This window comes from Cryptomeria japonica, chromosome 10, assembly GCF_030272615.1.
Source record: "Cryptomeria japonica chromosome 10, Sugi_1.0, whole genome shotgun sequence".
Lineage (NCBI taxonomy): Eukaryota > Viridiplantae > Streptophyta > Pinopsida > Cupressales > Cupressaceae > Cryptomeria > Cryptomeria japonica.
This window is the reverse complement of record NC_081414.1, coordinates 414,848,699-414,920,787: the sequence shown is the minus strand read 5'-3', so window position 1 is coordinate 414,920,787 and position 72,089 is coordinate 414,848,699.

The following is a 72,089-nucleotide window of genomic DNA, read 5'->3' as shown; positions in this document are numbered from 1 at the left end:
CATTTTGCATCTCATTCAGCATCTCATTTTGCATTTCATTTTTCATCTCGTGAATTTAGAGTGATTTCGGTAAGGTAACAATGATTTTTTTATCTTTTGAATGAGAGTTTAAAGTATCCTCATTTCTTCGCTAAGTGGTCTCTTCCTCATCAATTCTCTGATCGAGTACTTGTGTATTGAGATGTGTAGTTGCATACATAAGCATTTTACATAGATTCATACATTCACTATCATCCATTTGAATTCACCTTATTGCATTGCATTGAAAAAATGAGACAAGTTTTGCATTACTAGTTACTCATTCTCATCACTCATTTGCATGAATCATTTATTTGCATTAAAAAAAACAAAAAAAAAATACATATAGAATAAAGTATATAGATGGACATCTCATAATCAATCAACATAAGTATGATGAAATCAAACAAGAACTTGTAAATCGGCTGTCCTGAGTCCATTTTCGAGATGAAAATCAAAATATGATGTCAATTCTCTCATCGAAATTTCATGATGTTGGCCACTTAGCGCTTTCATCAACTGTTCATTCTCTTCTTCAATTTGCACTCAATCTCTTGTCAATCAACGTTGCATCTAAATTTTATTCCTCCAATTCACTTTCGTGCTCAAATCATCATCATCGCTAAAGTAATTGTCTATCATCATGTACCCTCGCTATCTTTCGATTTCGCTCCTGAGGGGGCATACTCATGATCTTATGACCTCACATCTTCAATGTCAAGAAAATTTTCAAATCTTCATCAAAAGTCGAGCAAAAAAAAAATATTTTCAACTAAAGAAAATCAAATAGGACCTCATCGCTAGGGGTATCTCAACTTCATCTCTTTATATCAAGTTGAGATTTCTCGATCATCTGAATCAAATCAATCTCTAGGGGCATATCAATTTTATCAATTCATATCAAGCTAACATTGTCTTTGTCTGAATCAATCTCTTAACGTTAATTATTTTCATCGCTTTTCATCAAGTTGATTATTCATTTAAACTCAATCAAGGGTTTAAAGAGTTTCTTTAATCACACGCTCAATCTAAGCAGGTGTTCAGTTTCATCGCATTGAATCAAGCTGGACAGTTTGTCTTCGCTCATCGTATCTTGATCAATCAAGTCCAAGATCGGTTTTTATCTTCACTCACTATGTCTAGATCAATCAAGTTCTAGATCAGTAAGATCTGCTTCTTGATCAATCAAGTTCAGGTTCGATATCTTTGCTCTCTATCATTCCTAGTTCAATCAAGTTCGGGATCGATGTCACTTTAATCAAACTCTGTTTAGCTTCATCGCTTCAAATCAAGCTAAACACGTCACTTTTCATCTAGTTCATGATCAATCAAGTTCAGAACTGGTATCTCCTAGACATCAAATTTTCTTTGAACCAACGTGTTGCTCGCACATTAATTCAAAGAGGGGCAAATGTAATACCCTAAAAATGGTCATCTAAACCATGAGCCCCTAATCTTGACAATGTCACCAAGGTCCTAACCAAAGGCAATTAAATCAATCTTGAGCACACAATTAATTTCTTAAATCATTAATGTCACGTGGCAAAATTAATCAACCAATATTAATTAGATATTTATTTAATTAATTGATCATTCCAAGTAAATCATTTTAAACAATTATCTTAGTTATTTTATTAAATATCCTAGCATATTTAATTAAATAAATCAATTTGCCATTAAATCATCAAAAAGAAGAATTAATTTAAAAAATAAATAAAAATTGCCATAAATCTTCAAAAAGGGAAACAAATCAAGAAAGAGGAATTGGAAATTATGAGCACAAATCTTCAAAAAAGGAAATAAATTGGAGATAATCTTGAAAAAACAAATTAAAATTTGAGAAAAGAAATCAATTGGAGATAATCTTGAAAAAACAAATTAAAATTGATATATAATCTCAAAGAAATAAATTAAAACAATTAAATATACCTTCTTTCAACATAAGCATTTAACCATTGAGACCAGGAGAGTGGGAGCGGGAGCGGGAGGGGTTTCCTGCGAAGGAGTTGCAGAAGATGGGAAAGATGGTGCTGCGGATGAGGATGATTTCCTCCCTCTCCTCCTTTCACCTTCCATGTCGTCTGATGGGGCTCTTCGTGTCTCTTCTTTGCTAGATTGGTGGGTGGAGGAGTTTGGTATGGAGGAAGAAGTGGAGGTTGTGGCAGCCATGGAGGCGTCTGAAGGGTTTTTTGTGGCCTCTGTTTTTGGTCATCAGGGGTGTGTGGTGGCTCCTGTCAATGGCCTTTTTTCTGCTCTTTCTTTGGTGGGGGGTGTTCTCCTGCTTGTGTCTGGGATGGTGTTTGGGCAGATCTGGGTCCCTAGCGGATCTCTTGTGGAGAGGCTCTATGTGTTTTCTCCTTTCCTTTGTGCTGAGGATTTGTTGTTGTTCTGGCCTTTGGCACTCTAGTTCTTCGAAGGAGCTTCCTTTTTCAGTTCTTCTTTGTTAGGCTACTCTCCTATGGAGGTGGAGAGTTGTCTTTGGTGTGAACCTTTGAGAGGGGTTTCTTGGCTCTTGCTCTTTTCCCCTCCTTGTTTGTTAGAGGTGACCATAGTTCCTATGGAGGTGAACATTTGGTGGAGGGGAAAGGGTTGGTTTTTGCTTGCTGCTGGAGAGTGTCAGTTGTTGTCTTTCTGCTTCATTCTTCATCCTATAGAGGTGGAGCTCTTTCCTATTGAGGTGGAGAGATGGAATGTTGGGGATTTTTGACTTTTGGTGCTCCTCTTGCTGCTGGCTATGGATGTCTGTTTCTTCTCTCATGGGAGTCTCCTTGGATGGGTCTAGAAGTTCTTTTTTCCAGACTCCCAGCTTGTCTCCTGGACTCGTTCCTTTTTGTTGTTTCTTGGTTTGGCCTCCTTCCTTCTAGTTTTTGGGGTCTTTGTTCCCCCTTTTTCTAGTGGTGGGTTCCTGGTTTATCCTATAAGAAGGTTGGTTGCTGATAGTTTTAAAGGGCATAGTTTGTCTTTTTGTTGTCTTTGGTTTGGGCAAAATCCTGTGTTTGGAGTTCTGAGCTCATCATTTAAGGTTGAGGATGCCTGGCAAAACCCTTGGTTGTTGGTTTTGGGTTCCATTTTAAAACCTAGTTTGAAGGTTGAGGGAGCCTATCAAAACCCTTACTGGCCAGATTCAAATTGTATGAATATCTGTTGTAATCTGGTGTTGTTATTGAAGGTTAGGGGTACCTTTCAAAACCTTGATAGTTGGCTAAGGGTGCTTGTTATACCCTCGATTATTACTGTTTTATGCTATAGTTTGGAGCTATAGCTTTGTTGGGTGTGGCGTGACTGTGCTGGTTGTTGCTGGTTTTAGTCATCTTTGCTGGATTTTGGCTGTCGTTTTTCATTGTTTATATCTTTTAGCAGCCTACTTTGTTGGGTTCTAGATCCCGATAAAATCTATTGGGTTTTGGGTCCCCTCAAAACCTATTTTTTCCCTAATAAAAAACAATTAAATATTAAAATTGAATGGAATAGAGAATAAAGTAGTTTTTTCTTGATTTTATCTTAATTTTAGTTCAATTTCCTTTAAAACTGAGAAAAGCATCCAATCATATCAATTCACCTGGATTGTGCTTCCTCTTGGAAAATCTTGACCACTCATCATCATTTTATCTCAGCCTTTCGTTTCTTTCTGAATTGTCTATAAATTCAGGCTCTCATCTCTCATTCAAAAATCCTGGAGAATATATTGTTATTATGTTGTTTTTGCTCTAGGTTCATTGAGAATTTGCATTGAGATATTGCATATTAGTTACTTCATATTTCTTAAATCATTTAGCTTAAATATTCATATATTGCTTAAATCATGTTAGATTAATCTTGCATATCTAGCTTAAATCTTGCATTCATTTAGCTCATATTCATGCTCATATAGATTTAAAAATCCTTCGTTTAGGTGTTGTCTAGTCACTGGATAGCTTAGCAATCTTAGAGCAATCTAAACTCGCATCTACTAGAAGGTAATGGGTCACTTTGTAACGGTTTATTATTCATTGATTATTGATTTACTAACCATGCATCTAATGACTTAATTGAAGTGTTGTGTATTCCAGATATAGATACAGGTCCACTTTTCACACATACATTTCTGGCATCCACCGTAAGATCAGTAAGATCCGCTTCTTGATCAATCGAGTTCAAGTTCGATATCTTTATTCTATATCGTTCCTAGTTCATTCAAGTTCAGGATCGGTATCGCTTTAATCAAACTCTGTTCACCTTCATCGCTTCAAATCAAGCTAAACACCTCACTTTTCATCTAGTTCGTGATCAATTAAGTTCAGAACTGGTATCTCCTAGACATCGGTGGGTGCCAGAAATATGTGTGTGAAAGGTGGACCTGTATCTGTATCTGGAATACAAAACACTTCAATTAAGTCATTAGATGCATGGTTAGTAAATCAATAATCAATGAATAATAAACCATTACAAAGCAACCCATTGCCTTCTAGTAGATGCAAGTTTAGATTGCTCTCAGATTGCTAAGCTATCTAGTGACTAGACAACACCTAAACGAAGGATTTTTAAATCTATATGAGCATGAATTTAAGCTAGATGAATGGAAGATTTAAGCTAGATAAGCAAGATTAATCTAACATGATTTAAGCAATGTATGAATATTTAAGATAAATGATTTAAGCAATATGAAATAACTAATATGCAAATTCTCAATGAACCTAGAGCAAAAATAGCATAATAACAATATATTCTCTAGGATCTTTGAATGAGAGATGAGAGCCTGAATTTGTAGAAAATTCAGAAAGAAACCAACGACTGAGATCAAATGATGATGAGCGAACAAGATTTTCCAAGAGGAAGCACAATCCAGGTGAATTGATGTGATTGGATGTTTTTCTCAGTTTTAAAGGAAATTGAACTAAAATTAAGATAAAATCAGGATAAAACTGATTTATTCTTTATTTCATTTAATTTTAATATTTAATTGTTTTAATTGCTTTTCTCTGAGATTATTTATCAATTTTTAATTTTTTTTTCAAGATAATCTCCAATTGATTTCTTTTCTCAATTTTTAATTCTTTTTTGGTCAATTAATTCCTTTTTTTATTTATTTCCTTTTTTGAAGATTTGTGCTCATACTTTCCAATTCCTCTTTCTTGATTTGTTTCCTTTTGTGAAGATTTATGGTAATTTTTATTTATTTTTCAAATTAATTCCTCTTTTTGATGACTTAATGGAAAATTGATTTATTTAATTAAATATACTATGATATTTAATAAAATAAATAAGATAATTGTTTAAAATGATTTGATTGGAATGATTTAATTAATTAAATAAATATTTAATTAATATTGGTTGATTAATTTTGCCATGTGACATTTGATGATTAAAGAATTAATTGTGTGCTCAAGGTTAATTTAATTGCCTTTGGTTAGGACCTTGGTGACGTTGTCGAGATTAGTGGTTCATGGTTTGGATGACCATTTTTAGGGTATTATAGTTAACACATATTTTTACAAAATATTTTTGTGCTATACATGGATGCTTTTGCATATAGTTTCATCATAAGAGCATTTATTGCTAGGTTGTATGTGCAAGAGTTATGTTGCAGTGTCTTCATAAAAAGGCATCACTTGGGCATTTTCAAGGGAAGTGTTGAGTGAAATGGCATTCTGGTAATCCTCATCTTCAAAATTAGTTTCATTACAGAAGCATTTTTTGGAAGGTCAGCATAGAGCAAGGTTGAGAGAATGTTCAGAGTTATAAATGATGTGGGATAGATCTTGTAGTATGGTTATTAAAAGCTACATCCATGGAGAGGGGTTTCTTTTGTAAAAAATATAAAAACTTTGTTTATCGACATAAGTTACCCTGGTAAGATCACACAAGGAGAAAGGAGTATGTTGACCGGAGTAACTCATGTCGACGGTGTTTCCTAAAGCAAGAGAAACAGGAAAAGGTGCAACTAAGTGGAAATCCATCGGGGCGAGTTACGACGATGATATGATAGGAAGTCAGAGTCATCAAAGTAACATACACTATTGGCAATGAGGAAAAAATGTCATCTCGATACCCAATGGGGTTATCGGTGGAGCTCTTCCTGACAACCGATGGGGTGATGTCTTCATAGTAGTGACATCGGGTTATTGAGAGGTCCTAATTTATGTTACCCCCGATACCCAATGCACTAAATGGAGAAGGCGACTCTATCGGAGAGACTCTCTCTGATAAAGTGATACCAAGCAAGAAAGGGATTCAGACTCATTGAAATAACATACATTGTCGGGGAGGTGCATTTTGGGTTATCTTGATGCCTGATGAGGAAGTTGAGCTCGGCACAAATGAAGTGACTACATTGGGAAAACTTACGCCGATAGACCGAAGCAACCCGATAAGGAGAGTAAGGTGCAAGAAGACTCACTGGGATAGCTTACACTAGCGGATAAACATTTTTAGAGTTGTACCGATGTCCGACAGGAAGAATGCCACAGAGGGTGGATCTATCGGGGAGACTATAACTATCGGAAGTAGGGAAAATATGCTACTCCGACACCCGATGAAGAAATTGGTGAAAGTTACTCCGATCAAAAAGAAAGTTAGATTTCATGGGACCATCAGATGAAGTATTAAGTGACTTCATTCTGAAGGCTGATGGAGCAACTAGAGGAATAAACAAAAGAAGGTTTCATCAGAGAGACATACCCCGATGTGACATAAAGAAAAGTTGACTAATAGAAAGGAAAGGTGGATCCATCAGGATAAGTCAAGCCTTGAGGACAAAAGTGAAACGATTGGGGCGAGATCAGATGGATTGATCGGAATTACCTTTACCAATCAGAAAGACAAAAAGGTAATTGAAGGAACACAAAATACGGATGGCCCCAAGTAATTGAATTATCAGGTGGGGTTATGCCAATTAGCCGTTAGAATGTTTGATACGACAACCATTATTTAATGCTCGCGATCAGGTGGGTTGGATCCGCACGAAGCAAATCTGATAAGTTTTTTATCATTACAAACTCTAGCCATTGCATATCCAGCATAAAGAAAGAGTTTTCATGCCAAAATTATTCACAGTTTTTTCAGCCACCAACATTAAAGTTGCAGACAAGAAGCATGGGTAATTTAAGAATCCAAGCATTTAATCATGGAGGCTTCTGGTTCACAAGGGAAAAGAAAGGTCATAGAGATTTCAGATACACAGTCAACTAAATCAAAAAAGATGAAGTCTGTGGAGGGTGTGCAAAAGCGAAAATTGAACCAGGACATGATTGACCAGATGGAGTCATCTGGTGCTAAGTCAAGGAGGTCTAAAACCAATTTTCCACCCAAGGATCAATTGGAAGATAAGTACAAAGAGGTTGGAGATATCTAGACAATCATAAGGAGCCACGAATTGTTTTTATATCACTACCTTAGGTGAAACAAGGAGATGCCATTGTCAAACCCTTGGATGACAAATTTGGTGGTCCCAAATATTTTTCTGAATCTTAGATTATTGGAATTGCTCACCCAGAGATACAAAAAAGAAAAAAGAGGCATCCAATTGCCCAATGGGGATCCATTCACCCAGATATTTGTTGGGTCTATTCAGGAGGTTTTTGGCATGTCTTATGAGCCCTACATGCCCCTATCCTTCACAGACCTAGAAGGAGAATATACCCAAATGGACACTACTCACACAATGTGGAAGTTGGCAATTCACAAAAAGGAGAAGGGATGACTCATGGAGTAGGATGGTCCTCCTTTCAAAATTACCCTGTTCAGACAATACTTGCAGTTTACATATTGGGCATGCGGCCAGGTTTATGGGGAAGAAGTTCCTGATGTTACAAGAATAGGCCCATTGGTGTTGGCTGTAGACATTCAAATGCATGAGCCAAGGCCATTTGATTATGCAACTTACTTGGCAGAGAAGTTGCATGAAGGATTTTTGAGTTTGCAAATAGAGCCTAACCCTACTTTCAAGTTTTACTCATTGCTAATGCATATGGTTTTGTTTTATGGTCAGATGCAAGGTTTGTGGCCAGGAGAATTAAAGGTGACTTCCAGGAACAAAGAGGGACAAAACCAACCAATTCAATTATGGGTATCCCTATGGGACTCACGGTTCGAAAAATCACACTATGTGTTGTTTGAAGAATATTTTGTCAAGTCCTTGTATAGATTGTTTGGAGTAGAATGTGATGGGTCTATCTCATAGGAGATTAAGAGATTCTTGAGACCCCATTCTTTTCGAGACACTAGGGTCAACCACAATTGGGGTGACTAGTTTGTATGCTAGAATTTCACTTTTTTTAAGGTTTATGGTTTTGAGGGTGTACCATATATGTTGCCTACAGTAGTTCCCTACATGATTGCTTATTTAGAGACTATTAGGCAACTTAGTATGTCAAATGCAAAGCATTTGGGTGGTGCACACAAGCAGGTATTTATGCTTGGCACTTTGCATTTTGGAGACTTCACCATTGTATCTACCAAGGCTTATGAGATGATAGAAAAGAAGTTGATAGAGGAGTACAATTTGTATGGACACCAGGCTCAGAAAAATTATGATCTAGAGGGATATATCCACCACTACAGGAAAACCCAGAACTTGGGAGAATATTTGCATATACCCATGGAGGCTAAAGATTTATTTAGAAACAAGGAATGGGATGGGGCTGATGTAGTCTTAGAGGAATTGAACCAAAAATTGGAAGATCAGAAGCAGAGGATTCAAGATCTAAAAGAACAAGGAGACTCTGAGAGTGGGTTTGATGAGAATATAGTTGTATCTACCCTCTATGCACCTGAACTAGAAGAAGTGGCAGAGAGCCAGGAGCAAGCCATGGTCAGAATAAATGCCAACATAGATGTGAGAATGGAAGAGCATGCAGCTTTTGTTGCAGATGAAGTTTTTGTACAGTCCAAAGAGTTTAAGTCATTCTTGTTAAATTACAAAGGGAAAAAGTTAAAGGAAAGAATCCCAAATGTCACCCCATAAAATGAAGCAGAGATGCTTAAAAAATTGAAAGGAGACATTGATGCAAAAGTGGCCACAATGACACCACAAAGAAGGAGACAACTTCTTAGTGAGGCAGATATCATTTTGTTCCCAGGATGGGGATTAAGTGCTTCTTTCATTTTTGATAGCTTGTTGCATTCTGATAGAAAGGATGTAAATTTAGACATACAGGGTGTTATGGAAATTTTTATTGGATCAAGATATGACCCAAATGAAGAGGAAATGTTGCTTTGGGCCCTATACCCTCCAAATAAAAGACCCAAGATTATAGATGTAGATAAGGAATTTGGGCACATGATGAGGCTAAAAGTGGGAGAAATTAATCCAATTGGCACCGTAGATTTGGGGATTGACACTACAAAATTGAATAAGGCTCAAATGCAGTGGGTGTTAAAAGAGGGACAGAAATACAAGAATTTATATGAAGACCTGTTGATAAGTCATGGTCATGAAGTAGCACATATAACTAATATTGGTGTGCAGTGGAAAAAGAAATATGAGGACCAAATGAAAGAAAACATTAAGCTAAGAAGGCAAATCAGGACTGTCAAGGTAGATGTTGCTTGTGTTTTGTTGACAAACAGGTTTGAGCACTTGTTAGAAGTCCTCAAAGAATTCTAGACAAATTGTCAGAAGACTCAGGATAATATGGCTTCTCATGAAATAACTTTGAAGAGGTTGAAGGCATTATTTAAAGAGAAGAGTGTTGATGAGAAAGTTGTTGAGAAGATCTAGAGAAGGTTGAACAAGCATAAGGCATTTGGTGTAGACATCAAGCAGGAATTTACCGATTGTAAAGATATTGTTAGGTATGGTGTACTAGATATTGTGGATGATGCAGAGCAATTAAAGGACAAAGGGACTTGGATTATAAAATGCCAGAATGTACTCAACACATCCCTTAATGTTGCCTGGGCAGATGTTTTGGATATGAAGGAGACAGGTGAGCAGATGGAGAGAATGGTTACCATGGAGATCGTTGTCAAGAATAATGTATTCAACACTAGCACTCACTAGGACAACAAGTATTTGGAGCACATACAAAAGTCTGATACAATACTGGACGACCAGAACTAATTTTTTATATATTGTGTCTAGTAGTTAAGCAGTTAGGTGTTAGGTTTTAGTCAAGTTTAGTTTAACAAGATGAAAGGGTGTGTCCTTTCATTTGAATCCTTTGGCTCATATATATGTAGTGAGTCATTTTTGTATCAAGAGAGATAATATTCTACCACTGGCTGGGCTACAAGCATTATGTTTTAGAAAAGTCTAATAGGAATGAGGAGTTTATTTTGTGCAAACTGAATGTATTGGAGTATTTGTAAGTGCATTTTTTGTGTACCTTCTTATTCTAGAAGTTAATATAAAAGATTTCATTCTTTTATCTTCGGACTGTTATGTGTAATTTTGTGTTTGATGGAATCATATGTCCTCTTGATAAATCTTTTAGATTTTTTGTGATGTGCTATCACATGATGTTGTATTGAATGTAAGATTGGGTTTTTATTGTTCATGCATCACATAATGAAACTTTCATAGTGATAGTCTTATAATTGTCTCTTGAGTTGATAGTGATTCTTGTCCACAAAGTTATTCATTAATGGTTAGATAAGGCACTAGTCTGTTATTAATCTTTGTTGAATAAGTTTGTATGCATTAGGTCCTTATCAAAGAAACAAATCTTCTAATTTCTATCAGTACTGCTCTTTTTCATAATGGCTTAAAGTCCTAATAGTAATCTTTTACATATCACAACTATATTCATACTTATTTTATCAGTTTTAAAGGTATTCAATAAAAAGCATTTTTGTTAGCATATTTGCAAGAAAACCTTTTTCCATCCCTGCAATTGCTAACTCTCACAGTTTAAATTCACTTAAAATAAACCTCTTTTGTGCTTGAGAGTGTAAGGTACACCCACTTGGGTTTAGTGGAGCCTAAAGTGCAGAGGGATTTGGTCTTCGACCATCCCTATTCATTGGCCAAGGCTGATTGGATCAACTGGGGATTAGGCAAGTCTTTGGTTTCCCAATCTATAGTTTTGGGCACCAACAGTCACTTCACAGTTGACAAATACTTCACAAATGACAATGACAATATCTATAGGATCTACTCTTAGTGGCCAAGGGACACAATAAGGATCTACCAATCCCTTTGGGTACACTCAATCCAATACAAGATCATAATTTGCCTACTTTATGGCACCTAGTGGAGGTTTCAACTCACAATTCTAAAATCAAATAATGTCTTCAACTATGCCTCTCTATACAATAGCTTCACCATAGGTGTCTAATACATACATGTCTAGTGTACCCTTGATGCAAATTGAGGTTTTGGCTCAGCAAGTACAAAATCTACAGAGGCAAATGGTGACAATGCAGTCAAGTAAAGAGAAAAAGAATTACACTATAGAAGATCTCAGACCTTATCCTTTTGATAGGTTATTATACATGCCATCCTTTCCTCCTCATTTTTAAACACTAAATTTTGACAAGTATAGAGGAAAGGGTGATCCATGAGATCATATCAGAGTTCTTTACTTCATGCATTGAAGTAGCCAATGAAGATACATACCTTTTAAGACTTTTTCCCAAAAGTCTTGGAGGGTCTGCATTGGATTGGCTTTCACATCAACCACCAAGGATTACCTCATGGGGAGAGTTGGCAGAGTTTTTCATTACAAACTTCTCTCACAATATTGACAACCTAGTAACTCTTATAGACTTGTTCTCTACAAAGCAAAAGGAAAGTGATACCTTTGTTACATTTTTGCAAAGATGGAGATCTCTATACCGTCAGTATCCAAGCCACATACCAGAAATAAAACAAGTGGATATTTTTAGTGAAAACCTCATACCTCTAGTTAAATATCCTTTACAAATGCAATGTTTGAGTACCTTTAAAGAGATCACTGAAAATGGATTAAAATGTGAGAAAGGATTGCTAGAAAAAGGCATCCTTAAAAATAGAAAATACAGTGGTACATCCAACACAGTGGGTGTAGATAAGCCTAAATTCTGGTCCAAAAATAAGAATGTGATAAATAATGGAGTGGCAAATACTCATATGGTATAGAGTTCAACCAGCGGTATCACTGCAATGACCAACAAGTTCTCCTTCACCAAATGTGAATCAGTCACAAGTTAACAATGCAACATCTACCAACACAAATGTAGTACAATCTAATAGCTTCAAACCTCCAAGAAATAACACACCAAACATAAATTTTACACCCTTGGGAGAGCCAATTGACTCTACATTGAAGAAACTTGTGCAAAATAATGTAATAACATTGCCTGAGGTGTGACAATATGAACCAAGTCCATTCAAACTAGCATGGTGGAATGATAATGACTTTTGTGAGTACCATCGAGCAAAAGGCCATAAGACATCTAGTTGTTATAAGCTAAAGAACCTCATTCAAGATTTAATAGACCAAGGGGATGTCACAGTGGATGCCAATAAAGCACCACATCATCTACAAGGATCCATTTGTTAAGCATAATCAAGGTCAAGCTTTTGGTTCAAGAACATGAGATAACACGACCAACTACACAAAGGTTGATTATGAGTACACCATTAATACACTGAGTGAAGGAGATGTAGTACTGACCACTATCAATGTTAATCCTAACAATAAAGATTGTGTTTTTGTGACTCGTAGATCAAAGGTTACACTACAAGGAGTACCTTCTCATACACCTCCTCAAACAAGCAAATTCAATGTTGTTGATCAATTAAAGAAGACTCTAGCACAAATCTCGCTCTTTGAATTTCTGTGTATATCACCAAGTCATAGGAAAATCTTAGACAAAGCACTCCAAGATTCAGGTGTCTCAAGAGATATAGATGACACTATAGTTCAAGCAATAGTGGGAAACATAGCTACTTCATCTCGGGTTGTTTTCACAAAACAAGATGTCCCCACAGATAGAATCATGCACAATGATCCTTTACATCTAGCATCATATATTCATAAGAAAAGGATCAAAAGAGTGTTGATATACAGAGGAGCAGGGTTGAACATATGCACCCTCAAATTGCTTCAGGCACTAGGCTAATCTTAGTTTCGCATAGACCCTACAATGAAGATCAACATAAAGACATATGATGATGAGGAATTTCCTTCAAAAGGGGTAGTCACATTGCCATTACAAGTTGAACCTGTCACTCCCAATGTTATTTTCCAAGTATTAGACAAGGAACTAGGATATAATATGCTATTGGGTCATCCATGGATACATGCCAAGCAGGGTGTACCATCCATACTCCATCAATGCATCAAGTTTCTATTGAATGGAATTGAAATAATAGTACATGGAGACCCAAATCCTTTTCATCACTGCAACTACTTGAGAGCAAGTACAAACAGCCAGGTCCCCATCAATCAGGAATCCACAATCATTCCACAGTTGGGATCTATAGCACTATCAGATGCACAGAATTTTGCACCAAACATACCTATTGCACCTCCATTTCAAATCAAGGATGAGGGGTGTGGAGATATACAAGATGAATCCCTAGAAGAAGACACAAATTCATGGATATATAAGGATGAATAATACTACCATGTTATCAAACTTCCCTTAGACCTATATGAGAATGGATTCACAATGCTACAAAGACATGGCTATGATGGAACAACAGGATTAAGACTAAATTATCAAGGCATCATGGAACCCATCTTACCCATAGACAACCCAAAACACCAAGGTTTGGGATATAGCCACATAGCAAAAAGGTCTAAAAAATTAGCTACTCCAATAATTATGAACATGCCACTAAAAATACCACAACAAACAACCAACAAAATCAAAATTCCCGATAATGTTACACTAGGAAACTTTTTTCAACAGTTGTATGTCCACCATCTTCACATTCCAATGCAATAATAGAAACAATCATAGCACCCGCCAATGAAAGAAACACATGGATCACTTCCTCATGCACAAGCATAAGACTACCAAATGAGATCAACACCTGGTTGGCCTCATCCTTATCTAAAAGTGCATCAGTAGATACTGACATAGCACCAGGAAATATCACAGTAAGAAGGCCAGAGTCATTCATCCATGCAATGAGCAACATGTCAATAAATGAAGATGGATCATCAAGTCATGTGATTTTTCCACACATCATCAATACAGTAGTGTTCCCTTTAACTCCAATTAAGGATGAACCATATGATGATAGATCAGACATATACACATATGTAGAGACAATCAATGACTCACATGACTACGAGTTTCTATCTCTCCATAGCAGTATCATAGGATATGTGGACAGATATTATGATCACCTACCACCTATAGATGATGTAATTGTTTACGAAGATATAGGAATCGACCCAAATTCCTTCACAAGCCAATTTGATAATGAAGTATGCATGATAACAACAAGCCCAAACTTTGATGATGAAAGAGATCTATGCCTTATGTACCCACATTTAATAGACTGGGGGCAAGAAGAACCAAATTTAGATTGGTTTGAGAATGACGAGGCTATAGTAGAGTTCAAGAGTGCTACAGATGGATTCCCATTTGATGACCACAAGGCAAGATTTGCCATAGATCTAGATAGAACAGTATATTTTGGAGAGGCAATCTCTTCCTCCAATCTAGATGACTCAAAATAGATAGAAAATGTGACCAGAGGTAGACTCGATCTTAAAATAGATCAAGAGCAATCGACACTCCTAATGGAAGAAACCAAAGAGATCAACATAGGAAATGTCGAGAATGTACATAAAATTCATTTGGCACAATTGCTAAATCCTTTGGAAAAAGAGAAACTTATTCAATTTTGCAAGCAAAGGCCTATCAACTTCACATGATCCTATGTAGATATGCCAAGACTGGATCCAAAATTGGTTTTACACCATCTACAATTATTACAAGGAACAAAGCCCTACAAGAAAAATTTAAGAAAGATGCATCCACAAATAGCCCTACTAGTCAGAATTGAACTACATAAATTGTTAGATGTGGGTTTCATAAGACCCATAGACTATAAAGAGTGGATCTCCAACCTAGTCTAAGTAACCAAGCATACTAGGTGCATCAGAATCTGCACTGACTTCAGAGATCTAAACAAGGCTTGTCCCAAAGATGATTTTCTGCTTCCAAATATTGATATGATTGTAGAGCTTACAACGGGAAATGAAATGCTTTCACTCATGGATGATTTCTCTGGTTATAATCAAATCAGGATTGCACCAGAAGACCAAGCAAAGTGGAGCAGTCACGGTTAGGAGGGACCTCAATAAGATCTATCTGGACCATGTAGCAAGAGTAAACACAATGAAAGAAAGATAAGATGATGGAGGCAATTCAGAACTGATAGATTATATCATGAAAAATGATTACAAACTACCAGAAACATGTGGGCTACAAGATTCGGCTCATAGAGCTAATAAAAACATGCACAATTATAGTCTTGGTCGACTTCGAACCACTTAATCTCAAGATGGATCTTCCTGGTTCTAAAAATTGGTTACTACAAGCTAAATTACATTGATTTTTACAGTCTAGAGGGATCTGCGTTGGCCCAAGAAGAATCAAATATCGATGAACATGATGAAATGTGTAAAAACACCAAGTCGGCCTCCACCAATGAGAATCCTCTGGAAAATCCATAAGATGAAGTTTGGAACAAAGGGAAGGTCGACCACATGCCAAGGAATGTTGGAACTATTCACTGAGGCTCTGCAAGCAATGAAAAGAATCCACAAGGTTCACCAATAGCAAGATAGGTCTAGGCAGTTCCGAAGTTCTAAACCAGAAAATTGTCTCGAACTCTGAAATCAATAACTTGCCAAAAAAAGATCCAAATGTTATGCAGTTTAGGAATAAGGAAGATGTTCATGTTCACAAGCAAAATCCAGCTCCATAAGATCTGGTGAGAAAATGCAAGAAAATGTAGAAAGAAATGCTAAACTGTAAAATAGGAAACAACCTGAAAAAGAATTTTTTTTGATTGATGCAATATTTCCAAGAACTAGGGATGCTCCTGTATCACAAAGATAACATTTGCATGTCCTTGGGGAACATACTATTGGAACATCATGTCATTTTGTTTAAATAATGTAGGTGCAACATATAAATGAGCTATGACAACATTGTTCCATGACATGATACATGATATCATGGAGGATTGTGTTGATGATATCTTAGCCAAATCACAAACCAAAGAAGATCACCTAGAAATTCTAGCCAAAATCTTTGATAGATTAAAATAGTACAAAGTAAGGCTTAATCCTAAAAATTGTATATTTGGTGTTATAGTTGGAAATCTCTTGGGCTTAATTGTGTTAAACAGAGGCATTGAAGTAGATCTTGCAAAGGTGAAAGCCATCTTAGAAATGCCAGTACCAACAACACTTAAACAATTGAGAAGTTTGCAGGGGAGACTACAATATATAAGACACTTCATAACACAATTGGCCAGTAGTGCCACCCTTTCCAATACCTTTTAAAGAAAGGTATAGCATTCAAATGATCAAAACAATGCTAGGATAAATTTCAAGCTTTAAAATACTATCTACTTACCACACCAGTCTAAATACCACTGATCCATGGAAAACCATTATTGTTGTATATATCTGCCACAAACTCCTCTTTGGGTGCTCTCTTAGCACAACAAGATGATCAAGGGAAAGAAAGAGAAATCTACTACATCATTAGAACCCTTGTAGGCTATAAACTGAATTATACTCCTATTGAGGGTGCATGCTTAGCAGTGATTTTTGCTTCCCAAAATCTTAGACACTATATGATCAGTCATAAGATCCAACTCATTTCAAATTTTGATCCACTCAAGTATCTATTAAGTAGAGTTGCATTAACCAGAAGGTTAGGTAAATTGGTAATAATCCTAAGTGAGTTCAACATTGAGTATGTTGATAGGAAGGTCGTAAAAGGGCATATAATTGCAGATCAATTGGTAGAGGATCCAATGTTGATAGACTTCCCAAACAATTTTTTCTTCACAATTACCGCATCTAGCACTTGGAAACTATACTTTGATGGATTGCATACCAATCATGGACCAGGAGTGGGAATCTTATTTATCACCCCTCAAGGTGATTCAATCCCCAAATCATTTAGAATAAGATTCCCATACATTAATAACATAGCTCAATATGAACCACTAGTAATAGGACTTCTAACGATCGTACAATGGAATATCAAAGAACTACAAGTCTATGGTGATTCTCATCTTATCATCAACCAAGTGAATGATGATTATGTCACCAAGGATCATAAACTCACACCCTACAAACAGTTGGTAGAAGAAATCAAGCAACATTTCTCCAACATCTCTTTTGAGAAAATCCCCAGTGTACAAAACAGAGTCATTGATGCAATGGCAAGTGTGGGATCTCTCCTTGATATGCCAAATAATGGAACTCAATATGAGTTTGTAGTATAGAATTTGATGGTACCTTAATATGATACCTACTTCATAATATCTTTGTGTCATAGTGGGACCTGAATCCCCCCAGTATCAAGAAATCTACGCATATCTACATGATTAGTATATACTTCCAGACATTTCATCCAACCAGAGAAAGACCCTCATATGGCAGGCATCTAGATACACACTTATTGAAGACACATTGTATAGAAGAATCTTAGATACCACCTTTCTTAGATGTCTCAATACTAAAGAAGCACAATAAGCACTAAAAGAAGTTCACTATGGAATCTGCGGTGCCCATGTCAGTGGCCTAGCTCTAGCCAAGAAACTGTTAAGAACATGATACTACTAGCCAACAATGGAAAAGGATTCTTACAAATATGTTTATAAATGCATAGTGCCAAATACATGGAGATCTAATTCACGTAGCTGCACAAGACCTTCAACCTATCACACCATCATGGTCGTTCTCATAGTGGGTACTTGATCTAGTAGGGAAAATCAACCCAACCTCCTCTAGTGGACACAAGTTCATTATCACTCCCACTGAATATTTTATAAAATGGGTCGAGGAAATCCCTATGACCTACACCACTGGCAAAAAGATAGCAAAATTAATCCTGAATTATATTATTTGTAGATATGGAGTCTCGATGTGTATTGTGGCAGATAATGGGTGTCCCTTTAAAAACCAAGAGGTCACAAAGCTTTGTGAGCAGTTCCATATCCAGTAATGCTTTACAACTCCATCCTATCCCCAAATAAACAGTCAATCTGAGGCAACAAACAAAACTATAATGGGATTTTTAAATTAATTTGTCAACAAAGCAAGATGAGAGTGGCATCTTCAACTGAATCCAACATTTTGGGCCTATCAAACTAGTGTACACACAACCACTAGTGAAATAACATACTCTCTGGTATATGGTTCAGATTTTATTCTACCTATTGAGCAAGAATTGCCATCGTTAAGAGTCTCTCTGAAACACATCATATCAAAAGAAGACTACAAAGTTGCACGCTTGCAAGAACTTGAACTATTGGATGAAAAAGGGAAAAGTGCTCTGAATCATTTACAAGGATACCAAAATATAATGAGACAAATATATAACAAAAGAGTAAGACCGCGTTGCCTCGAAGTAGCGGATATTGTCCTTAAGGAGAACCAAAGGAAATTTATGAAACGTGAAAAAACTAGGAAAATTTGACCCTAACTAGTTAGGTCACACTTATAATCTAACAACAATGGAGGGAGGTCCACTCCTAGATCCTATGAACAACATGCACCATAAAAGTTATTACATCTAAGGGCTAGGTTAATTTAGTCTTTACTTTTGCATATCATTTTCTTTAATGCATTTCATCTCATATAGTTTCTTTCCTAAATGCATCGCATATGCAATCTTCATAGCATATTGTCTCTACTTGCGCATATAGTTGCATCAATAAAACAAAGAGATTGTCTGAATCATTCACCTGTCTGCACTGAAAAGAGAGAAGGTGGTCTCATTTCCTAGATATTGGAACATGAAGTTTTAGGAAGCCTTAGGTCATTCATCTTCAACGTCACCTTATGATTGAGCTTTATCCATGGTTGTGTAGAGGTTTCACTTTTGAGACTTGTTACCCAGAATCTATCAATTTCTATATATCTCACATATTAATCGTTTGCTTTAAGTCATTACAGATACCTAGTTGGTCATGTGGCTAGTGAAAATCCAATATTCTGCTTCAGCATCATTGTAATCACAATACCCAAGTAGGTTTCTGTGTGCAGGAAAAGCAGGTCAATGAAACTTAAAATGCGAAATCTCAAAGAGGCTTGTTCACACACCCACAAGACTTTTTGGTGCAAGTTATGGAGTCATGAAGAATGACTCAACTTCCCAAGGTTGGTTCCATGGTTCTCTATCTCACAAGGTTCCTCAAGGCAATGCCTTTGCTCTCAAACCATTGAGCAAAGTGGCTAAGGGATGATGAATGCAAGAATGAGGGATGCTTATGATTGATTTAATTATGATTGATTTAATTATGATTGATTTAATTATGAAATGCAATACCTGTTGATTTAGGTCCTGCTTCTTCAAGAATCCATCAAACAGAAGTGTTGAATTTATATCCCAACTAGAAAAGATGATAACACCAGCCTCCTTTAATATTTTCCTCCCTTTCTTAGGGGTCATATCTTTCATGAGGCTATCTATCTCATCTTGTAGCCTTCTCATCTGTTCTTCTTCTGATCTTCCAGCCATACTTCATTTCACATGAGCCCCTTTGTACTGGTATAGGAATGAAAGAAACTCTCATCCGCAACAAAGTCCTCATCTTCTATCATCCTTATACCAACTACATCTCTAATATTAAATTCTCCAGTGTCCACATCTACCTCTGCTTCAAAACCAGGGGGATAATCTTCTCTAGGGGAGTCAACAGGGATGCTACTAGCAGCCGATTTCGGTGACATGTGAGCCAATGGCTGACTATCTTTTTCAGTGTTGATAAAATGGAGGAACTGTGGGGGTACTCTATGCATAATGTCTACCTCATGTTGAAGTAGTTTTTTGGCTATCTCCAAAGGATCTTGGAGGTTTCCAAGTAGGTCTCCATCCACCATCCCCCTTTCTCTTTTCCATTTGAAGGCTTCCCAAGTCATTTCGCTTCTTTCTCTCAAAACCTTGGCCTCTTCCCTTTCAAGGTTCTTGATTAGATCGTCTGGCATTTGAGCCACATGTATTCTGGCTTTTAGTTTCTATGATGCCCTTGCAGCTCTTCTATATCCCTCAGGATCAAAGTTCTCTCTAGGATCACCCAGAGTCATGCCATAGTAATCTAATTTATTTTGAAGTAAATGATAACTTTTGGAACTTTTAACAATAAAATCAGAAAACACTAATAACCCTGGCACAATGGATTGTTTACCAAAATCTATAAGATGTTTGGCACTGATAGCAGATAATTGTCTTACAATCTCTAGGCTAGCCACCCTGTTTGGCACTGTAATTGGAAGCATGTATGGCTTTCCTTCATACCCAAATACCCTGATTTCTGTATGATTAAGGTGGCAATACCAGTCACCCCAGTTATGATCAATCTGAGACTCTGGAGAGAAGTCTTTTGGCCTGAGGAATCTTTTAATTTTAGGAGACAAAGTATAATCTCTATGTTGTCCAAAGGCTGCACTAAGAGGTTTCACAAAATATTCCTGAAAGTGCCAATATTGGTTGTTTATAAATATTTGATCCCATGCAGAAACCCACAACTGAACTGGTTTCTTCAAACCATTCTTATCATAAGCTCTGATGCTGAAATCGTCTGACCAGAAATTGATTTCTTGTCCACAATAAAGAATGATGTGCATTAATAAGGAATACAACGAGAAATGAACATTTACAAGGTCTCCTTTCAACTTATCCAACCCATGATTTAGGGCTTCTGCAACATAAGTGGCATAGTCAAATGACCTAGGGTCTTTTGATTGTAGATCAGCACATAGAACCATAACCCCAATATCCACGAGAGGATGAGCTTCTAAGCCTAATACTTGGGCCGCAGCATAATATATATACTTGAAATACGGATGGAATTGGTTGACATCAAATGGCACCTTGTCATCTTTACTGAATGGAACTAAGGACTTTTCCACTTTTGGCCGGTGAATGGGCAGTCTCCATTTCCTATAGATGTCCTCTAAATTGAAGAACTCTTGCGACAGCTTCTGTATGTCAATTTTCTCTTCCATATCCCAGTCCAGATCAAACACCATATCAATGGTCTGTTTGTTAATTACCACCATAGGATTCCCTTGGTAGTCACATATGGTTTTGGTTTTTGGATCATAACAATCTACTAAGGCTTTCATTAATTCAACATCCACAAATACATTCGGAACTGCCAATTTCCCCAAATTTTTCTTCCACAGGTTACTCACAGGCTCAGGAGCATCCCTTCTCTTGTAACCAAATAAGAACAACTCATGTCCTCTGATTTCAGTCCATATGTCTCCTAAATGTTCAAATCTATCTTCCAACCCTTCCTCTTCACTTTTGATTTTTTTAGACCTCACACTGGATGTCGGGCACTGGTCTAACAGATCCTGAGTTAAAGCTCTACCCTCCTTTTTCTATCATTTGGGTTTCTCTTCAGGGTTCAATTCCTTTCCTTTCCTACTCTTTTTAGAAGAAGAAGATGGTTCCATAATTTCAAACAATGGGAGATATCACACTTACTTGGAGAATTGTCGAGCTTTTCTAACTGTTGTTTACGAACTTCAGCTAACTCCTTGTAACTTTCTGTCTTCTGGCGTCAATCTGGTTCTTATGAAAATTCGATCAATTCGGCTGTAATTGTATGGGCAACTTGTTCACATTTAATGTCTCTGCGTTTATAATGGCTATTCAAATGTTTAAACTTAATTGCAGATGTGACATCCTCCACTTGAGCTTTTAACTCCTTCGCGGGAAGTACTGTTCAACTGAAATGATCGTGAATCAAGTTTTTGATGAAACCCTTGTCTTCGGCTGAATACTTTGATCTTTCATCGAAAGTTCACTTTCCTCGATATCACTTTATCAGCAAATGGCCTATGTCGAAAAACCATCTTTTGGTCTCATCGAAATCATCCTTTCCTCGATGAAATTTCTTTCGATGAGTCATTCGCGAGTTTCATCGAAATCATATTTTGATGAGTTCTATTCTTCGGTGAAAGTTCATGCAAGCCCTCCGAAAAACCCTTTTTCTTCGATGTCCTTCTTTTATCGATGAAACCCCTCTATTTTTATTTGATATAATGTTATCGATAAGATTTGCTTTTCAATGAATGTTTTTTAAGTCTCTTCGGCAGTTGTATTCCCTCGACTTCACCTTTTGTTAGCCTTTCACTTTTCGATGAAACTGGGATATCGATGAGCGGCTCCTTTCACTTACCGAAAGAGATATTCTGCCGAAGTCATTTTAATTTATTGCTTTACCTTTATGCTTCATTTTGACAAAACTATCCTTTCGATGAAACTTTTTCTGAGATGCTCGACATGATATTTTGGCCGATGATCTTTTAGCTTTCACGCCTTTGGGAAGATTTTTGATTTCAAATATATTGTTCAACAGTGGCTCTGACTGAGGATGGAGGCATATTGTGTATGTCTTCAAGAATTCAAAATCTCTGGTTAGCGAGGATACATTTTGACAAGTTATGGTATTTACAATGGAAGTGGATCCAAATCTACTGTACATATAACAGAATATATCAAGAAAAGAAGTTTTTCAAGAATTGTCCATGTACTGGCAATTCTTGGACTTCACCTGTTGCACTTTGGAGAAGGTAAGAATCTTCTCCTTTTTTATCAATAATCACATATGGTCCGATCCACAAGGCCTCAAATTTGCCATGCTTGCCTTTGTCTTGACTCCTTGCATTCCACATTAAGACCCAATCACCCACATAAAATTTCCTATCTGCTGTCCTCTTGTCATACAATCTCTTCATCTGATTTTGGATTTTGATATTCTACTTCAGAGCCTCTGCTTTGACTTCATCAAGCTCTACTAACTGCATCATCCTCTCTTGTGAGGGATCTTCAACATCTATCCCTTCTTGAATCATGAATCTATGTACAGGCAAGAGATTGTCTAAAGGCAATCTGGCTTTTTTGCCATAAACCAACTCAAATGGAGACTTTCCCGTAGATTTCTTCACTGTTATTCTATCTGCCCATAATGCAAAACTCAACTTTGAATCCCATGCCTTCTTGTTGTGTCCTAGCATCCTTTTAATGATCTTTAGGATATTTTTGTTGCTTGATTCGGCTTGCCCATTTCCTTGAGGGTGGTAAGGAGAAGAATGAGATATTTTGATGCCATATTCTTCACAAAAAGTGTTGAATTCCTCAGACCTAAAGGACATACCATTGTCTGAGATGATCCTTGCAGGAACACCGAATCTAGTGATAATGTTCTCCATTATGAATTTTATTACTACTTTACTAGTGGCCTGTCTAGTGGGTATTGCCTCTACCCACTTGGTAAAATAGTCTGTAGTGACCAATATCCACCTGTGTCCTCCGCTGGATCTTTCTGATATCTCTCCTATGAAATCTATTCCCCATTGCTGAAATGGTTCTTCAGCTAGCATTGGTCTTAATGGGAGTGACCCTTGATATTTCATTTTCCCTAAAAAATTTTGACAAGCTTCACACTTTCTGACATATCTATAAGAGTCATTGAAAACACATGGCCAAAAATATCCAGCTCTCAATATCTTGTGTGCAGTAGTCCTAGCCGAAAAATGACCACCACAAACCCCATCATGTATTTCTTGAAGAACTTTCTTTGCCTGGTAGTCATCTAAACATAATAATAATATCCCATCTCTGTTTTTCCAATACAAGTCCCCATTGACAATCACATATCTTGCAGATTTCAGTTTTAAAGTTCTTCTCTGATTATCAGTCATACCATCTAGACATTTCAAGTGCTTAAGGTAATACACGATATCAGTATACCATGTTGTATTCTCAATACTGAAGCTGGCTTCTTCCAACCCTACTTGATTTACACAAGACTCCTCAATCTCAATTCTTGTCATGAGTTTGGCCAATCCTTGACCTTTGATAACTCGTGAAATTTTGAGTTCAATGTTGAACTCTTGTATTTGGTTGATTCATTTACATCTTCTGCCCGTGACCTCAGTTTGTCTGAAGATCTTTCACTGCTGCATTGGTAACATATGCTATAACTTCAGCCCCTACCAAGTATGGTCTGAACTATTTTACTGATTTGACCAAGGCATAAGCTTGCTTTTCATTCAACTCATATTTTATTTCAGAGGGGCTCAAAGACTTGCTAAAATATGCAATGGGCTGCTCATACCCTTCCTGATTCTTCTGTAGCAACATTGCTGCTATTGTGTGACATGAGGTGAATGAGAATATTATAAAAGGCTTGCTAAAATCCAGAGAGATCAGTACTGGTGCTTCTAAAATTGCTCTCTTGATTGCTATAAAGGAGTCGATTGCTTCCTCAATCCAATCTATTTGGGCTCCTCTCTTTAACATTCTTATTATAGGTTTTATTATGTCTGCAAAATTTAAAATAAACCTTCTTACAAAATTTATTTGTCCCAAGAGTGATTGGATGGTCTTGATGGTTCGGGGAATAGGAATCTCATTGATAGCTGCCACCCTTTCAGGGTCAATTCTTTCCCCTTCCTTGGATACTATGTGTCCAAGTAACTTTCCTTCTTCTACACCAAAGTGGCACTTTTTAGGATTCAAGGAAATCCCATACTCTAAGGCTTTCTTGAATATCTTTTCAAGGTGCTCACAATGATCCTCAACTTTCTTTGAATATGCAGTTAAGTCATCTTGGTATACTACCATGATTATATCAATCAATTCTACAAAAGCCACATCCATTGCCCTCTGAAATCTAGCACCAACATTAGTCAATCCGAATGGCATTCGTGCATAGACATAAGTGCCCCAGGGAGTTGTAAAAGTTGTCTTATATTTTTCAGTTTCTTTAACTTTCACCTAATTGTAACCTGAAAACCCATCCATCATAGACAATAACTCACACCTTGTCACCTTCTGCAACATGTTATCCATATTTGGCAATGGATAATTTTCTTTTAGAGATGATATGTTTAAGTTTCTAAAATCCACACACAATCTAATATCCCCATTCTTCTTTCTGATCGGCACCAAGTTAGAGACCCATGTGGAATATCTGCAGGGTTCAATAATTCCTGCATCTTTCATTTTTATGATCTCTTCCCTCATTTTTGGTAACAGTGTTGGATTAATAGGTCTCTGCTTTTGTCTGAATGGTTTAGCTTCTGGCTTAAGTGGTATCTCATGCTGAAAAAGATCTTCTCTATAAGCTTTGAGATCTTCATAAGACCATGCGAACACGTGTTTATACCTCTTTAGCAATGTTGTCAGTTGTTGCCTCATGGCAGAAGTTAACCTTTTCCCAATAAAAACATTTCTGGGAGTTTCTTCATTTCCTAAATTGACTTGTTCCACATCACTTTCTTTAACAGTTGATCCTTTAGTCTCAATCACATCCTGAGTATTGAAAGCCCTTTCTAATGCTACTAGGCCTCTTGGTAATTTGTTTGACTTCAATTGTATGATTTCATGTCCAAATAAAGTTTCTTTACCTTCAGTCTTTTCCACAAAGTCATTGAAATTTATAGCCTAAATCTGATAGTGATCAACACACTGTAAGAATTTCAACAGGTCTGCATCATCTTGAAACATTTGCCAATTATATAAGTTGTCAGGAACAGATGGTCTTACTTTCATCTCTACTTCAAATATCCTAGTTAGTGTTATATCATTATCCTTCAATGCAATACTAGCCAAAAAGTCTGCCATAATGTTCTTTGATCTGTCTATCCAGTTTATTTGAAAAGCATCAAAAAGTTCTATAGTATCCCAGACAGCATTTCTATACTGTTTCAATCTTAAGTGCTTTGAAGAATACTTCTCCTTTACCTGTGAGACTATTAACTCTGAGTCACCAAACACGCTGAGTAATCTAATTCCATGTTTAACTACTATATTAAGACCAGTGAGCAAGGCTTCATACTCTGCAATGTTATTTGTGCACCCAAATAACAACTTGAAAGAATATTTGTAGGTTTCCCCTGTGGGTGAAATAAATAGGATTCCAGCCCCACTCCCTTCCTTGCTACAAGATCCATCAAAGAACATTTTCCACACTTGATCATCCTTTCCAGCTATACATGATTCAATGGGGATCCATTCATCAACCTTAGGTTTTGCCAACTACACTTGGAAATTGTCCATATCAATTTGCAAAAAGCATATTTGATTTTTTGATTCTTCCATGTCTTCTATGATATATGTGGACCGAGGTTCCCTATCAATTTTTACCTCATGTCCATTGATTGGAATCGTAGCATATGATAAATCTAACTGCACATACCCACCAATCATGTTCGACCATTGCCTAGACAGCAACATCCCATAGTTTGGAGGGACATCCACCACTGTAATATCTATTTTGTACGATGCTTCTGGACAAGCTGCCAATTTGAATTCTACATCCTTCATGATACCAACCACTGGAACTGACCTGTTGTCCATGGCATAACACTTCCCAAAGGTAGTATCAACTTCCAATCCAAGCTCTTTCATCACTCCAACAGGCATAACATTTATGGCTGCTCCTGAGTTGATCATACAATTCTTCACTTTCTTATTGTTTACCACCAAAGTGAGATAAAATGGGTCTACTTGTGTTGGGTTTTTGGTTATGGTGGACCCTAAATATATAACTGGGGCCATTTGTTCATTATTGTCACCCTTTGGAATCTCTTGTTTCTGTTCATTTACCTTTTCTTTTTTGATACCTAAAATCATCTCCAGGGTCTTCTCTCTGTATTCAGGAAACTTCATTATTTCCATCAATGGAACAGAAACTTTTAATTGTGTTAATGCACTTGAAATATCAAATGACGTAGAGTGTTGTGCTAAAGGAAATTTTGTTATTTCTTCCTTTTGATCATCAAGACCCCTTTTATTATTCTTTGGTACAACTTCCTTAGTCTTAGCTGCTTTATTTGTTTGCTTGGGTGTCTCATCAGTTTCTTTTATAAAAAGACTAGCAAGTTTACCTTGCTCTGGATTCACCATTCTGTTCCTCAAATCGTAAGTCCTTTTTGCTTGTGCAACGGCTGAGGCTGTAATTCTTCTTTTCTCTTCTTCAGTGGGGATTCTGAGCTTAATACCTTCACCTATGTTGGTGATCACGGGTAACATAGAGCACTGATCGATGTTCATGGAATCTGATCCTTCTTCAAAGGATATCATGTTAACAGTCGGATCGCCCATATGCTCCTCATAGCCATTCTCTTCCTCCTGCAATCCTCTTGCTACAACACACAAAGAAGGAGCATGTGGCATATTGTAGGCATAACACCACATATCATCATCTTCAACGTAGTTTACTGTTCTTTTCAAGGGATCTAGGACCTGTTGGTTATCCTTATAGTTCCTGTCTACTGGTCTTCCATCTTTCCATGTAGTGTTATAGGGCATATCATGCAATCTAGGCCTTTCAGGACGATAATATTGTTGCTTCTCTGTTTTGTTTACCCTCACAGATAGATCTTTTAGAGCATTCAAAACTTTGTCCAGCTTATCCTCATCCTTGTTAGCTTTGGGCACTTTAGGATTGTACAACCTTGCATCTTCTCTCTTTCCCACTTTATCAGCAGCCTTCCTATTATTCTCTATAATAATGGCAGCTTTCATAACATCCCAGAGGTCTCTAGGATTTCTAGTTCTCAACTCATAGTTTGTTTTACTATCATAAGCATTGATGTAATATAGAATGCTTACCTCAGGTACTGGCTTCATCCTGTTGGGAATTTTGTTTAGAACCCTGTTAAATCTTTTGTTAAAATCTACCACTGATTCATTTTGCTCCTTCTTGATGCTAATGATCTCATGCAAAGCAAATTCAGGGTTGTTATGGTCTCCACACTATTCAAGGAATAAGCTTTTGAATTCTGCAAGACTTCTAATGGATGCATCAGGCAATGCTCTAAACCAATCCCTTGCATCTTCTGTTAATGACTGCATAAATAACCTGATCTTAACATCTTCATGTGGTAAACCAAAATCCTCTATTACTGCATCAAAAGCCTTACAATGAGCTTCCCCTGTAATTGCATTACTTCCAGTGAATCTTGGTATTGCAGTCCTGATCTCATTCGGGATAGGATATGGGTACACCATCATTCCTGAGAAATCAAACTGCCTCATCCGTTCCATATTCATTAGCCCATGTCCCCCATGGGGGTTCCTAAAGTTTTGGTTCATGTTATCATATAAGGGCATTTGATTTTGATAAGGAAAAGGGTATCGATTCTGGTATTGATGTTGAAATTGATCAGGGGGTGGACATTGGTTATAAAATTGACCTTGAGGTGGAAACTGGTTATGAGTAGCAAAGTTATTGTGAACATTTTGCTGGACTGGTGGTGTACTTGCTTGCACATGATCATTCCTTTTGTTACTGAACAAGGGGTTCTCATAAGCTTTAAAATCATCACTCTTTGTTTTACTCACTCCCTGATCTGTCTGAGTATATTTTCTTTTGTAATTGTTTACATCTTGATTAAATTCATCCTCACCAACATTTATGCCTAATTTAGCACATAACTCCAAACATTCCTGAACCCTTCCAGAATCTCTCATTTCAGCAGTTGCCTCCATCATCTTTTTAGTTAAATCTGCAAATCTATCTGCAGGATCTGCCTTACTTGATCCCGATGAAGTCGATGTGTTATGTCTGGATCGTGCCTCGTGATGTTCAAAACCAGGGGGAACTTGATATTGGCCCTTTTGGGCTCTATATGCTGCAACCAAATCCTCATTCACTGGGCTTGAAGTAGTTGCTTTATCCTTTTCTTTTAAAGGTGAATGTTGGTTGTTTTCATACTTATACTGATTGTACCTTTCTCTCATGAATTCATTCATGGATTCTTCTTTGTTTTTGTTCTTTCATTGAGAGAAGTCTAATTGGGATAAAGGTTGTCCTTTTGTGACTGATCTCGTTCCGTGCATTGATGTTCTTCTCCCTTACTTCAGAGCTGCCACCTCTCTCCTTGAGAGGAAAGTTTCTTTTTTTTTATATGGATTCTTCCCCATCAGAGTTTTAATAATTCTTCCCCAGCAGAGTCGCCAAATCTATTAGGTCTCAAATCAACAGATTGGATAGGTTCTAAGTAAATGCCAACTCCTATGATCAAACCCTCCAATTGACTTGGCCAACTTATAGAGTGAACCTATTTGGTTAATGACTCTCTCACTCTAGGCTCTGCAGGACCTAGGCGGGTGTACCTGTTCACTAGTTGTTTTCAAGGACTAGTGCTTTTTATAGCAGATTAAGTATCTTGATCTAGCTTCCTCCTATCACAGAATGGCATAAGTTCCTGGAATGGAGATATAGAAGATGAGTTCAAGATTGTTGTTGTGGAAGCTATTTGATCTTTGTGCTTAGAATTTTATATATATACACTATTGCCAACTTACTCTATGCTTCCTACTCAATTACTCCTATTGTAAAATAAAATATGATGAATATGGTGATAAATTGTAATTTATAAATGGCCAGTGCCTTCTTTGCTGTCTGGGCTACAGAGTCTTTATATTGCCTTGTGAGACAATTTTTAAACCCACCCCTTTTATGGATCTGTCAGTTATTATTTCTTATGAGATCAATTGAATGCCTATATCATAAGTTGCTTGAATGAATCTAACCCTACCTTTAAGGGACCATCCAAGTAAGCACTGCAAAGAATGATTATAATTCACAAGCAGAACTTTTATTTCAACCTTATAACATACAACATAAATCTCACTCAAAGAATATGAATAACCTTATCTTCTTTAGATAATATCACAAGCAATTGCCAATAATGAATGAAATAATCCACAACACATATGCAAAGAAAAGATAACTGATTATATTACGTATCCGTCAAAATTTGTGTAACAGGAAACTTACAAGCTATCACATATCACTGTATTTCTATCATCTTATTCTCTCATTACAAGAAACCTTTCTCATATATATATGAGAGCAAAGGCCATTTATGAAAAGACATGTCTTTTCGAAATATTAACTGTCAATTTGAACATTCTTAACAAACTTAAGTAAAAAGAGATTAAGCATCCCTAAATGATGAATATAATCATCTTCTTTAAAAGTCTTGATCTTGATGCTCTGTTTCTTTAATTCTTCTCCCTGTGAAAGGTATTCGAATATCATCTGGTTGACGGTAGGAGCCATGTCTTTGCTTCGATCCAATTTTGACAGAGCCCGATCCTTGATGCTTATAAGTTCATTCTACCAATCTTCCATAGACATTACTTCTCCTTCTTTATAAATCGAGGGCATTCCAATAGGGCTCCCATCATCCAATTCTTGAAGATCTCTTTTTAGCGCACCCTCGTATTTAACATGATTTTCCATATACGAAGTTCCTTCTGTTTTCTCCTCTATTGTCATTATATCAACATTGCTTATTACTTCATTCAATCGTTCTTTTAACCTCTCATGCTCTCTTAATGCCTTTATGGTTCCAGTGTACACCCTCCAATAATGTTCAACATGTATAAGCATGGTGTTGAATCGGTGTTCAATGATATCATTAACCAATTTATCCATCTTTTGCTGGATATTATTTACCTGTTTGGTAGCCTTATCCGCTTGATACTTCCAATACAGAACATCAGAAACATCATCCAAGCTCTGTCCTGTGTGATATGAAGCATATTCACTTAAAGGAGTTCCTATCTCAAGTTGAAATATCTTTGCTTGTAGCTTTTGATTCTCCTCTTTAGATTTTTCATATAAGCCCTTATAGGTAATGTTTTCCCTGACCAAAAACTCTATCTGATCCAAATTTAATTTGGCTACATCCAAGTTCAATTTTGTAGTGACCCTAGGGCCAGTCTTTCCAACCTGATGGATCATAAGATGTCCAAAGGTTTCTTCAATATCCACAATAATTGGTCTTTTTCCCTTCGGATACAGTGCCCATTGTACGAGAGCTTTTTGATCAGGATCATATCATGAGCCTAGGAACAATTTATCTATCTCTTGAGGCAATACCTAATGATTTAGGTCTTTCTTCTTCAAGAATCCATCAAACAGAAGTGTTGAATTTATATCCCAACCAGAAAAGATGATAACACCAGCCTCCTTTAATATTTTCCTCCCTTTCTCAGGGGTCATATCTTTCATGAGGGTATCTATCTCATCTTGTAGCCTTCTCATATGTTCTTCTTCTGATCTTCCAGCCATACTTCGTTTCACATGAGCCCCTTTGTACTGGTATAGGAATGAAAGAAACTCTCTAGAAGAAGTGAATCCATCATCCGCAACAAAGTCCTCATCTTCTGTCATCCTTATATCAACTACATCTCTAATATTAAATTCTCTAGTGTCCACATCTACCTCTGCTTCAAAACCAGGGGGATAATCTTCTCTAGGGGAGTCAGCAGGGATGCTACTAGCAGCCAATTTCGGTGACATGTGAGCCAATGGTTGACTATCTTTTTCAGTGTTGATAAAATGGAGGAACTGTGGGGGTACTCTATGCATAATCTCTACCTCATGTTGAAGTAGTTTTTTGGCTATCTCCAAAGGATCTTGGAGGTTTCCAAGTAGGTCTCCATCCACCATCCCCCTTGCTCTTTTCCATCTGAAGGCTTCCCAAGTCATCTCGCTTCTTTCTCTCAAAACCTTGGCCTCTTCCCTTTCAAGGTTCTTGATTAGATCGTCTGGCATTTGAGCCACATGTATTCTGGCTTTTAGTTTCTGTGATGCCCTTGCAGCTCTTATATATCCCTCAGGATCAAAGTTCTCTCTAGGATCACCCAGAGTCATGTCATAGTAATCTAATTTATTTTGAAGTAAATGATAACTTTTGGAAGTTTTAACAATAAAATCAGAAAACACTAATAACCCTGGCACAATGGATTGTTTACCAAAATCTGTAAGATGTTTGGCACTGACAGCAGATAATTGTCTTACAATCTCTAGGCTCGCCACCCTATTTGGCACTGTAATTGGAAGCATGTATGGCTTTCCTTCATACCCAAATACCCTGATTTCTGTATGATTAAGGTGGCAATACCAGTCACCTCAGTTATGATCAATCTGAGACTCTGGAGAGAAGTCTTTTGGCCTAAGGAATCTTTTAATTTCAGGAGACAAAGTATAATCTATATGTTGTCCAAAGGCTGCACTAAGAGGTTTCACAAAATATTCCTGAAAGTGCCAATATTGGTTGTTTATAAATATTTGATCCCATGCAGAAACCCACAACTGAACTGGTTTCTTCAAACCATTCTTATCATAAGCTCTGATGCTGAAATCGTCTGACCAGAAATTGATTTCTTGTCCACAATAAAGAATGATGTGCATTAATAAGGAATACAATGAGAAATGAACATTTACAAGGTCTCCTTTCAACTTCTCCAACCCATGATTTAGGGCTTCTGCAACATAAGTGGCATAGTCAAACGACCTAGGGTCTTTTGATTGTAGATCAACACATAGAACCATAACCCCAATATCCACGAGAGGATGAGCTTCTAAGCCTAATACTTGGGCCGCAGCATAGTATGTATACTTGAAATATAGATGGAATTGGTTGACATCAAATGGTACCTTGTCATCTTTACTGAATGGAACTAAGGACTTTTCCACTTTTGGTCGGTGAATGGGCAGTCTCCATTTCCTATAGATGTCCTCTAAATTGAAGAACTCTTGCGACAGCTTCTGTATGTCAATTTTCTCTTCCATATACCAGTCCAGATCAAACACCATATCAATGGTCTATTTGTTAATTACCACCATAGGATTCCCTCGATAGTCACATATGGCTTTGGTTTTTGGATCATAACAATCTACTAAGGCTTTCATTAATTCGACATCCACAAATACATTCGGAACTGCCAATTTCCCCAAATTTTTCTTCCACAAGTTACTCACGGGCTCAGGAGCATCCCTTCTCTTGTAACCAAATAAGAACAACTCATGTCCTCTGATTTCAGTCCATATGTCTCCTAAATGTTCAAATCTATCTTCCAACCCTTCCTCTTCACTTTTGATTTTTTTAGACCTCACACTGGATGCCGGGCACTGGTCTAACAGATCCTGAGTTAAAGCTCTACCCTCCTTTTTCTATCATTTGGGTTTCTCTTCAGGGTTCAATTCCTTTCCTTTCCTACTCTTTTTAGAAGAAGAAGATGGTTCCATAATTTCAAACAATGGGAGATATCACACTTACTTGGAGAATTGTCGAGCTTTTCTGACTGTTGTTTACGAACTTCAGCTAACTCCTTGTAACTTTCTGTCTTCTGGTGTCAATCTAGTTCTTATGAAAATTTGATCAATTCGGCTGTAATTTTATGGGCAACTTTTGCACAATTAATGTCTCTGCGTTTATAACGGCTATTCAAATGTTTAAACTTAATTGCAGATGTGACATCCTCCACTTGAGCTTTTAACTCCTTCATGGGAAGTACTATTCAACTGAAATGATCGTGAATCGAGTTTTCGATGAAACCCCTATCTTTGGCTGAATACTTTGATCTTTCATCAAAAGTTCACTTTCCTCGATATCACTTTATTGGCGAATGGCCTATGTCGAAAAACCATCTTCTGGTCTCATCGAAATCATCCTTTCCTCGATGAAATTTCTTTCGATGAGTCATTCGCGAGTTTCATCGAAATCATATTTCGATGAGTTCTGTTCTTCGGTGAAAGTTCATGCAAGCCCTCTGAAAAACCCTTTTTCTTTGATGTCCTTCTTTTATCGATGAAACCCCTCTGTTTTTATTCGATATAATGTTATCGATAAGATTTTCTTTTCGATGAATGTTTTTTAAGTCTCTTCGGCAGTTGTATTCCCTCGACTTCACCTTTTGTTAGCCTTTCACTTTTCGATGAAACTGGGATATCGATGAGTGGCTCCTTTCACTTACCGAAAGAGATATTTTTCCGAAGTCATTTTAATTTATTGTTTTACCTTTATGCTTCATTTCGATGAAACTATCCTTTCGATGAAACTTTTTCTGAGATGCTCGACATGATATTTTGGCCGATGATCTTTTAGCTTTCACGCCTTTGGGAAGATTTTTGATTTCAAATATATTGTTCAACACTACCAATGCAATAAACTAGATTATAAGATGACAAGATTAGTAGCAATACTATCCTAACATGATATACTAGTTTATGATTTAAGGTAATGATAAAGGAAATAGTCTAAAATGCTTATTAGATTAATTCCTATTACAAAGAGAAGCTAGATGTATTGATAAATTTGAGCATAAATGAGATACTAAAAGCTTGCATGGATCTTTAAAATGGAGAAATGAGAGCTCTATTTATAGTGAAAATAGGGCAATGGATGGTCAAGATTGAAGGAGTCAATCAAGGGTCGGGATTGAAAGTTATCAATCCATGTTTACAATTTTCATCAATGAAATGGTGACAATTGTCAACATAAGACTGCTTGAGAGGAGAGGAAAGAAGCATTAAATGCTTGAGAAGACATGAAGGTTACCTTAGGAGGTAAGGGTTAAGGTTAGGTTAGGTTTATCCAATGGATAAATCTTTCACCCAAGGGATAAACTCTTGTGCAAAGGTTAAAGGGATAACCATGGTCAAAGCAATGAATGCTTGATGAGACCCCTGGGTTAGATGGAGGTTAAGTTAGGCAAAAATTCTCTAACCATGCCACTAAGGGTTAGTTAACCATTAATGGTTTGAAGACTTTGGGGACAAATTTGTAAGAGTCCTTCCAAATTTGGGGGTATTCAACAAGTTAGCTTGTTGAATGGATAAAGGCTTTAATGCTTTTTAGAAGACTTTAATCCAAATTTGAGAAGTGACCTCCTCAAATTTAGGGAAAGAGGATAATGAATGGATTTGGGTTAATTGATTAGGATCAGATGGATTCTAGAAGAAATTAGGAATAGGGATTAGGAGGCAAGTGGGAGATGTAGGAAAATGCAAGTGGGTGAGGGAAAATAGAATTAATTAAAATAAATTGCTTTATTTCAATTTGGTTGCAATTTGGGAAATTGAATAAATTAGATTTATTCAACTTGGGATAAACTTTAAATTAAATGTAAATTTAATTAAAAGTAAGAAGAAGGGATTTAATTAAATAAAATGATTTATTTAATTAAATGATGTAAAGGGCTTTAGTGAATTTAACTAAATAAATTGAATAATTTATTTAATTAAATAGAAGAATGTGGGTGATTTAGTTAAATTAAATTTAACTAAATGGAGGAATAGGAATAAAATGAACTTTATATATTTATTTAGGAATACGGTCTTTTTTATACGTCTACAGTTTCATTACTTACAAGTCAAGGGAAGAAAATAAAAGAAAAAAGTACTATGCCAAAATCCATATCAAAATATCAAGGCAAAAGAGATAAGATGTAGAGCTGAAATATCATGCCAAAAAGTGCAATAAAATATTGACTATGGGAACATCCGAGTAACTCCATTAGGGTTATGGATGCATGCTGGCAATGGAGCAATATTTTAGAGATTACAGTGTATAACCTCTCAGGGCTATAGACGTCTGATTGGCAGCGAGCCTCTATCTAGGATTCTTTTGAAGTTAGAATAACTCACATAGCTAGTCACATGGGATTCTAAGGGTCTCTAATGATTATAAGAGTTGGAATAAATTCAATTGCACACACGTGGGAAAAAAAAGATCAAAGTCTCAAGAATCGGTGGGGAAGTTTTCCGCGTCTCCATTTTTAAATATTGGTTACATAGTGTGTTAAGTTGGATGTTCTAAGGTCTTCTTAGAACTTATTGAACTCCTATCTTTAAAACATTTCACACCTTCAATTAAATTGGTACATTTCAGAATGAAAGACACATGCAATCAACCTTGTTCAAATAGGAAATACATCTTCATCTTGCATATTGCATTAACATAGGTCATGCCAAAAATTCATTGTCTCCATGTGCATGTTGCAGATCATCAATCATCATAGGTCTGCATACTGGGGGCATAGCTGAAAAAATCCTAAAAATCATATAATATCATTAAAAAATCCTAAAAATCAGATAATGTCCTGAAAAAATTTTTAAAATAAAAAAATGTCATGAAAAATTTCTAAAAATCAGAGAATGTCATGAAAAAATCCTAAAAGTCAGATAGTGTCCTAAAAAAAGCCTAAAAATCATAGCAAGTCCTAAATAGGCATCCAAACAAATCGAAAACAATCAAAATCCAACAAAAAATACAAATCATAAAATATCAAAAACAATCAAATGTGATCCTAAAAAAACTACCAAAAACATTTAGAAAACACAAAAATCCAAAAACATTGAAAAAGCATAAAATATCAAAAAACATTCAAATACGATCCTGCAAAAATCAACAAAAAACATTCAAAAATGATCCACTAAATCCAAAAACATTGAAAAATTTCAATAAAATGACTCGCAAGAATCAAACACCCAAGCAAATATCCAGCAAACACTTCGCATGAAGTTCGCAAACGATAAAACTATCTTACCAAAATATGCAATCAACTGATCAAACTGTCTTATCAATCGTATCACTATCCATAACAAGTGATCATTATCTTGTCTTAAACAGAGGTGGATACACTCAAAACCAAACCTCTTAGTCTTAAATGAGGTCCAAACTTTCTGAGATCAAACATTATCAACCATCACATCAAACAATCAAAGAAAAGGCACAGTCAATATAGTTGTTGAGTTTTGTCTAATTTGGTTTTTTATCTTTTATCAATTGGTGAAGAACATGTTTTTATGCTACTCAAGAATGTCCAAAAGTGACTAGAGGAGCTATGATGTGAATGATCTTTTTCTTTGTTTGTTGTTTGTGGTGTGAACTATTGAAGTTCTAGGTCAATGGTGTTATGGGTGTATGTGATATGTGTGTTCAATATCTGGACGCCACACATACCTTGACTCCTAGCATCATTGCTAGAATGGAGGGTTCACTCATTGTCTACTTCATGCTTGTTCTTGCAATGAGATATCTTTACATCTTGGTTCTTTATACCCTGATGTGCGCAGCTTCATTGTTACATAATAAGGCTCAGTGATGAATATGTGTTGCACTATGAATAAAGGCACAAAGGATCACTAATCATTAATCGTATCATTTCATTTTTTCTAAATCTCATCATGATGATTGTATCAATCAAGATCATTCTTCATTTAAGTATCTTCTATGTGGATTGACCTAATTATTCTTTCTCATCATTCCATCATTTTACATCATCTCTCTCTCATCAATTTTTCCCTTTCTTTCATCCTACTAATATTTCTTCTAAATTAATTGAGTCAAAAAGGGTAAAGCAATATTCTGACACATTTGAAACAAAAAGAATTAGTTGCATTAATTGCATTCATTTAGTTGATTCACTTAGTTTCATTACATTCATTCTTTAGTTGCATTATCATCTAGATTAATTTTAGTCGCATTATTACTTAAAATCATTTAGTTGTATTATTACTTAAAATCATTTAGTTGTATTATTACTTAAAATCATTTAGTTGCATTATAATATCAATTCATTTTAAGTGCGTTATCATTTGAACCACCTTTATATAGTTGCATTCATTCATTAAACTCAAAGTCAGTCACATACATTTCATTTAGTGATTACATCAAACGTCATTTAGATTCATTACCGTTTAAATTATATTAATTTAGGACACTTTAATTTCATTTGCATTTAATCACATAACATTGCATTCAATTTAGTATACATTCATGCATCATAAACAACATATAGGATCATCACATAGAAAGCATAAATAAATTCATATAGACTGCATCATAAAAGCATAATAGAAACATGTACCATCAATAAACACAAAGCATATAAACCATCACCAAAACTACATATCATATATAACTCAAAAATGATAATGTGTTAGATTATACAACAAAATCCCAATGGCTAGAATAAAATCATCAATAAGTGTCAACCGACACTACCCAAATCACCAAGAGGGTCTTGCCTACTGGATCCTACCCCAGGATGTCTTGATGGTGCCTAAGGTGGACCCATCACTCCCCCACTGCTCGCGCCCTGACACTTTGACTGTGATCTTCTCGGAGATCAAGAGGCTTGATAGCTATGTACTCTCTGACCCTCAGGACAACTACCTCATAGTGACTATGATAGTATTTTGTTTCATATCCAACATGGAATAACCTATCAACCATCTAGTGTGCATTTGTACCAGCAGCAAAATATCTTTGATAAGAGTATATGCACAACTATGCCCTCCGCATAGCCTCATCTCACTCTCTTTGGAGATGATCCCTCTCTGCAGCGATCTAATCTCTCTCTCCAAGGTTGCATAATCCCTGCAAAATAGATCCCTATCATCACTCTATCTCTGCCTCAACCTCGCTATCACATCCTCTAAACTCCATATCTGCACTCTCAGCACCTGCAGATCATCATCCTCACCATCTCCACCCTGTCATCCATTCCACCTCTCTCTATAGTAGGATCATCCCTGAGATCCGGCATATCTACATCCTGTCCACCCTCATCATCATTGTCCCCTCCATTGTTGGATGATCCTAATGTAGAACCATCGCCATCATCACTATCCTCTAAACTACTAGACTCTGTGTCTCCACCAATGTCTGCCTCCTCATCATCATCATCACCCTCATCCCCCTCCTCCTCCATCTCCTCATCCTTGGCTGCCACTACAATAGCCACAACTTGCCCTCCTCCTCCTCTCCCTCCCTGTGGCCTCTGGTGTCAAATCTATTGCAACGAGATAGGAATTGTGGGATCTGTCAAGGGCACATTTCTGCATGGAAACCACCAACCATCATACTAAGGAGTGGTCCCTGGATCATCTAACCCTACTTCCCAACCCCACTGCACTACACAAATAAAATCAAACTCGGCAATCGCAACATGAGGCTGAATGCAAGCACCCCAGTCACTAATCTCATGAGTCACACGAGAAAAATATGCAATCACATATGGTATACCCTGTACCTCTCCAAACTGTCAAAGTACCCATCCTGGAAGATGTATATCAATGATCCGCTAGGTATCCAAAGCCCAACCAATTAGATACCTCTCCTGACAATAAAATGGTAATTACTTAGCATCATCTGCCCAACTGGGGCAATCTAAATATTATCGCCAACCGAAGTACTGAAGAATGTCAAGTTGGTACCTCCAATACAAGGTGTTCCCTGAGCCCCCATTTCTGATCACTAGAGTGTACCTATATGCATAAGGCTTCACACCCTCAAGATCTAAATGAACAGTTGGCCAAGAGATAGCTATATGCTCCCAAGCCCAGACCTGGAGCAAAGTAATGTCGCATCGAATAGATCTTTTCTTAAGATATAAAATGTCGTGTATCTGGTAATATAAATTCGCAAGAACAAATAGACCCCAAGAAAATATACACCTATCAACAATCATGTCATGGAGCACACGGCCCCATCCAACTGGAAATCCATGAGTCCTAAGGACCTGCTACAATACTACTCAAAACTACAATGAGATCATCATAGTCCATATGCTCCCACGGTATCTCATACTGGCCTCTCATACGCAAATCCTGCTCAGTGCACTCAAAGAGATCACATAATCTGGTAATACCTAGTATGTGCCCGTATACGACTCTGGATCCATGGATCAGAATGTACAAAATACACCAAACATCCTCTAAGGTAATCAATACCTCACTAGTGGGTAAATGGAATGAACAAGTCTTTGAATGCCAATGCTCAACCAACATTGTGATCATGGCCCTATTGGTCGTAACCTCAGGCAAGTGTTAGTACATGATATAATCCCACATGTTAGATCAAAGCAATATCCTCTACAAGCAACTCATCTCAACGATCGAGACCATCAGGCCTTGTTTGTCTACAAACCAGTACTCTCAAGTTCTCTTGCAAATAAAAAATGAAAAAAAATGTTAGATAAATTATTCGCATGACAAATCACAATTTATATATGTTAAAAAACTAAACTTTACAATGAATGTGAATTACTTAATGCAATTGTGAATTATTAAGACCTAATGCGCATCATTTACATTGAATGTGTAGTATTTCGTTTGAATGTGTAACATTAAACTCGAATGCACAACAATAGAATCAAATGTGTATCATTAAATCGAATGCACATTAACAATATCAAATGTGAATCATTAAAAATGAATGCGATAAATTCAAACAACGAATGTGCATTAGTTAAGAAATTTTTCTTTGAGGAAATTTTTTAAAATTGGACAAAAATAGGTAAAAACGAGCAAATGTTTTGAAAAGCATACCATGATTCCTATCCCAAATGGTCTCTAGTATGATTGTACTCAATCTGACAAGTGCAATCGTGCTTTGTGGCTAGCCATGATGCTCGCAAAGTCGCAGGAAAGAAATAATATCAAATAAGAACTCTATGAACTCAAGGAATGCAAATGAACAAATGAAAGGGCTAAATCACTATTTATAGCTCAATATAAGGGCTTTAACCACTCTGATGGTTGTGGACCCCTTGAACTTCAAAGCACTTTTAGACCAATCAACGAACTTGAAATTGCAAGAAACTTGACATGATTGCTCACTAGCATTGTATCGGAAAAATGGTCTCATTTTCATAATTTTCCGACCACTTTTCCCAAAGGAGCATATTTATACCTAAAAGTGTCACTAGGGCATATTGGAGCAGAAATTTTTGTTTTCTTTGAAACAACATCATTTCAACATTGTCTCAAAGAGGGGCAAATGTAGACACCTACGAATGTCTCATTAATCGCACACTAATTATTCATCTTATTAATTAAGTAATTCTTTAATTATTTAATTAAGCTAATTATTCTTCTGATATAACTCAATCGTCACCTTTCACATTACTAATCATTTTATTTCTATCTTTTAATCAATTCATCATTAACCCCCTTTCTCAAATATTAATTAAATATTGATTATTTAATTGATTATGATTAACTCCCTTGATTAAATAAACTTTATGATTTAATTAACTCTATTTATAACGATTAAATTGTTTCATTTAAATTATTTAATTAATTAACTTATTCCTCCAATTCCCAAATTCAAATTTTAACCCATTCCATCTAATTTCATTTTCCAAAATCCACATTTCACCAAATCTGAATTTCAATAAATTTCAATAATTCTCATGTGCATTTCAACCTTCGAAAATCCAAATTCAAATTCAAATCAAATTGAAAATGAATTTCAATTTAAATTCCTACAGCACATGTTTAAAATCCTAACTGGTTCATCAAAGCAATTAACTAATCAGTTAACTCTCCAATCTCCCCTTTTCACTCTCAATCACCTTTTCTAACTAATCAATCAAATCAGTCATCGCCCTAATCAATTCAGCCCACTAGTCAATCAATTGAGTCAACTATCCAATCAATCTTGTTAACAGATCAATCAAATAAATTAACGGACCAATCAATCCTCTTAATTGATCAATCAAAATCAATGAACTATCAATCAACACTTCAGTTCCAGATCTCACCCCATCTCACCTGAAAATCTATAAAAGCAAGGCTTATTTCTCAAATTCAATCTAGAATCACTATCTTCAAAATAATTATGTCTATCATATGCAGGAATCCTAGTGCAACACCTGCGAGCCACCTATCACACAATTTAGAGAAGAGAAATGGAAGCTTATTTGGATCAATTGAGGGAGTTTCATTATGCTATGTTGATATTCAATTGATTTGATGTATTTCATTGTCATTTAGGAGTTGGTTTTAATTAGATTAGAGTTTGTGATTCACTCTTAAAAAGTTGATTAATTATGACTAATTTTACTACTGAAACACAATATATCATCCATAAAATATATATGCATCCATTTAATCACTAGGTTTTACATGCTCATTGCTAATCATTTTGCATATATTCCTTCCATACACATAATCATAAATCACATAGATTATCGCATCAAAGCATCGCATCCTACATCAAAAATTCATCAGTGCATATCATACCATCTTATATAATAATCACATCAAATAGCATAAACATCATGCACACACACCACATCCTACATCATACACATGTTAGCACTGTTGTCACGGAGGATTGCACTTAGATGCTAAGCTGAGAGCTTAACAATCCTATGAAACATGGAAATACCTTTGAGCCTATGGGTTGCTAGTAGTGAAGGTGAATCTCCAAAGTGATATGGTTCTCTTGATATACCTCCTAAAAACTATTGATTTCATGGGAAAAAGGATAGAAGGATTGCTTGAAACTAAAAACTATCCTAGGAGGAGGTGATACACTAAAACTAACTAAGATAGAAACTTGATTAACTCACAATTAGATTCAATAAGAACTCAAATTCATTCACAACTCAACTTTGAACAATACAACGTATAGTTAATTCATAGGAAGGAACTAGTTTTCCAATGTTTTACTTGAAGGAAACAAGGTTTCACAACTTTAAACTCATTGAGAAAACAACCACACACAGTCTATAACCTACACCAACTATGTTGTTCTTGCATCATTATGTTTGAACAAGACATAATTTAAAGGATTTGGATATAAATATCAAGAAAAACATCATATTACTCATCCATAGAGTGAGACAAGAGATATTGAGAAGGAAAACATCACTACTCTTTATTGAAAATAAAAGGACTCTATTATTACAAACTCAAAAAATGAGTTATGGGTCTGCTATTAAGCATGAAAGAGACAAAATTAGTCTACAATACATGTTGAAAGGAAGAAAAGAACTAGAAAAAAGAGAGATGAGAAGAATATTCTATAGAAAATGAAGCTTCTAACTAACTAAAAGATGAGACTGATTGTGCCTCCTCGATCTCAACTTGAATTGAATGCTTCTTCTTGTTTTGATCTCCATCTTGTATATAATTAGCCCTTGGGGTCAAAATTGATGAAAGAACATGCAAAAACAGGGTAAAAACTGCTTGTAACTGGTGGATGACTACTCAAAAAGTGGCATCAACTAGTAGTTGACCCATGTGATGACTTAAACTGAAGTAGGACTATTGCAAACTAATCCAAATCTCCTTATTTATAGGGTCAAACTGAAGCTCAAACTTGATGTGATCTTGAGGCCTTTTTGAGTTATCTTGAGCCTATGTATTAGCTTGATTATCTATTATCACTATGACTCACTACCATATATCTGTGTCTCTAGCTATGAATAAAAATCATTATCTTTTGGATCCTAAAAATGATTATGTTTGTCCTTTCGATATGACTTTCATCTCCTTATTGACTACCTTTTATGCATTGTAAACTGTCTTTTCTCTTTTATTGCAAACCTTGGAATGTGACTATATCAATATTTTATCAATGTTATCCTATATATGCTCTAAATTTATCATTAACATCTTTGTCAAGGCAATTACTATCATTCTCTAAGATGTCTTCAAATTTGATCTCTATCATTGTCCTAACATACTTGTCGTAATATTCATATTTGGTGTGAAAGCACCATTTCTTTTGTGATAGTGCCTTTTGAGTCTAGACACAACCTAGGCATACTATGTCCTTACTGTTATAAGATTGTTTTCATCCCCTTTTCCTAGGTTCTCACCTATTTTTAAACAATCTATCATTACGTTTAGGCTTATGTATGCACCTTCTCTGCTAACAAGCTCTGTGAATTATGGATCATTATTGTTTCATCTCTATCCCTTCAATATGATATCTTAACAATGATTAGAGCTATAGCTTACTGTGGCATTGTTGATTCAATGATTCAATTCAAACCCTTGACTACTCTCTTCCCTCCTTTATTGCAGAATTTACGGTCTATGTCTTTGATGAAGGAAAGATTGTGATTTCCTTTTTCTTGTTGTGGCTCAATCATTGTTCATTGTGGTCTCCCTTTATGGCATCACATAGTTTTTCCTTTAATTAATGAATACTTGGAACTGTGAACATATTTCCATTGTTGGCAAAGGCACTATCATCACTATTGAATTGTTCATGAATTCTTTGCTTGAGCTTTTCTCTTTGGTAAAGAAAGCTAATATTTGATAAGACTTGCTTCTCTCTATTTCTTGTACTTCCTATAGCTTTTAGAGTTGAAAATCCTTATTTTCATAACCCTTAAAAACTATCGATTTGTCTTATATATTTCATTAATGACGACAAATCCTTTATTTACCATGTTTGCATGAAATGGTTCTTCACAATCCTGCAAACTATTATATTCTCTACCATTCTTTTTGTCAAAAAATCATTCAATTTATCTTAGCCTCTGTGTCTAGTCCTTAATGATTTAGGGATGATCATTGTGTGTTTTCCTTATCATTTGATCACTGTATTCTCTCATTGATTCTGACTATAAGAAATTTCTTTATGATTGTGACTATGACAATCCTCCTAATGCTCTAATCAAGGCTTCTTTTTGTGCCTTCGGTATCTTTTTGACATCTTCCTTCATTATTGTAGATCCTCATGAACCTTTGGTTGATTGTGAAATGTCCTAGTGACTACTATTTGGGCTATTTTATTTGAGTATTGAGACTGTTCTTTCATGACAATGGTGCATTGCATACATTTGTCTCTGCTTTTATGGATTTTTGAAGACTATCTTTGTAGGTCTGATATTCTTGATAGGACTATTATTATAATAATTTATTATGCATTCCTTACTCTCCACTATAATATTAAACTCCGCAAAAATGTTTTTATTGTCTTTGTCTACTGATTGAGACCTCAAAAGAGGGATTCTCTTTTGAATCTAAATTTGGCTTTGATACTTAATGTTAATTACAGATGCCAAGATAATAAGATGAGAGGGGGGGTGAATCATACAAACTTAATCTTCCATAAAAACATCAAATTCAACCTCGATAACATATACTTCAGTAATATAACCAAAACTGCTAAACATGCAAACTCAAAAGCATATAAACATCATAACACTCATAACACTAGATTTAATGTGGAAACCCAAATAGGGAAAAACCATTGTGGGATTTCGGACCCACTAAGAAATATATTCTTCTAGAGTATGCTCAGTTAAAAGCAAATCTTGTTAAAGATTACAAACACATTCCTAGATGTGACCCGGTTAAGGGATTTCCCTCAGATCTATTAGGATCTTCACCTTGTTAGAAGTGACCTTGTTAAAGGATTTCAAACACTCAATCAGAATGTCACCTTGCTAGAGGGTTTACAAATAAGACTGTTAAGTCCACTCGGTTAAGAGATTTTCTGTCAAATTCAGATATCAGACATGTGTTCTGGCTTAGTTTGTTCCTTGTCATTACTGGATCATCCTTATCTCCTATAATCTAACTTGATGCATGATGTCTTCTGACATACTTGGCTAATACAGGCTTGGTAGGCTCTGTATGATCTTCTTCATCATTTGGTAACTGAATATTTTCTTCATTTCCTTCTGCAGTTTTCTCGGTAGGACTTGTCGGTTGAACATAGACAATTTCATCATAATCTTCTGGTTCTTTGGAATTTCCTTCATCATTTCTTTCTGAAAATTCATCAATTTTCACATTTGCACTTTCTACTATTTTGTTAGATGATTTGATCAGACATTTAAATGCTTTACTTCTAGAAGAATAACCAAGAAATGTTCCTTCTTCACTTTTCTAATCAAACTTGCCATTTCTATCATCTTTGTGTACATAGCATCTACTTCCAAAGATTTTGAAATAACTTACATTAGGTTTCTTGTCATACCAGATTTCATATGGTGTCTTCAAAGTTCCTTTCTTCAGTTGTACTCGGTTCAGGATGTAAACTGTTGTGCTTATTGCTTCTCTCCAAAATGTTTGTGGCACTTTCTTTTCAATCATTAGGGTTCTGGCACAATCCACAATAGATCTGTTTCTTCTCTCTACAATTCCATTTTGTTGTGGAGTTCTCGGTGCAAAGACTTGTCTTTTTATACCATGATCATTGCAGAATAAGTTGAACTCATCAGATGTGAATTCTCCTCCTCTATCTGATCTAAGACATTTCAGTTGTCTTCCTATTTCATTTTCAACTCTTGCCTTCTACCATTTAAACATTTGAAAAGCTTTTGATTTTTCTTTTAAAAACATAACTGACATCATCCTTGAGTAATCATCCACAAATAATATGAAATATTTATCACCATAATAACTTTGAACTTTCATAGGACCACAAAGATCAGTGTGCACAAGATCTAAAATTCCCTTAGAAGTGTAAGACTTACTTGTAAAGCTTGATCTTGTCATTTTACCCATCTGGCATCCTTGGCACATAGCATTATCAAGTTTTTCAAGACTCGATAGACCTCTTACTCGGTGCTTCTTGCTTATTTTGATCAGATTATCAAAATTTACATGACAAAACCTTTTATGCCATAACCAGGTATCATCTATCTTTGCATACAGACATTTATTCCGAGTTAAGTCAAGGTGAAATGTGTTACCTTTTGTTTGTGTCCCGGTAGCAGCTAACTTTCCATTCTTGTCATGAACTTTGACAATTCCTTTCTGAAATTCTATTCGGTATCCTGTATTGTTTAACTGTGCTACACTCAACAAATTATATTTCAAACCTTCAACCCAATAAACATCATTGCATCTTGTATTGTCAAGAAGTGTTATGGATCCTTTACCTTTTACCAGACATGGTGCATAATTACCAAATCTTACATAGCCTCCATCATAGTCTTCTAACATAACAAACTTGTGTTTATCACCTGTCATGTGATGTCAGCATCCACTATCTATGATCCAAGAATCATTAGTATTTATGTGAGATGTTAGGGCTTTTTCTTCATACCTTTCTTCATCTGATCCATCTTTGATGGCCACATAAACTACTTCCTCTATATCAGTTTCATCTAATTTGTCATCATTGGATTCCTCATCAATGATTAAGCATGACTTTCTATCTCTTCTTCTGAAGTCTCAGTGTCCTCTGTAATGATTATCTTTCTGTCTATCATCTTGGTAATCTCTCTTTTCAGTAGAATCTTTGTCAAGACAGTTAGAAGCCATATGTCCTATCTTATCACAATTGAAACATTTCAAAGGTAGTTTTCCTTTATACTTACCTTTGCCTCTCGGTAACCTTCTGGCTAAAAGTGCTTCAAACTCTTCTTGCTTTCTGATTTCCTCATACAATTTGTGTACTTCCTCCATGTTCTTGTGAAATATTTCACTTGCTCCACTATGATCCCCTTTAGTGTACTTACTCATTCTATCATTGTAATCATCAGATTCACCAATATGAAAAGAACTAAATGCAGATTCAACTTTATTTATAGATGACCCACTGTTATCAAAGTTACTTAACTCAAATGCATGTAGCTTACCAATAGTAGCATCTAAAGAAACTAGCATATTGGGTACATACCTTAATTCATTGATTGCAGAGACTCGGATTGCATAAGCCGATAGAAGGGTTCTTAACAACTTACTTGTTATATCTTTTTTCAATAGTTCCACTTGCTCCTTTGATTTAATTGACAATCTCCTTTAGTCTTGTATTGTACTGGGTTATGTTCTCACCTCCATTCATCCTCATAGATTCAATTTGTCCTCTTAGACTATCCACTTTTTCTCTTTGAACATGTTCATCACCGCCATACACAGATATGAGCTTGTCCCACATTGCCTTTGCATCATTGCAGCCTTCTAGATCATTAAACTTTGAGTCGGTCAATGCAGATGTTATTTCAATCATTGCTTGGATATGTTCTTGCTTTGCCTTTATCTCTTCCATTGTCAATGGATAGGTGCTCGGTGTGATGAAATCATTCTCTAGATAACATACAACATATTCTCCAACTCCTGATAGGTGCAGCTTCATCCTTTTCTACCATGTAGAGAAACTTGACTTGTTTAGCTTCGGTGCATCCCTCTTATACATCTTTGGATCTTTTCCTCAAGTACCTTTAAACTTTTTTCTTCCGAAGTCCAAAGCTCTGATACCAATTGATAGTTCTGATACTTAATGTTAAGTACAGATGCCAAGCTAATAAGATGAGAGGGGGGGGGGGTGAATCATACACACTTAATCTTCCATAAAAACATCAGATTCAACCTCGGTAACATATACTTCAATAATATAACCAAAACTGCTAAACATGCAAACTCAAAAGCATATAAACATCATAACACTCATAACACCAGATTTAACATGGAAACCCAAATAGGGAAAAACCACTGTGGGATTTCGGACCCACTAAAAAATATACTCTTCTAGAGCATGCTCGGTTAAAAGAAAATCCTGTTAAATATTACAAACACATTGCTAGATGCGACCCGGTTAAGGGATTTCCCTCAGATCTGTTAGGATTTTCACCTTGTTAGAAGTGACCTTGTTAAAGGATTTCAAACACTCAATCAAAATGTCACCTTGCTAGAGGCTTTTACAAATAAGACTATTAAGTCCACTCGGTTAAGAGATTTTCTGTCACTTCACAAAATAACAGTAATAAAAATCTATCTACAACTTCACATCTAAAATGCTAAAGCAGATTCTTATTTGCTCAATACAATATAGGACTTATCTTGTCCATCTGTTGGGCTCTATACTCTATTATTCAAACAAGTCTTCAAGCTTCTGTGCTTGGTAATCACTATGTAGCATCCCTGTGCATACACTTGCCTGCATACATTGTTTATCAACAAATCCTTATTTATAAATAATTTTTCAACCGCTTAATCTCCTTGATCACATTTCCCATGATCAATCATAGCCATTAGATCTTCAAAACTTTGACTAGGTTCAATGTATCCTTCAATCTGAAAACATTTTACCCCACCTTGGAACTTGCATACATTTCTTGGAACTTGTGCTAGGGTATTGTGGTTCAATCTGAGCTATAGATCTTCCTGCCGATTTTCCTTTGCCATAGATTCTTTAACAAACTTCATTCACAGCATACCAATCATTTAATCATAGCCATCTCATCAGCTTCCTTCATTAAATAATGCTTTTATTCATTCAATGCATTCTGTTATTACTCGGTTACAACCCGATAAATACTAAACTTTACTTGGTAGACATTCTACCTTCATTAACCGATAGCGATAACCTTAGGGTTTACCGACTAGGTTCCTTAGGGTTTACCGACTAGGTTCTTTGCTCGGTAACATAGTATAGTATTAACCTTACAATCAATAACATATGTATGATATCAAAACAATCTAAACATCATGATCTCATCATTGTCTAACTCGGTAATAGTTGCCCATTGAATAACTTATTCCTTCCCTTATTCATCATATTCTTTCTGTGTCTTTTACCGACATCTTTATACTCATCAAATCATACTTCTCAAGATATGGCAACATCATACTGAATTAGAAAATCAATTTCTTGACATCAATGACAAAATAATAATATTAAGACAGTAAACATCCTTAATCAGTTATATCCATAATCATCAACAACCTTTTCAATATCCTTAATGAAATGCCAACAATCTCTCCTTCTCTGCTATAATGCCAAATGCCAACATCTTGTTCATTCTACTTTCCCAGACCTGTAGACTTTACTTGAAATGTTGAGCTCTTTGTGTTTTGAAGCTCTTATAGACCATCTCATCTAGTTCTTTTTCTTTATTGTCTTTTTGATGGCTTTTATCAGCCTTGTATCTTTGTTCACTACTCTATCAACATCCTTTATCTTTGGCACATTGATCCTTTATGCTACTTTGTGCTTACTATGATAGTAACTATTTTTTAGGATGAATGTCTCGGGCTCTTCCAAGTAGGTTGATCTCACAACCTTTGTTCTCTTCTATCTTGATCATCTCATAGTATATTACTGTTGTAGTTGTAATTTTTTCGTCATAATTTATTATCACAGTCTTATTTGAATGCATTAGGGAGTGGCACCCATCCTTGATGTTGGTCCATAATTAAGTACAATCTCAGATCTAATCAACTACAACAAAAGGAAAGATAACAACAATAATAGCAACACACATAACACCAATATGTTTTACGTGGAAAACCCGATTAAGGGAAAAACCACGGTGGGAACCTACCCACAATGAGATAATACCCTACAATAGTATATGTAAATAGTACAATGGGGAATGCACATGCATTCAAGCATGCTGCCTAGAGCTCACTGCTCAAATTACAATGACCCAGAATGATCCAACCCTTAGGGAAGGTTCACTACCTTACAATAATATTTGAACAACAATCGGGAAAGAATGAACTACAATAATAGCACCTGCTAATGCCTGATGACATTCTAGTTAAGCACAAATGTCTGCTCTTCACCAATCTCTGCTCTACACACCACACCAAAAGATAATTTCACTTGATCGCACATACACCACTTTATGATAATGCAGAATCAACTCCTTGACACCAAATTACATGAATATTATACCTATTTATACAATCCATCAACTTTGACTACAAGGTCGGCCAAACCCATAACACCTAATTACAAAATTACATCACACGAAATATAAATTAACCACCAAACTAATATAATGACATGGATAGCATAAAAAGGACCTAAATAAAATCTCCAAAGTCTCATCACCATTGGAAATCACGCCAAGACCAACTGCAACACGCTACACCACCAAAATACCACATAACACGAAGAATATCACCAGATCATGAAAATCACCAAAAACTAGCACAATAATCAATTTGGATCACCAAGACAAATAGGACATTATTAGGAAACACCAACAAGCATGTTAGAACCATCTGTAATAGCTACACCAACACCACTTATGCAAATCTTCATCGATCAATACACTAACATTCAAGAAAACCCAACAGCAACAACTCGAATAAGAAAGATAGCTTCCAAAGTACCAAATCATGAACCACTTGACATGAAGATACTCACAAAAATCTAAAACATTATCCCAAATCCACAACACAAGATGTCATCATACTAGAGCTCACTGGATCAAAAACCAGACTCTGGTAGCTAAAGACGGTGAAAAGGAGTGTGAGGTGGATAAGTTAGTAAACATGCAAATCAAACATGGAAGCATATGAAATCAAAGACATAACTCAAAACACATTAAAACATGAATGATATGCATATACCTCACAACGTTTTCACCTCTCCCTTAGATTGAGCATGATGAAGTGAAGGCATTGTTACTACTTATTAAGTTGCCATTAGTTTCATGTCCAAAGTCATTCTATATACTCTAGTCAGTTACTACTACCGAAACATTCAGTCGGTAAGCACAGAGCAGTCGGTTATAGAAGAAAGTAGTCACAGAGCCTAGTATACACCGAGTTGTCTACCGAGTAACACTCTATGTCTACCGAGCAGCAATAATGATACACTGAGTTGATATACATCGAGTGAAACGTGTTACTAGATTCATTGAACCTCGACACGTGTGTGGAAACGTGTTACAAGATCGAGGAACAAAGAACCGTTATCACATTGGGAATTGCAATTAAAGATTTTGTATGATTTTGAGGTCATCTATCCAATGAAATATTTTGTATGGTTATTCATTTGATAAATCATTTTTGTAAGATCGAAGCAATGAACTAGATCACCAACATAAGAGATCTATTTATACAGCATGAATTAGGATCAAATATGTGTGTGTGTATGAGTGTGAAGACAGACATATGTGAAAAGCAAAATCATGGGAAAGCACTGAGTGTTATGACTGTTACAGAGACACAAAGGTCATCGAGAAGGATTTTAAAGAACAGAAGTAAACAAAAAGGTTTACCGAGTTACTTTATGGGTTACCGAGGTATGCTATAAGCAAGGTAATCTTATTTTGAGCACATAGAATCTGCTATAACATTTCAGATGTAAAGTTGCAGATATTTGTAAAGATTTTATTGTGAGTTGTAATAAAAACCTTCAACAGGGTAAAAGACTCTAACAAAGTCTATAAATTGTAAAGCCTTTAACCAGGTGCAGCATTTAGAATAAGTGTTGTAAAATCCTTTAGCAAGGTAGATCTAATGATCTTGATACTCCTAACAGGGTAAGCTATCAGAAATAGCTAAACATGTAGCTCTAACCGAGCAACCTTTACTATTGTAGTAGTGAAGTTGTGGGTACCATCCCCACCGCAATTTTTCTCTCTAACCAAGAGTTTTTGCGTAACCAAAATATATGTGTTATGGAGTGAATCATGTATGATTGTTATTTATTTATTTAGCTTTATGTTATGTTACAGTAGTTTTTGGTTTATGCATAACAATAAAGTTATTGTTGAAGAAAGGATTTGAAGTATTGATTCACCCCTCCCCTCTCAGTACATTATCTTTCCATATTGGGCCTAACAATTGGTATTAAAGCTTGAATCTTGGAAAAGGGTTTAACAGCCTAAAGAGAAAGATCTTATCAATGGAAGGCTATAAACAATCTCAGAGAATTGTGTATCTGCAAGAAGAGTTGGATCATGCTAATCAAGTGATTGTAGACATGCAAAGATAAATGCAAAAATCATTGAAAGTTAGAAGAAGATTATCTAATGATTTACAGGACTCTCAAGAGTTAGTGGAATAAATTGAAACATCATCTGAGAACAGTATATCTAAAGAGATTGAAGAAATGATTGAAGAACTGAATGAAAAGAACAAAGCACTGACTGATCAACTAAAAGCAATGAAAAGAGGACATGAACATTTCAGCACAAAGATGACTGAAAATCTTGATGCATCAAGGACAGCCGAGGATAAAGTAAGAGATCTAGAAAGAGGAAAACAACAACTTGAAGCATTAGTATCTAAAAAGAATGATGAAATCACAAGGTTGACTGGGATTTAACAAAATCTATCAGATCAATTGGGTTATGCACATCATGAAGCAAATCTGAAAGATGATGAGAATCAAGCATTAAAACTTGAACTATCAAGATTGACCGATGAACTCGAAATAGAGAAGAAATCCAAAGAAACATTGAAAAAGAGTTATGAAGCATCAAAGATGTTGGATGAGAAACTAAATACAAAAAGACCCAACAAAGTTGCAGGACTCAGTTACGAAGGAAAAGACTCTATCGAGAAGGGAATCCACACTATTGAGAGAGGGTAATCATCAATGCAAGTTGGAAACAAGAAGAACATCAAAGGAAAGAAGCCTATTTGCAACTACTATGGAAAACAAGGACATACTGCTAATATGTGCCAAATCAGAAAAGGTAAGCAACCGAATGTCACTAGGTCTAATGGTTATTGTTACAATTTCAATAAATATGGTCACACATCTAACCAATGTAGGACAAAGTCTGCTAGCAATTATCAGAAGGCAAAATTCAAAGGGCTTTGTAAAAACTACAATAGATATGGACATAACACCGAGAAGTGTTGGCTTAAACAAAAGAACTATATGTGGTCTGCACACCGAGCAAATACTAGAGGCTACCAAACACACATAGATCCTAACCAACAATATTTTGTAGTACCATAGGATTGCAATACAAGGATATGGTGTGAATGTTGTGGAAGATATGGACATATAAGTGCCAACTGCTTTATAAGGTTTGGAATGAACAACCGAAGATCATGGAGAAATCCTGGCATGGCATGTTTTCATTGTCACAAAGTTGGACACTTGGCTAGAGATTGTAGAGATCAACCTAGGGGAGACACTGAGGAAATAAAAGGCAAATTATAGATGATTTGGAAAAAGAAGGAAATTGTGTCAAATGAAGAAAGCACCTTACCTACCGAGTTAGGTGCACCTATTCCAAATTAATCAGTGAAGATATGAAGGGACTGCATTCTTTCAAAGGTTAAATCTTAACAGTTCCTATTTTATCATGTACTCAATTCCAAAATCTACATAGCTAAGATGCTTTAGCGAGTTTGAAATTTTATCAAGTCTTTTGGAGCACTAGTCAAGTCGGTAAATACAGGAAGCCTGTCTAGTCGGTAAATATAGGAAGACTGGCTACTCAGTAAAAGAATAAAAAGTAAGTGGAATCGAGTGCATTTAATATTTCTAACCTAACTGCACGAAGCTCGATAAGGTATATTGTGTACTTAAAGCTTTTTGCGTGGTCATTTTACACTTACCAAGTTTTCAAGAGAGTAGAGTAAAGTGATTCAAAGGCGATCAAACCTCCTTCAAAGCGAAATTCAAGGTATTTACACATCGATCTCAAGCATTTTAAGACCTGGCTACTGGAAAATATCAGTGTGATTATCTATTTTAGATTTGTTAAGTGAAAGCGTTTGTTGGTTAAAGCCTTCAAACCCTAAGGATCTTTTGTTAAGTGATTATCCAAAATTTGCAATGGCACCTAAGATCCAAAAGCTCGTTGTTGTTGAGAACATTGAAAAGCCCTCACTGAAATACTCTCTAACTCCCAAAGTAGCATCTAAACTGCATGATAAAACTGCATTTTCACTCATTTCGGATAGGGTTTTACTAGTTGAGGATGTCAAATTCTTCACTAAGTGTCGTGTTGAGGAACTAGGTCATGTTGAAATCAAGGACACATGATGAATTGTGTATTGATGGGAAATTGGATAGCAAGTATGAACACATCAAAATCAAGGGATTGACCAAAGCCCTAACCTATCCCCGTGTCTTCAAACCCCAATGGGTCAAGTTTGTTCTGAGCAGAGTTCATGATGATTTCATGTGGTTAGCGGAACAACCATTCAAAATCACCAAGGAAATAGTTCATTTAATCACCGGTTACCCTATTTTTGATCATGCCCGAGCTCAAAAAATGATATCACAGAAGGAATTGATCACTCTAACCAGAGTTGAATCTGACTACAGAGGTCTAAAATTGAACAATGTGACAGATGTAGAGCTAAAGTTTGCCATTAGAGTCATAGGTTATTGTTTCTTTCAATCTGCAAGAGAAAACAGTGTACCCTGTGCAGCAGTCGATTTAGCATATAAAATTGTGAAGAAAGGAATGAAAATTGATCTTTGTGAAGTATTGTTGAAAAACCTGTTTGAGAATCTAAACACCATAACGAAGCCAAAGAAGAACAACTCGGCTAACACACTGAAGTTTGGATCACTTTTGGTATGCATGTTTTTCTATTTTGAGAAATTATTTCCATCAGTCGGTAATGTAGTTTGGGAGCTACACCAACCAATCACCCATCAAATCAATGACTTCATCAAATGTCTAGGTGATAACTTTAATGATATTATGGATGATTACTTTAGCAAGTTTCAGGAAAAGATGCATAACAAGTATAGAATTCCACCCCAGTTAATAGAGAAATACAAGGATGACATATGCTTTGAAGTAGACACCAACTACTGTTGTGTTAATGTTGTGGAACCAAGAACTCAATCTTTGCCACCTATGGGTTATGAGATTGATTTTGACATCACACAACAGTAGATAGATGTTTTTCTTACATTACCAAGGCATGCTACAGAAATCAGGTATGGAACCTATGAAGAAGTTAAAGAGAAAGTAAAGATGAGTATTGTAGTACCCAAGGCTACAAGGAAAGCAACAAAAATGATCAAGGCACTAACAAAGAAATTTCGAGAAGGTTCTTCCTCCACACCTATCAAGGGCACTCCAGTCATCACCGAGGAGGAATTTGAAGCCCAAGAGGTAGCTATTACATTGAGCACCGAGCTGCCTAAAGGAAAAGTCTTGAAAAGAAAGAAATGGGATACATCAAAGGTATCACTGAATCCTTCAGTAAAGCACCCAAACACAAGATTATCTGCAGTGTCACCGAGTAAGAAACCAAAGAATTTTGTTGTTCCAAAGGTAACAAAAACTTACAAGAAATCTACTCGGAGACTCATTTTGACTAAAGAGTCCTGTGACACCGAATATGAAGACAAAAACAAATTTCAGATTGTCAAGAGTAAAAAGGTAGATGTACATAGTGTTGATAATTTTTGTACTAATCTGAAGCAATATGGTGGATTTGGAGCATTCAGATATGTTAAGTATGAATCTAGATCTGATGATGAAAAGAGACAAATTGAAGAAGCCGTAATCTGCACACTTCTAAAATTATGATTGATCCCATTGGAAGTATCTAAATCTCTTCCAAATGAATTATATTTGCATATTGATAACAGGTGGAAGTATGCCATAGACTTAGAGAAACAGATGAGAGAAAGAAGTCTGGTACATCTCTTTCCAGACATGTCGGTAGATGAGATCAAAGAACATCTGAAAAACTGCCACACAAACTTCCTAGTCAAGCAAAGAGCCTTGAAATTGATGAATGGCCTTTACTTGGATGTAGAGAATGAGACCAAAGAAAAGTGGCAAGAAATCTTTCGAATCAAGAATGCTGGTGAACAAGTTGAAGTTGAAATAGTTGATGTCACTAAGCAAGACCGTGCTGACACTATACAAGTTGATGAGGATATCATGGACACCGAGGCACAAGAATAGGAAATGATCGAAGGGAATGCATATGCCAAACTGGTATCCAGTGAGTCAGTTTTGCAACAAGTTCAACCCTATCCTCCGGTCACTCGGCCTGCTTCAACCGAGGCCCCTCAAGATACTAAACAAGGAACAGAGGGTCACAAGTATACAGAAGAAGAAGCTACTTCTCAGGCCACCAGGGAATAGACTTCTCAAGCACCTGCAAGCACAGAAATTGTTACCACTAAGACCCCAAGCACAGAAGCACCGAAAAACATAGCAAAGGCTACAAGAACCAACAAAGGTGTTGTCTCTACCAAGAAACCTACAGAGGGTCAACAAGCCTCCCAAGCCATTGTGTTAGTTCAACCAATGAAAGGTAAAGATAAGAAGATGAAAAAGCGTAGTTTCAAATTAGATTTGTCAAAACCAATAGAGTTGCCAAATGTAGACATATCCAAATTAAAAGGGCAAGCACTCATTGAATTCGGTGAACTATGCAAAGCCAAAGCAGAATAGGAAAAGCAAATGGCTATTCAAAAGAAAAACAAAGTACTTCATAAGGTGAAAGCACTATTAATAGATATGCTACCTGAAGCTACAGTGACAAAAGATGCAGCCATCCATATTCAACTGGATGAACTCCTAACTAAAATAGAGACATTTGGAGTAGACGCATCTGAATATTTGAGAAAATTGAAGGACAAAGAGCTCACTGCTAAAATGATTGAAGAGGTACAGAAAGCTATTACTATTGGCAAAGTAAAACTTGTCAAATTTATTGTTGAGTTGTCCCCTCAACTCAAGCACATTCTTTATTTATTTCAGAAACTCTGTACATTTTCTTTATTCATCAAGGATATCAAAAATAAAACAGATGTGATTGAGAAAGAGATCACCGATCTCTCAAATAAGTTGACCACTGAGCCAAATTCTATTCAGCATTTCTATACAAAGTTACAAGCTCATGGCTCAACAATTGGAACTTAGGAATGAAGAGCACAAGATCAGGATGGATATAATGACTCTTCAGACATTATTCATTCCTCATCTTTCATCCGTCCAAGAACAGATCAACAAAGCTACCTCCCTATCCACTCAACAAGAGGGAAGCACCTTAGATGGACTAATTTCACTGTTAGCTGGCATTACAGCTCAAAATTCACTCATGGATAGTGTTAAGGATGCCCTCTCTGCCGTTGTCACCAATGCAGGGACAAAGTATAAATCCATTTTTTACCAGTTGCCGCCACCGAATGGTAACTAAATTTTGATGTTTGTCAAAAAGGGGGAGTGAGTATAGCATCAAAGTATCTAAGCAGGAGTGTAGTATACAGGGGGAGTATACCGAACAGAGTATCCAAATGTACAACACTGACTAGTGATCACCGAGCAGTGAATGAAGCAGTTAATACAGAATATTAATCATCGAGCATGCAAAATCAGAGTTATGTATAGTATATTGATAAGGGGAGTATACTATTTTATTGACAATTGTATATACTGTTAGTTTAGTCAAATTTTATAAGTATATAGATTTTTCAGTTATGAATTTGAAAGTAGTTTTGTCAAACATCTCACCTAATGTCAAAAGGGGAGATTGTTACTACTTATTAAGTTGCCATTAGTTTCATGTCCAAATTCATTCTATATACTCTAGTCGGTTACTACTACTAAAACATTCAATCGGTAAGCACAGAGCAATCGATTATAGAAGAAAGTAGTCACAAAGCCTAGTATACACCGAGTTGTCTATTGAGTAACATTCTATGTCTACCAAGCAGCAATAACGATACACCAAGTTGATATACACCAAGTGAAACGTGTTACCAGATTCATTGAACCTAGACACATGTGTGGAAACATGTTACAAGATCGAGGAACAAAGAACCATTATCACATTGGGAATTGCACTTAAAGATTTTGTATGATTTTGAGGTCATCTATCCAATGAAATATTTTGTATGGTTATTCATTCGATAAATCAAGTTTGTAAGATTGAAGCAATGAACCAGATCACCGACATAAGAGATCTATTTATACACCATGAATTAGGATCAAATATGTGTGTGTGTATGAGTGTGAAAACAGACATATGTGAAAAGCAAAATCATGGGAAAGCACTAAGTGTTATGATTGTTACAGAGACACAGAGGTCATCAAGAAGGATTTCAGAGAACAGTCAAGGAACAGAGTAAACAGAAAGGTTTACTGAGTTACTTTATGGGTTACCGAGGTATGCTATAAGCAAGGTAATCTCATTGCTATAACATTTCAGATGTAAAGTTGCAGATATTTGTAAATATTTTATTGTAATATTTTGAGTTGTAAGAAAAACCTTTAACAGGGTAAAAGACTCTAACAAAGTCTATAAATTGTAAAGACTTTAACCAGGTGCAACATTTAGAATAAGTGTTGTAAAATCCTTTAGCAAGGTAGATTTAACGATCTTGATACTCCTAACAAGGTAAGCTATCAGAAATAGCTAAACATGTAGCTCTAACCGAGCAACCTTTATTATTGCAGTAATGAAGTTGTGGGTGCCATCCCCACCACAGTTTTTCTCTCTAACCAAGAGTTTCTGCGTAACCAAAATATATGTGCTATGGAGTGAATCATGAATGATTGTTATTTATTTGTTTTAGCTTTATGTTATGTTACAACAGTTTTTTGTTTATGCATAACAGTAAAGTTATTGTTGAAGAAAGGATTTGAAGTACTGATTCACCCCTCCCCTCTCAGTACATTAGCTTTCCATATTGGGCCTAACAGGCACCCCTTGATGATGCTCCACTTGATGTGCTCCTTTGATTGCTTGATGTGGATGGCTCTCTAATATTGTGCACAAATGGATAAGAATGGATCTTGAGGAATGATATGGATGAGATGATTAAGTATGGATGAGAGATGATTTTGGCATGGTAAGGGTGCTATGATGATTTTCTAGGCTCAAACTAACAGCATAATCTTACTAAACTTGGATATGATGAATGAAGGAATGGAGTCCTCAATTTATAGGAAGAGGAGAGGAAGAATGGATGGCTAGGATTTCTTGTGAGGTCACACAAGGCCCAAGAGAGGGTGTGGAGACCAAGAGATATTCCTTAAAGGCATTTCTTGTCTCCACACTCCTCAAGGTGCATTGGGAAGACTTCCTAATGTACCTTGAGAAGAGAAAGGGATGGGACATTCCTTGTAAATTCTTCAAAAAGGGATGATCATGGGGATTTGAGGAATAAGAAGGAATTAAAAATTTCTTGGGAGATGAGATGCCTAGAGGAATGTGAGATTTTCAAAATCTCACATTCACCTAGGAAAAGAGCATTTAAGGATAGTGGTTGGATGGAAGGGACAAGGAGTTGACTTTGTGGCTAATCATGATGATTAGCCACTAGCAACTCATTAGGAAGGAGATTAGAGGAAAGGTTAGGTGGGATAGGATTTGTAGGAGGATTTGACTAGGAGAGAGAATGAGTGGGGGGAATTTAAAATTAGAAGAATAAGGTTAAGTGAGTTTAGGGAGTTTCTAGAAGAATTTAATAAGTTAATGATGGATTAGGAAGATGATTTGTAGGAATCGTGTAGGTTAACTAATTAATTGAAATTAATTAGCTAAGAGGAGGATTTGAGAAAATTTTATTTTTAGAAAATAAAAAGAGGGGTTGATTTATTAAATAAATCATCACATATTATACTGACAATATTAATTTAATTAATATTGAGGAGAATTGGAATTTACATAATTAATTAATAAATTAATTATGAGAGGAATTAAAAATAATTAAAATAATTATTTTTAAGTGTCTACATTTTGCCCATCTTTTACGCAACGGAAAATTTGGCGATGAGTAAAAGATAGAAGAAGAATAAGATGCCCCAGCGTAAATCGTGGGAGGTGTATGCCCCCTAGAGAATTTTTTCAGAAAAAAGACGAAAAATTCTCGAAAATAAAGGAAGAAGAATTTGGGAGGAAGAGATAAATGAGGAAGAAATATGAAGCAAATGTGGAAAATTTGGAAGGAAGAATAGAAGATGAGAGACCATGGAGGAGAATGGCCCCTCACGGGGGCCCATATAAGGCACAACAGGCCCAATGAGGAGTCATTGTTACACACAAGCCTTGGAGCCACTAAGAGTGAAGAAGAAGAGAAGGAGAGATGGACCACATTCTAGTTCATGATCATCGCGCCGAGAGGATCCGATAATTTGACCGACCGACTAGCTATAGACCGGTGAGTAGGACTATCCCTCTTTTGGAATTTTTAATTTTGGGTAAAATTTAGGGCTAGAAATAGGGGTCTAGGTTAGGCGAGGTGCATTGTTGTTTCAGCGCGCATGCCCCTAGGTTAGCGTGAGCACTAGCGATTAGCATGGGCGCTCATAGTAGGGTCAAGTAGAATAGGGGTTTTTGGGGGGAATGGGGGGATCAGCGTGGTTGCTCGCGCTTCAGCACAAGCGGTCATGCTTTGATGTGGGCGCCCAAGGGGTTACACGGGCACTCGCATCGACGGGTCCGGGAAGGGGCCTAAATAGGGAAAGACTCTCTGTTGGCACGAGCGCCTACCGATTGGCACGAGCGCTGGGTAGATCAGCACATGCACCTGGGAAGGGGGGAAATGAAGTTTTTGCTTAAATTTTGGAATAGGGGAGAGTATGATTGGTTCCAAAGGTCAGGAGAGGATTTTGGGGTGTGGAAGTAATGATTTGGTCTGATGGATGCAAGTGGAGATGGGGTTGTTGGCTTCAAGAGAGCATTGGCCTGCTACAATGAGCCTGTATTGTGAGTTAGTTCGCGATGAGCTGGAGGTGCTAGCTGCGTTGGGATTTTATTATGTAGGCAGATGGCCAAGGATATCGGCGCATACCACTATGATGACGGTGCTAGTGGAGAGGTGGGATAGTCGGTATAACACCTTTCATTTGTGGACTGGAGAGGCCACAATTACTTTGTTGGATGTTTGGAGGATCTTGAAGATCCCCGTTTGTGGTGTTATCCCCGAGTATTAGTTAGATGCAGTAGATTTTTATCTATGGGAGGTGTATGAGTATGAGACGCCACTGATGTTGGATGGACCAAGATGCATTTGGGTCGGGCGATGGGTGTTTGACAGATTCCTCGATTGGTTTTGATTATTTGTGGATTTCTGAGTGGGCGGATCATTCCGGATTTGGGTGAACATGGATTTCCTCTGGGATGGAGCAGGTGTTTATACTTCATGTTGCATGATGGTCAGCAGTATGCATGGGGCACGGCGATGCTAGCCTAGCTATATCATGATATGCATCCGGTGGTCTACAGAGAGTATGCCAGTTTATCTGCAGGGGTCACACTGCTACACATCTAGGCATGGGAGCATATTGCAGTGACTCAACCATTGGGGGTACAGGACAGGCAGCCCCGGTAGCCATTTGTGGATAGATACAGGAGATTGTTGCATTATACACAGACATCGTCTATATGGTTTTGGAGGAGGATTTTGGATGGGATGGCACAATTCACATGGAGGCCATTTTTGGGATGTGAGAGGTGGAGGGATGACTGGCAACTGCACTGGGCGAGAGTGGAGATGTGGATTTTTGGGAGATGTGTATATATCATGGAGTAGTATGCTCCATTCAGGGTGGCCTGACAGCTTGGACAGACATAGGATATAGTGGGGGATATTCCAGTGTATCCCCGGATTACACGGGAGGTGAGGTATTGGGGCCCTACAGCGATTCCCTTGGAGGGTCGGGCCAACTTCCAGACAACATTTCACTTGGTCTAGGATGAGCAGATGGGGACATGGGAGGATCTAGGCATGATAGGTGGATATAGGAGCTGGTGGGAGGGGCACTTGCTAGTGCGGCTTACCATTCTGGGGTGTTGGAGGATGAGGAGTTGCAGCTAGGGGTTGATCAGGTGGTGGGTGGGGAGGATGATGGCTCGAGAGAGAGAGTTGTGGTTGGCGCAGGATGTGGTGTAGGCAGACAACAAAGGAGAGTCCAGGTGGTATGGAGGAGGGACCCAAAGGAGGGAGAGGGAGAGGGAGAGGATGCCCCAATGGGAGAGGCTGCGAAGGCTACAGTTGGCGAGGGAGGGGAGGTTGTACCTATAGATATTCCTGAGGCACAGGCAGAGGAGAGGGGAGGAGTGACACGAGCTGATTTTGACCGTTTACAAAAGGAGCGGGATAGTTATTAGGCGAGGCTTCATTTTGTGGAGGATGAGCTATAGGTAGAGAGGGCTCAGAGGGAGAGCATGGAGGCAGAGGTGGAGCGGTTGACACAAGAGATAGCTGATTTGACAAAGAGTCTCCATATTGCCAAGACAGAGGTGGATGCCTTGAGGGAGGAGAGGGAGGAGTCAGAGAGGATGTTGGAGGAGGCCCAAACAGGGAAAGCCATCAAAAGACTACAAGATGTCATTCGCCGACAGGATGCCGAGCTAGCAGGGCTTGAGGCCAGGGTACAAAGGGCAAAGGCAGATGTAACATGGCTATGGGGGAGAGGGATGTAGCCCGCCAGGAATTGGTTCCTGCAGGGCTGGCATAGATATTTACTGATAGTATGTAGCAGTGGGAGAGGGCAGAGAGGGTAGCCAGAGAGGCAGAGTACTATAGGGGGCTATACCACGGAGCAATTCCTATAGCACAGCGAGTAGCCTCATACACTAGGAGTGTGCAGTCTCATAGGACCCATAGTCAGCGGTCATCTCAGAGTCAACAAAAGGGGGATCAGTGGGTTTTTGGCCACCAGTAGGGGTGAGGCAAGAGGATCAGGTGGAGGAGGTACAACAGAGGGGGGTGGAGAGACAGGAGGGGAAAGCTAGCTCCTTGTTTTGTTTGTATATCATATTTTGACCCTTTGGGGCGATCATTGCATTATGACAGACACATTTACCTCTTTATATATATATATATATATACATGATTTGATGATGATGAATGATGTGTACTTTTATTATAATGGACTCTCTTTTTTTTTTCTTGTGATGCAATTATGGATATGTTGTGCTGACCTATTTGTGATGCAAAGTGGATGCTTATACATGTATGTTTATGATGCAATCTGAATGTAATGTTACATGGATGAATACGTATCTTTTATTTATGTGATGCAACCTATGTGATAAATGTTTTGTGGAAAATGACTATATAAATGAAAGAAGTAATGCAATCTATATGATGTGAATAAATAATAAAGAGGGAATATGCCAATAATAACACAATGATCTGAGATAGAAAAATAGAAGAATATGGAATAAATAGGAAATGGGGGAAATTGAGGACTCCATGGGATTATTGAGTTTAGGATTTTATGGAATGATGGTGAAATTTTGTGCACAAAAAATGTGGAGTGCCAACCTAGTTTGATATTGTCTTGGGTGACTTGCACCACTGATTATAGAAATCAGGATGCCATGAGAAACCCAAGGCATGGACTGACTCTCAGACAAACGGAAATTCCTTATACACAGCTATGCAAGTGTTGAGAAACACTAATATAAAGTTGTGGGTATGTGCAAGGAAACCCTCAAAACACCGATACCTCTTGTACACGAGAAGGTAAGTGTTGATAAACACTAGTACTAGGTCGCCGGTTTATACAAGAGAGATCCAAAATATGTCATGCTATGAAAATATGCCCCAGTACACAGCTATTGTAACATACCTGGATATGGAAAATCTAGGTAGTCGTAGATAGTTGCAATCATAGGGCAAAAGATGGAAGTCTAAATGAAAAATCCAATAAGTCAAACAAGTCACTCACTCATGACCAACTTGATACCTCTTGCCAAGAGTAGGATTAGGATGGAGGACTAGGTTGCCAGGCAAGGGAAGGATTCATCCCTAGGGAAAAGTGGACTTTTGGATTAGGCAAGTGATCCTATGGTTTTGAAGATTGACTTACGGACTTAGGACTATTCTCAAGACTTTTTGAAGCTCACACAGAGGCACAGAAGCTTAGTTTAATGGGACATTCCTTATTAATGACTCAGGTGAAAACTCATCATCATACGCATGTTTTATTGGGAGGTGGAAGGGAAGGAATGTTGTGAATGGGTGGACTGGATGGAGGGTGATTTTGCAATGTCGACCTAATAGACAATGGATCCGATTATTTATCTTGGCGCTTGCATGGAGGTTTTCACCAAGGTACTTGTCCATAGCGCCACAAAGTGGTTTTCACTGATGGACGAATTGTTTTTTTTTTAATTTTTTTGTTTTTTTTTTGTGTGTCACAAGGCGCCTATTTGCCAGGTTTTCACCAAAGTGATGCTTTTTTCAGGATCTTTTTCTCATTTTTTTGTATTTTTCTTGATTTTTTTTTTTTTTTGACAATTTAAGACTTTTTGAGGACTAGGCATAAAATCTTTTGAGGTGCATGATATTCATTGGATCATCCAAAGTGTTGCCTTCAGGAGTAGCCAACTGATAAGCTCCTGATCCATATTTTGTTGTGATTACATATGGTCCAAGCCAATTAGGCTCAAACTTGCCTTTCTTTTCTCTTTCTTGTAGGTTTTTCTGATTCTCCATGAGGACAAGATCATCAATTTGGAATTCTCGAGTTCTGACTTTTTCATGATAACTCATGCACAGATGGTTTTGATATACCCGGAGATGATTCAAGGCCTTGAGGTGCCTTTCATCTAACAATTCTAGCTCTTGTAAGTGGGCAATTCTATATTCCTCGTCTGGTAGGATATTTTGCAGCGATGCCCTTAGAGAGGGGATCTCGATCTCAAGGGGAAGGATGGCTTCAGAGCCAAAGACCAGGGAATAAGGGGTGGCACTTGTGGGGGTGCGGATGGAGGTGCGGTAGGCCCACAAAGCGGGATGGAGTTGGAGGTGCCAATCACGGCTAGCTTCATTAACTGTCTCTTTGAGGATTTTGATTAGGGTTTTATTAGAAGCCTCAACTTGACCATTGCCTTGGGGGTAATATGGGGCAGAGAAGCAATGTTGGATGTTGAATTATTGGCAGAGTTCTTTGACATCCTGGTTTTTAAATTGTCTGCCATTATCTATGATAATAACTTTTGGAATGTCATATCGGCAAATCAGGTAGTTTAGGATGAATTTGGATATTTGCTTACCAGTGGTAAAAGTAATAGGGGTAGCCTCTACCCACTTGGTGAAATACTCGGTGGCGGTAATGATGAATTTATGTCCGTTGGAGGATGAGGGGTGGATTTTCCCAATGAGATCGAGCCCCCGCTATGAGAAGGGCCATGGCGTAATGAATGGTTGCAATTCTTGTGATGGTGCATGAATCTTGTCACCATTTTGTTGGCAAGGGATGCATTTCTTCACATATTTATATGTATCTACTTCCATTTTAGGCCAATAATATCTTGTTCTCAGAAGTTTTTTAGCCAAGGTGAGCCCACTTGAGTGTGCCCCACAGATGCCCTCGTGTACTTCATGTAATACCCATTCTGCCTCTTATTTATCTAAACACCTTAAGAGGGAACCATCAAAATGCCTTCTGAATAGGGTGTCTCCAAGGATGGTGTAACGAGCACATCGGCGAATGAATGTTTGTTGTTGGGTTTTGGTGAGATGTGGGGAATGGTGTTGTCTTTTAGGAAAGCGAAGGTTTCTTGGTACCAAGGGGACTCGAGACCAACAAGTACACACACCATTTTAAATTTTGGTAGATCGTATGCCGGTATAAATAGTTTCTCAACCAAGAACTCACACTTCTGACTATGTGCTGGCATCTGAAGGAGGGAGCCAATGGTGGCCATTGCATTTGTAGCCCTATTGTTTGTTCGTTGCACTTGATCAAACTTGATTGTCGTGAAGTGTTGCTTAAGATCTTCAACCATGGTACTGTAGAGAAGGAGTTTATCATCTTTTGTCTGGTACTCATCATTGACTTGTTTTATGACAAGTTGGGAATCACCATAGACTTGTAATTCCTTTATTTTCCAATGGATAGCCAAGCGCAAACCTATGATGAGTGCCTCATATTTTGTGATGTTGTTGGTACATGCAAAGGCTATCTTGTATGACTTTGGGATGCCATCTCCTTGAGGTGTGATTAATAATATTCCTGCCCTCAATCCATTTTGGGTGCAAGAGCCATCAAAGTACAATCGCCATGTGGAGGATGTGGTAACTGTCATAATGAACTCATCCGGTAATTCTGTGAGAATAGGATGGTCACCTAGGAGTGGAGCGTCCACCAACTGGTCTACGATGGCTTGTCCCTTGATTTCCTTTCTGTCCACATATTCAATGTCAAACTCGCTTAAGAGAATGACCCATTTAGCGGTTTTGCCCGTGAGAGCAGCTTTTGACAAGAGATATTTAAGTGGATCAATCTTAGCAATTAGTTTTATTTTGTTGTTCAGCATATAGTGTCGGAGCTTCTGTGTGCTAAACACCAATGCCAAGCATGCTCTTTCAATGGGGGTATAATTGAGTTCATACCCTACTAGTGTCCAACTGATGTAGTAAATGGCATGTTCCTTCCCTTGATCATCTGTTTGAGCTAGCAATGCCCCCAATGCCACAGCAGTAGCACATATGTACAAAATAAAGGGTTTTCCAGGAGTAGGAGGCATAAGCATTGGAGGTGATGCTAGATATTCTTTTAGTTTCTCAAAGGCCTTTTGACATAAGCAGTCCCATTTTAATTTTGTGTCTTTGCGCAACAGGTTTACAAATGGGTGGCACTTATCTGCTAGTTGTCTAATAGATTAGAGTTTCCCTTGGAGACTGCGCAGCTATTTGAGAGTTTTCGATGGAGGCATTTCCATGATAGCTTTTACCTTTGCAGGATCGACCTTGATGCCTCTATGGGAAACAATGAATCCTAATAGTTTTCCCGATGTGATCCCAAAAACACACTTCTTGGGATTCAGGTGCAGTTTATATTTTTCCAATCTTTCAAAGATCTGCTTCAGATTGGGGATGTGTACTTGTCTTGCCTTAGGCTTGCCTAGCAGATTATCCACATAGTCCTCCATAATTTTGTGCAAGAGGTCATGAAAAATTATTGTCATGGCACGTTGATATGTAGCTCCAACATTTTTTAGGCCAAAAGGCATGACCCGATAACAAAAAGTCCCCCATGGTGTTGTGAATGTAGTTTTATGCTGATCCTCATCTACAATTCTGATTTGGTTGTATCCAAAAAATCCATCCATAAGCGACAACATCTCATGTCCTATTGTAAGGTCCATAATCATATCTATATTGGGGAGCGAGAAATCATCTTTAGGACAAGCTCTATTTAGATCTTGAAAATCTGTGCAAATGCGTGTGCCCCCGGCGGGTTTATCGGTAGGTACAATGTTGGAGAACCATTCAGTTTAGTCTATTGGTTTGATGAATTCTGCGTCTAACATCTTTCGGAGTTCTGCCTTGACCAGGAGTGCAATATGTGGGTGCATTTTGCACAATTTTTATTTTATAGGTTTTGCATCTGGGCGGACAACAAGATTGTGAACAACCAAGGCAGGATCCAACCCTAGCATATCGGCATAGGACCATGCAAAATTGATTTTTACCTCTGTAAGGAAGTTGATGAAATCTTGTTTCTCTTTTTCTGTGAGGGACTTGGCAATGAGCACATTTTTCGGAGTGACTTTGGTGCCCATGTTGATGTTGTATGTTTCTTCTATTAGAAAATTTGATTTGTCCTATGGAAGGTAACCAATGGTAGGGAGGTCAAGTCCCTCATCATCAAGTGCCTTTTCTAGGTTTTCACTTTCGGATACGCCCTTTGTTTTTATTTTTTGCTCATCCAAAGGTGCTTCAGAGAGGTTTTCACCTAGGGAATCATGTTTTTTTGTTTTGATTATCTTTTTTGCGACTAAGGGCATTGACCTGACTACCAAAGTATCCCTTTCATGTAGTTGAATACCCTCTATTATGTTACAATCTTCTAGATTTTGCACTGTCAAGAGATTAATGAGAGCACTATCATCGACGTAGATATCTAAAGTGGGTTTGTCTCATTGGCCCCAGTCTATGAGTTCAAGATGGACAAGATGTAGCTTGTGTGAAGGGGGAGTAGTTATGGGGGTGATGGTTTTGATGTGAGAGTCAAGGAATATATCATTTTCATATTCATAAGGCATTTCGTGGAACTCCTCTTCGTCAGCGCTTTCGATATCCAAAGAAGGACTAGAAGGGGCACCAGTGATAGTAATCTTAGGTACTGGGGTGTACTCCAAGCCTCTGTTGTACTTATAGGAGATAGTATTTATGGGTTCTTTTCTTCCTTTCTCCTCTGGTCCCAAGCCGTGTCCTTTGTAACCCATTTTTTTTACTATAGCTGATGCTTTTGGGTACATCTTTTTGGGTATTTTTGCTGGATAATCATCTTCTTCTTGGTATAACCATGAAGAGACATCTACATTGAGGCTCTCCTCATCAAGTGGGCCTCATTGCTGGAAGGTGGTATTTTGGCATCACATGACTGGTTTCAGGTCTTTCTTGAGCTCTTTCAGTTTGCCAAATGACATAGGAGATAGGGGGAGGTTGCCTATTAATAAGACATCTTCCAATTTATATTATCCACAGCCATTGTCCAAGATCTTGACTTGAGTATCTGGTTGGGATGAAGTGGAGGCAACATTTGATGTGTCAGATGGAGGCGTTGGCGAAGGTCTATTTAGTGGGCAATGATATGGATGCTTCCCCTCTAATAGTTTGCAATATTGAAAAGGTTGTGGATCACCTTTGATAGTGATCTCTCTTCCATTGAAGGGGAATTTGATGCATTGGTGATAGGTGGAGGGTACAGCCTGCAAGGAGTGAATCCATGGCTGATCGAGGAGAATGTTGTAGGGGAGATCAAGATCTAGTACTTGGCAAGGGGTTTCAATTGTAATAGGGTCCACTTGAAGAGGTAAGGTGATCATGCTCTTCGAAACTCTTTCTGCATCATCATATGCTTTTATTGTGATCCTTCCTAATGTATCTACCAAGTCCTTAGAAAGTCCCAATTGTTTTATTAACTTGTATGTACACAGATTAAGTACAGATCCACCATCTATCAAAATACATTTGACCTTGTGCTTTTGGATAAGGGCTTCAATGTGCAAAGGCTTGTTGTGGTCTCCATCTGCAGGAGCATCATTGGAGGTGAATACTAGGTGATGTTGGGAAGTGAGGTTTCCAATGAGAGCCTGGAATTGAGTAGCATTGATGTTATCAGGAACATGAGACTCAAGGAGGGCTTGTTCCAAAATTTATTTATGTACAGGGGAAGTCTTGAGAATTTCTAGAATGGAAATTTGTGCAGGGGTCTTCCCAAGTTGGTCAAGGAGGTCATATCGACGGGTGGAAGACATGGGTGGGGGGTTTGGTGGGGGAGGAACTCCTTGGATGGTGACTTTACCTCACCGCGTGGTTACATTGCAGTCATTTTCGGGATGGGAGGTGGAAGGCATGGCGCCTTGAATGACTATCTTAGCAGGATTTGGTCTGTTTTGGGAAGGGGGAGGGTTAACTCCTTGGATAGTTATGACATTAACATGGTTGTCTACGGGCTCGATGCGACCTACTAAAGAGTCAAAGCCGGTTATATGATTAGTGTAGTCATAACTCACTGCATTAGATGATGAGCCTTTTCCTTTATCATGCTTCGAGAAAGGTTCCTAGTACATTAAAAGTTTGTCATTGTTATTACCAGGTTTTGCATTTGCTACTTCAATCTCACCCCTATCAATGAGATCTTGTATGTAGATTTTAAGCTTCATGCACTTTCGCGTATCATGTCCCTTGATACAATGATATTCACAATATTCATTCTCATTATACCATCTAGGTTTGGATTGATTGGGGTCAAATGGGTGAGTGATAGGAAAAACCACTGCACCTGCTTGGACAATTTTTTGAAACACCATTTCAATAGGCTCAGCAAGAGGAGTGAAGTCTCTTGAAGTCCTGTTATTTGATCAGGGTGGTAGTCCCTGGACTGAGACATTGTTGTGAGGTTTTTGGGATTGATTTTGACTATTTTGATTGTTGAATTGATGATTATTGGTGGTGGATTTTGGGGGAGCAGCCACGATTTGGACCCGCTTTGCATCAGTTACACCATTGTTGACTACGTTTTTGTTTTTAGACCAGAACTTTGGCTTGTCATTATGATAAAAGGAAGAATTGTGTGTCGATTTCTGGTAATTTTTCAAGGTTCCTTCCTCCAACAAGACACGTTCGAGGGTGAGGCCCTTATCGGTCATTTTTTGGAAGGATTTGATACATTGAGACGTCAAAGGTCTTGAAAGTTTGGGTACCAAGTTCTTTTGAAATAATCCAATTTGATGTTGTTCTGGCATGTCCCACTGGAATTTCTTGATAAGATGTCGCCATCTTTGTAAGAAGTTGGCGAAAGTCTCTCCGGGCCTTTGCTTTGTGTTACATAGGTCCATCATAGAAATGTCATTAGCCATATTGTAGGCATAGTGAGCTACAAATTTATTTGCCAAGTCTGAAAAAGAGACAATGGAGCCTCGTGGTAGATATGAGAACCATGCCAGGGCATCCACTGTGAGACTCTTGGGAAAGAGTCCGCGAAGATATAGGTCGCTATAGGAGACTTCTTGACATAAGATGTGAAATTCCCGGACATGGTCACGGGGGTCTCCTTTGCCTTCATACTTGATGAATTTAGGGATCTCAAATCCTAGAGGGTAAGGTGCAACTAATATAGATAGGTCATAAGGACAAGGACAAAATTCCTCAAATGAGTAAGGTTTCCTCTTATAAGTCCCTTCTTTCATGTCCTTGATGATATTTTTCATGTATTGAATTTCCTTGATGAGGTCTTGTTGTGGAATTTGATAAGGATGAATTGTATTTGCCCCAAGAATTGGATGAGTCAAGGAAGATGCACCACCACCAATGTATTGATATGATGAGGAGGTGGGAATATGAGATGTGATGATCGATGTCGCTAGGATTTGAGTGATAGTTGGTTGCAGCCCACAAACTGTTGTGACATAATTGAGTGCAGCCCGGATAAAGTTTGCAACAATGTTGACAAGAAGAAAATTTTGTGGGATAGATATATGTGGTTGAATAGAAGGAGGTGGTATAGAAGCGTGTTGGAGAATAGATGAGATTGGATTCGATAGTGGTATAGATGGTAAGGAGGAAGAAGGTGGGATGGAGACCATGGTGGGAGGTACCGCAGGTGGCATTGATTGAGTTTGGATGATTGATGGGGCTATAATTGATTGAGTTTGACTAGCAGTGTGGGAGCAAGGTCTCATTGTGGTTGTTGGTCAAGAGCAGATCTATCAAATTCAAGCGGAAGTTGAGCTCCATTTTCAAGGAGAGTTTTTATAAGTACAATAGGATTGTGTTGGATGAACTTTTCAATCATCTCTTGGTTATAAGAGTTCTCTAGGAAAGTTTGCACTTCTGGAGAGAATTCATCTTGGCTAACCATGTTAGGATTTTGGCTTTGATCTTGATTGCTAGGTTGCCCACTTTGTGTAGGATCTTGCATGGGATCTTCATATTGGACACTAATGTTTGGCATGCCATATTGTTGTTTAGACATCTTTTTCTTTTGGGATCAAGTTGTGACCATACACGAATAACCTTAGAAAAGCTTGGAGGAAGAAATCTTTGATGAAAGGACTTAGCAAGTTTTTTGTGGAATTTTCAGATTGTCTTTGATGACAAGGGATTTTGCTGATTGGTGGGGTTCTTGGATTAGAGCCTGGCTTTGATTAGGATTGACACCTTATTCCTTCGATGAGGATTTTAGGTGGTGGATGAAACCACAAGCAACGTAATGACCAAGTTGGGTGGGATTTAGACCTTGGAATGTTGATTAAAAAGCCTCTTTTC